The 72,089-nt window shown below is 36.7% G+C and overlaps 1 protein-coding gene across 1 annotated transcript; it reads left to right on the top strand.

Annotated features, from left to right (window-relative positions):
- The first annotated feature begins 39,771 nt into the window (after window positions 1-39,771).
- LOC149840335 (putative protein S-acyltransferase 7) lies at window positions 39,772-45,701 on the top strand. Its single transcript, XM_090004395.1, has 5 exons — window positions 39,772-40,308; window positions 42,122-42,304; window positions 43,858-44,160; window positions 44,570-44,803; window positions 44,889-45,701. The coding sequence occupies exons 1-5, from the start codon at window positions 40,207-40,209 to the stop codon at window positions 45,381-45,383; spliced, it is 1,317 nt and encodes a 438-aa protein (XP_089860521.1). The 5' UTR covers window positions 39,772-40,206; the 3' UTR covers window positions 45,384-45,701.
- The last annotated feature ends 26,388 nt before the right edge of the window (window positions 45,702-72,089 follow it).

The raw sequence follows: 72,089 nt of genomic DNA, 5'->3' as shown, positions 1-72,089 counted from the left end.
TAAATTCTAGAAGCAAAATCAAGTCTTTGGTATCTCTAACATGGCTGGAGCAAATATGGTTATATAGTGTTAGCAAACGGGACAGGTAGCTCGTGACTCGATTCACTTGACTTGCCCAAAGCTTGTTTAGGCTAAAGCTTATGAAAATAACAATGTATTAAATTTATATGCTCTTATTGTCTTTAACTATCATGCAGAGTTGTTGGTCAGGATGTGTGACTCGGAAAGAAGTGGTCAGGTGTATGAATCCGATTGTTATCTTATAGGAAAAACATATGTTCTTCCTTATTGAAAAAACATGAACTTTTAAAATTTTTCTCAAAACTTCAAATTTCAAGAAACTTTAAAAGTTTTTCTTTATTATAAAGTTTTATAGGACTCCCCAAAATAATATGTCAACGAGTTCGAGGGTCACCTTCCAAATATTGGACGACCCGCTTAAATGTAAGCGCAAGTGTATATTAGCCTTCCAGTATTACATAGTATGAAACCATCCGTAGACACAATTCGTTTGAGGTTATTACTTTAAGAAAATCATATATAAAAATGCGAAAAAATAAAATTTATTTAAGGGTTAAGACAATTGAGGAATTACATAAAAATTGAGATTTTACAATTATATCCTAATCATTGCATAAAAGAAAGGACAACATCGGTGAGTCTCTCTCATTCTAAAATATTTAAGTCATTGAAATGGAAATGATCCAAAACAAAAGTTAATGTTTGCAAGTCTTGAAAAATGGTTGCTCTTTTGTAATTGGTATTTTTAAAACATATTTTTCATTCAAAATGCTTTGAAAAATCGACAACAAAATAACAAAAACTGACTTTCCACTTTCGTGGTGAGTACAGGTCGAATCTACAGGGAACGTGAAATATTCTAATTAAATCTAAAATTCACTTGCTCAAATACAATCAATTATACAATAAGAACAAATTTGAATAAGTAACGAAAGCAAAATCTACTAAGTAACTCAAGCCCTAGGTTGTAGGGGCATTTTTGTCATTTCATTGATCTAACATGCTATTAAGTTTGACGAATTGCCCAATTAACCTTCAACTTCTTATCACCTACAAAACAAAAATCAAAGTTAGTAACGAGTTATAACAATAAACGCTGAAAACTACACTCACATCAATGCTTAAAAATACTATTATGCTAAAACGATACTTACACTTAAATGAATACATAATGATAAAAACTAATTATACGAAACTGAGTAAAACAACTACTGTAGTTACGCTAAACTGCTGCTAAAATTACAGAAAATTTACAACACCTAATTATGAAAGAAATTGACTAATTTACCTTTGCACAAACGTTAAAACATAATTTCTGATAGATTGTCGGAAATAGAATGGACGAGGGCTCAAACGAAGTCCAAATAGAGTGATTTTTATGGCAGTGGATTCCTGACATGTCAAGAAATCTGACATATTTTATAAAATATAAAAATTACTCTAGATGCTTGTTATCATCGCAAAAATTTACTTTTGCAAGTCAAACTGACCTTTAAAAAAGATTTTGAAAATAACTCACCTCCGTTTTAAAATGCGGGATAATTCCGAAGAATGAGACTCGCCTGTCGGTACGAGGTTCAACTGTTCCTGGCACCTTTACCAGAGGTAATTGAACCAATGATCAATTGTGTGCTTAGCATTGCTCAACTTGTCTAAATTGTATTCTATTTCCTAAATGCACAAAGAATCAGGCATGTGCTATAAATAATTTTTTTTGAAAAATGCAAATTTGAAAACATGATATTTGCTTCTGAGATTTGAAATACTTGAAAAATTCTTGAAAAAAATGTCACTTAGCAAATCATGAATCATGGTGAGAGAATATTTTTGAAAAAAATGAAAATCGATTTCTGAAGAATTCAAGTGTTTTAGGAAAATCGATTTCTGAGGAATTTCAAGTAACTTTGGAAAATTTGATTTACCTGAATTCAAACTTTGAAATTGAAAATATAACTTAAAAAATCGAATTTTGATTATTGAAAAATACTTGAAATATCATTTAAAAGCTCTGAGTTTTGAGAAAATCAATTTCTGAATAAGACTTAAATTTTTTTGAGAAAATCAATTTCTCTGAATTAGAATTGAAATTTGCAATTGAATGAAATGAATGAATATGGATTTGAAAGATTTGATTTTTAAGGAATTGAGAAAATACTTTTGTATTTTTGAGAAATGCAGTGCATTTTTGAAGTTAGCCTAAGAGTGTAGGCTGAATGTGACTAATACGAAGATCACAAATCTGAGTCTCATTCATATTCTGACTATGGCCATAAATACGAATTCTATCGAGTTTGTCAACTCTATAAGAGCTTGTGCACGTGCCATTCATGTATACCATGGTGAATTTGAAATATGTGCATGAATGATGCATTCATCAGATATTAAAATTTGCAGAATCAAACTATATGCAATGCAATTCCTAATCTAAGCAGAAATTGAAATTCTTATTCCAAACTTTACATTTAATTTACATCACTAATTGAATTTAAATACAGAAAAATAAAGTCTTCAATATCCCTGCAAAACTTGTCAGTGAAGATATGTTGGCTTTTCTAGATTTATCGAGTAATATCTGAAAATTACTAGATTTTGCTAAATATAAGCCTTTTTTCATGATTCCCTGATATAAACATAATGAAATAAGAAATAAAATTGATGAAATATAAAAATGATATTTGAAAATTCGAAATTAAGGTCAAAATGACCAAAATACCTCTGATAGCAAGACTATGGCCTTGAAACCAGGTTTTTTCAGAAAGATATTTTGTAAAAATGGGGTTTTGGAAGTCAAATGAAAATAAATCAAACACAAGATGATATGACATGATTAAAAATAAGAAAATCTAGGTTAGGGATTTCCAAATTGAGGTCAAATGACTAAAATGCCCCTGATAACAAGACTATGGCCTTGAAATCAAGGTTTTTTTGAAATAAAATTTGGTAAAAACTTTGGATTTAGGATTGAAATAAACATAAAATTGACCATGAAGCATCCTAATACAATTCTAAGCATGAACAAACCCTAAAAACATGAACTTATACACGAAAATCAAGAAATATCATGAAAATAACGATTAAAGTAGTGTTTCAGGATCCTACTGGTACCCTATTTCGCAATTTGATTGATTCAAGCACCAAATGATATCCAAAATTTATAAAAATTGGCATGTGTAATCCTTGTAACCCTAGAATTGAATTGGAAACATAAAAATTTAATTTGACAAAAAATTTAATTCGAAATTTGCATAAAATCATAAAATTTGCTATTTTTGCCTATGGATCTGTACCTGTTTTAGTGTTAGACCTGAATCAGAGGTCAAAACACCATGAAAAATCCTGAAATTTTATAGAGGTAAACTAGACAGAAAAATAGAGAATCTCTTTTTTACAGATCAGAAAAATCATCTTCGGTTAGGGAGATATTGCTCTAGAAATCTGAACTTAAATTTAATGAATATAAAATTGATTAAAACATGTGCTTCCGGTTGAAAATATAGAAACAAATAGCAGACTTCATCAAAAAATTTTGAAATTTCAGCAGTGAACAATAGACAAAAAAATAATAAACTTTTTTTTACAGATCATGAATCGGATCTACGGTTAAAGATCTATGATCAGTACAAGTCAGATTAGGGTTTTAATAAATCATAACGAGTTTTAAAAGATAGATCTGACTTTCTGACATAGAAAAAATACCAAACAGAGGAAAAAAATTATGAAAATATTACAGTAAATAGCCTACATCAACACAAAACCACTTCACTTTACGGATCTCAAATCAGATATCAGATTAAAGAAATAACGCATGTGCAAATTATGCTTGAATTTAAACAACGATTTTAATCAACAGAAATCCCGATTTGACTTTGTATTTTATTAGCAGAGTTACCGAATACCAAAATGTTTGATTTTTTTTACAGAACTGCACTGACATATCTGTTTATCACATATAAAAAAAATCAGCAATTTCCAATAAATATTTCAATATGAACTAACATGCTTTCTAATGATCTGAAATTAAAATATACAGAAATCTAAGAAACACTAAAAAAATATGATTTAACCATGAAAAACCATAAAAACTTATCTAGACAGCAAAACATAATTGATTTTGATGATGAAACACATTTAATAAACATTAATATGCTAAAAAATAAATAAAACACAGGGAATCCATGGATGGAATTTATTTTCACCTTTGAAATCATGGATTTAATCCATTTAACGGATAAATCTCATGTTTTCTTGGTTAAGAACATGAAAAATGATGTAATCAATGATTCTAACGGATTAGAATCATAAAAAACAGTATGGAATAGGGTTAGATCATATTTTTGGATTGAGCTTGAGGTTCTTGATAATGAATCCATGGTTTAATCCATGAAAGGGGAGGCGCCAATGGTAAAATCCATGTTAAAGCATGAAAAAAAACATTAAATAAAATAACAAATATTATGAAAATCTTACCTTGAGGTTGCAACTGTAATGGAGGAAGGAGGAAGGTCTTGAGAGGAGAGAGAAGCTCCAAGAAATAAAAAAGGAGAGAGATAGGGAGGTCGACCCCCCTATGGGATTTTATAAAAAAAAATTAGGTTTAAAATCCAAAGTTTTGAAAAAATTGGATTCTAAAGGGGGGGGGGGGCGATTTTTAGGGAAGATTACCTAACTACCCCTAGCCTAATTAACACCTAACCTAAACTCCTAACTAGCCTAAAAGACCCCCAACTGCATTCATTCTAGGGACATACAATGTGATATCACTCTTCATTTCAATGACACGTATGTGCATACACTCCAAGTATGTTTTCAAAAGTTGTCAAGCATGCGATATTTCTAGCTTATTTTACACAAGCTGCCATAAGTATTAAACGTGTAAGTAATGAATCATCATAGCGAGTGGGAGAGATACGGCGCGCGAAGCGCTGCAACCAAGTGCATGCTATATAGAAAGTTGTAGCGGCCAAGGGGTGGCCAGACATGTACATATGCTGCAGCTTACAACCGCAACAACGATGCTACCCAAGAACACACTCGCCGAAGTAAAATGCAGCAAAGACAATGTTGCCTCAGAATGTTCAAAGGATAGGGTATTCACAACGACGAAGGTGCTGCCACAAAATGCCAAATTGCAGGAAAATGCAGTACCTAAAGTGCTGTCATTTAGGCACCAAAGCTGCGAGGGATTGCAAACAAAAACCTGCTGCCAAGACGCGCCATCACTGTAAAATTTTGCAGTTGCAAAAACAACCCCAAGAGTGCCAACCTTTAGGGAGCTCGCAGCCATAAGGGCCCTGCCTCGTGGCACCAACATTGCGGAAATGTTTGCAGCAAAGAGTATGGTGTCGTACTTGCCTAAGCAAGCTGGAAACGAACGCAGCGGGGTAGTGCTGCCAAAAAGCACACCCGCTGAGCAAGAGAACGCAACGAGAGGCATGCTTCCATGTCTCTTATGTCTACGAAAAAATCGCAGCACATAGAGTGCTGATACAGAGCACTAGACTACAAGGAATCACCGCACCTAAGGCGCTGCCTAGAGTGCCTTCGCTGCAGAAAGTTGCAGCGAACGCAATGCTGCCAAAATCTCATAAATTTGTAGACTACATGGCAACACAAATTCTTGCAAAGGGCAACACAATTGCTGCAGAAAAATTGTAGAACTGGGCTGCCAGCATTGCCCCCAATGAAAGAAAAGGGGATAATAAGTGAAAGAAAGGGTTGCTTTCCTGCGCAAAGTATCAAAGAGGCAGCTGCCAAGGTGCTGCCAACAGAGCCATCCCTTGGGGGTTCAACTCGGTCCGGACTGGGGCACGACTACAAGGAGTTCCAACACCTAAGGTGCTGTAAATGAGGTGTCCTAAATGCAGGAGAAAGGCTGGTGAAGGGGCTGACCCATGGTCAGTTTACCTAATGCTAAGGAGCACACTGACTCTTGCCGGCTTTCGCATAGGCAGAGTTCGAAGGCTTGTTGAGCAAGTGCACAAGCTGCTGCCTCTGCTGGGCAGGGTCGATAGGCCGACACGAGGGCGAAGGGTAGGTGGTCACACAGCCTGACTTGCAGGACCGGACCCACCGGCCATAAGCACAGACTGCACCCTACTTGGCTCAGCCAAGTAGGTGCCTCGGCTAGGCAGCAGCCACTCCGGCTGCAGTCCAGCTTGTACTGCTTTGGGCAGGGCTGCTGAAAAGGGGCACAACACTTGAGGTGTTGTAACCATTCTTGTGGCAGCAAGGCCCGATCTGGCCTGGGAACAATTCATTTATAACGAACTGTTGTCCACCAAGAGGGGCAACCGAATCCCTAAGGCGCCAAGGAGTCATAGTCATCCTGGTCAAAGGCTGGACCCAACCGGTCCAAGGGCAACTGGGTTGCTACCATAGCGGGGCAGAACCCATGCACGGATCAGACCACACTCATGGGTCAAAACCTTTGCCAAGACCGCAACACATAGATAAAAAAAGGAAAAATGACTGAGAAAAATTTTGGGTACACACGACTGCAAGTTGGGGGTGCTGGAACCGGCCTCCCTTGCGCCCAAATGCAGCAAGGAAGGTGCCAAACCCCAACCAGCCTATACCCCACGTTGCTAGACCCCCTTCACAAGGCCAAACAACCAAAATAACATTTATGCTGCTTAAACAAAACAAAGCACCAAAGGGCAACATATTCGCAATGCACAAAAATAAAAATAAAGTAGTGGGCGTGTATGAGTTATTGTCGTGAACATAGCATCCAAATAAAAAAATGCAGCCATTAAAGATCTAATCCACCGAATCGATCAAGCATTTCATAAAATGCGTTGGAGGGTACTTGGTTTCATGTTCACCCATTTAAATCCATATTTTCAAACGAATGGAAGTGTAGAGAAAACTCAAAGTGCGATTACATAGATTCGAAGGAGGAATCCCTTTGGCTCAATGTGTAGAGGGGAGTCTTTTTTCGGTACCCAATCCTACACAATAGCACAAAGAGGCTAAAGGGAACCCACGACTGGGAGAGAGGGAGAGAGAGAGAGAGATAAAAAAATCACCACTTATCACTTCCCTCTCTCTTCTTAAATGCTTTTATACATTAGGGTTTTCAAATGGATGGTTTAGATTTAAAGTTCAAGATGAACGGCTGGGGCTAGAGTCACGCCCTTCTAGGCAAGGGCAAACTTGAAATACTTCAAGTTTGCTTCCCACGCCCCCAATGAAGTTATAACATTCAAATCCTTTTGAAAAACTTTCAAAAGTGCCACCGCCCCTCCCTTGGGCGGTTTTTAAGGCTTTAAAACATTTTTTTTGTTGTCTCTTCAAAGTGGCATGGGTTGTACTCTAGAGTGCACTCATGCCCCTTAGGCTGACATTGGTCCTATGCCAATGTCTTAAAAATTTATAAAATCTTCCTTATTTTTCATTAAATTCCATTTTGGCCTTGCTTGCCAAAATCCATATTCTTTTGAGATTATACTTAGGATTTATAATTCATCTTTCTAAATTCTTATAAATCTCAAGCATTTCTAAAACTCATTTAATGTAACAATGACTATAATGAAAAGCGCTATAAAAATTTTGGTATTTCAATTACAAATGAATATATACAATTTTGAATAAAATGTATGAACCCGATGTAAAAATGCATTACCATATATATATACATAGATCCACATAAACACATATATTTTGAAATTTCTTCGTGTATTGAATTTTTCTACGAAAATTCATGGGTCTTACATCCTACCCTCCTTAAAAACGATTTCGTTCGCGAAATCACAAGCATCTACAACAAAAGGGTCCGAATATTTTTTTTCCATACTTGCTTTAGGTTCCCATGCACATTCTTCGATGCCATGGTGTTGCCAACGCACTTTGACAGATAGAATGGTCTTGGTACGCCAAACTTGATCTTGGCGGTCAACGATCTCGACAGTCAACGATCTCGACCGGTTTCTCGTTCATTGTCACGGCTCCTCTTTTGATGGATTCTAATCAGCATAGACTAAGTCTCCAGTAGACTTCTTTGAACAATACTTGGCGATATGCCCTGGCTGCTCACACTTGAAGCACTTGCCATTATAGAGAGGGCAAACTCTGAAGGGATGATCTTTGTTGCATCATCAACACTTTTGTTGGATATTTGGTTGTTGTGATTGGCTTCGTTGCTGGCGGTCCTGATAGCCTTCCTGACGCTTTTGCTTTTTGGTAGGTGGTGTGAACTCCCTTCCACTAGGATTCTTCTCACCAGTACTCACATGAATCTTGGTCTGCGGTCTGGTTTTATTTCACTAGTTCTTCTGCTTCTCAACCTAGTCTTTTTTCAACAGTGTCACTACCTCGATGGCCTCATCGAGTGATTTTGGCCCTCGAGTGAACACCTTGGTCCTCAGAGCTGGCTTCAACCCACGAGCGAACTTCATTGCTTGATCCTTTTCCATGATGTATACATTTGGACAATATCGCTCCAAACAACGAAACTTAGTGATGCAGTCTGTCAGGGTTGTTATCCTCTGTTGTAGGTCTAAAAATTCTTGCATCTTCTTACTTCGTTCATGCTTAGGAAAATATGCACAGTTAAAAACCTCTATAAACTCATCCCACATAATATTCCCATTTTGGAACTTAACCGCAGAAATCGTGTTCCACCACTTCTCAGTGTAGTCTTTCAAACGATAGGTACCAAAGTTCACCTTCTGCTCCTCTAGAACATTCAAAATACGGAAAATATGTTCTATCTTGCGTATCCATGACTCAGCAGCTTCAGGGTCCATCTTACCCTTAAAAGCAGAAGGATCCATTTTCATAAAGCGCTTGTAGGTGACCTCACCTATGTTCTGCCTACCTTGGGCCACATGTTGGAGGTTCGCACCCATTTGTTGCATTGCAACCACCTGTTGTTGCATAACCTCATCAATGTTATTCACAATGTCCATGATATCGCTGTACCTGGCCTCCCATGCCATCTATCAGGACAAAAACATATAACAATAGTTAGTCAGCAGATTCCATAATCATGCTTGCTAAGTAATAACCATAGCAATTTTTTCAAAAGTCTTGAGTGCACGATGCACGATGCATGATTCAAATAGTGCCATAATACAATTTATTTGTGCAATATCTCAATATATTCTTTGAATGACCCCAAGCGACACTACTTAAGGCCACTATCATTAAAAAATCACCATTTTAGACGACCACCATTAGAGAATTGCCACTCTAACACACTATTCAGAGAATCACCACTCTGATATCATAAATAAAGAGTCACCACTCGAATGACATCGTTAGAAGATCACCATCCTAACAATATTGCTAAAGAATCACCACTTCGGCCACTTCATTAGGGAATCACCACCCTAATGACATTGTTAGAGAATCACCACCCTAACGACATTGCTGAAAAATCACCACTTCAACCACCTCATTAGAGAATCATCATCCTAATGACATCGTTAGAGAATCACCACCCTAACGACATTGTCGAAGAATCACCACTTCAACAACTTTATTAGAGAATCACCACCTTAATGGCATCGTCAAAGAATCATCACTCTAACGACATTACTAAAGAATCACCACTCCAACCACTTTATTAGATAATCACCACCTTAATGACATCGTTAGAGAATCACCACCCTAACAACATTGTCGAAGAATCACCGCTTCAACAACTTTACTAGAGAATCACCACCCTAACGACATTGTTGAAAAATCACCACTTTAGCCACCTTATTAGAGAATCACCACCCTAATAACATCGTTAGAGAATCACCACCCTAACGGCATTGTCAAAGAATCACCACTTCAACAACTTTATTAGAAAATCACCACCCTAATGGTATCGTCAGAGAATCACCATTCTAACGGAATTGTTGAAGAATCACCACTCTAGCCACTTCATTCGGGAATCACCACCCTAATGACATCGTTAGAGAATCACCACCCTAATGATATTGCTGAAGAATCATCACTTCAACCACCTCATTAGAGAATCACCACCCTAATGACATCGTTAGAGAATCACCACCCTAACAGCATTATGGGCATCACCGAAAATCACCACCCGAGCCAACCTTTCTTAGCTCACCACGATCCCCTAAGACTGTGGCTGAGAACAAGAACTCCCACAACGCTTTCTCAAAAATAATACCATAAAGTTTCGGTATCATGTTATCCCTGTCCACTACCCTGTTAAGAGTCGACTGCCATCAGGGGCAACTCATAAGCAATTTGCTAAGCACATACATTTTTATGCATGTTCTCATCACCAAGAACATCTGGGGATCTACAATATCCTCCAATGGGAAATTCAAAGGTTCAACAGGCACAGACAAGGATCTAGCGATTTGCCTGAAAGGTCACATCCAAAAAGTACCCTTTAACAAGGATAGAATTACAAACATATCCAATGTAGTTGGAGAACAAAAGGAAACACTATCTTAGAGTCTCATCAAATGACTCTTAGTATGACATCATTTTAAATACGATTGGCATAATAATTTTGATAGTTGTTACGATTCAGTCATCGTCTCCGCTTAGGTAATGTGGAACGAGGAGGTGAAGCTGGTGTGTACTGAGGAGAATTCGGCGAGGTACACAAACACTCTCTGGGTCTAGATCAAGGACTACAACTCTCACAGGAGTTGACACAAGACTAGCTTGGGATGCTACGTCTTCAAGCGTATCCGCATATCCCTCCCAGAATTCTTCACCAAACTTCAATCAACACTCAACTACTAAGTGTCCTCTCAGGCTATAATAGGGGCATACACTCAGTTCACGGGGACAGATTCGCCCCACATGTTCCATATTACATCTCGCACAAGAAGGTGCTCGATTCACAAACACTTGCATACTTCGCATGATAGTCTAAACCGCTTGGTTCTAGCTCTCTATGCCTTGAGCCAAATCACGTAAGGCTTTAAGTATCAAATCATGTCTCACATTCGATGACAACGAATAAAACATACGTATTTGTCTAATCATGCAAGAGAAAGTAAATAATGCAACAAACAACACAAGCTAGTGAGTCAGGTATACATACTGTGCGATGGCCGATGCGTGCAACATCTTGAACTACACTTCCAAAACACTACTCTGATACCAAAATCTGTAACGCCCAAAATTCCAACTTGGAAAATCGTTAGAATTTTAGAGTAATTTTTTTTAAAACCATTGCACAAGCGGAAAAACTCATAAGGGAAAAACAGTTGGAAATTCTGAGCGGGTTACAGGGTGAACAACAAAAAGAAACATTTCATTACTATGGTTTTAAAAAATGAGACAAAAAAGGATGTACATCATTTTATTTACAAAATGTCTCCCAAAAATTAAAGATTTCCCCAAAAAAGAACTGCCAAGATCGCAAGGATCTGAAGTATGGGTTCAAGTCTCTGTCGTACATCGATCACCATTGCACCACTAACAGTCATCATGTGCATCCCTATAAAACGGGGTCAGTACTCTTGCGAGTTGGTGAGATAAGATCCATTACATACCATTTTATGAAAAGCATACACAGTAATAGAAAGATGTGCAAATATCAACATGGATAAATGTAAGTAACTTAGGCATGATGAAACAATTAGAAACATTTGTCGAAATTAACAAGTGCAACTATAAGCCAGAACAGTAAGCAAGAAAATACATTTTTAGCAACTCTGATCAGAGATAAGCAGTAAGAACATTACCAAGTGACTAGCATGCTCATGTGATTATAGTTAACTTTCAAATACAACACTGAACAATTCAATAATTATAACTATGAGCAGAGTTAATATTAAGTAGTGAGTGACATCATCATGTAACAAGCATGCATCTAGATTCATAACTCAGTATACTGAATCAATTAAACAATTAAGCAATTAGATAATTAAGCAATTAAGCAAGTAGCAATTTGAACAATTAACTATGTCAAAAACCATCAACACATATGTCAGCTGTTAACGCGTTAGTTTTAATTGCATTGTCTTGATTACCCCTTCGGATATGTGAGAAAACCTCGCATTCTGCGAGAAATATCACTGACATCTGCTATTTTAATTTATGTGAATGTGCAACCAGGCAGTTTATCATAATTATGCTTGTCTAGCAACATTCCCTCCTTCCAAGGTACTTAAGCCCATCTGGCTCTGTGTTTCCTGTAGGGCAACACGAACAACACAATGAGGTCACACTCGAACATTCACGTGCTCTAGCACAACAAAGCTGAGATGAGCACTTCACCGATGAAGGTGACATCAACATTATCTTTTTAGGGGTAAAATGACATTCTTGAACACATGAGCTTGACTCACGAGGTGGGGCCATAGCCCACACAAAACTTGCCTTGGAGTTTCAACATATCTACAAGTCTTAAAAAGACAATTATACCCCTATAATGTGCCCCATATCCCCTTTTCATTTTCAAAATGATTCAAGTGTCAAGTGTGCATCATGTGTCATGTGTACATGCACACAGATTCGTTTAAGCATTCATCGCATGCTAAGAAACATCGTTAAATATAAGACACTTGATTTATAACCATGATCACTTCAACACATTTTTGTTCAGTGACATGATGTGCCAAAGGTGCATACGAACTATTACGTCATCAAGCATTCAATCATATATTTCCATGATTCAAAATACACGCGCTACACCATTTTAAGCAATACATGATGTTTTGCACATGCTTCATTAGACAATTTGCATCATTATCGATGCAATTGTCATTCATCACATGTTATGGAATATCCATCCTCATGCTCACAATTCATTTTAAGCAGTAAATATCTGACATTTATCTCAATAAAATGAGCCTCATTTGTATTTTTCATTCTAGGGACAAACGGTGCGATAGCACTCTTCATTTCAATGTCACGTATGTGCATACACTGCAGGTATGTTTTAGGAAGTTGTCAAGCATGCAATATTTCTAGTTTGTTTTACATAAGCTGCCATAAGTATTAAACATATAAGGAATGAAGCATCACAACAAGTAGGAGAGATGTGGTGCGCGAAGCACTGCAACCAAGTGTATGCCATGTAGAAAGTTGTAGCGACCAAGGGGTGGCCAGACATGTGCATATGCTGCAGCTAACTGCCGCAACAACGATGCTACCCAAGAGCACACTCACCGAAGTAAAATACAGCAAAGACAATGTTGCCCCAGAATGTTCGAAGGACAGGGTATTTGCAGCAACAAAGGTGCTGTCACAAAATGCCAAACTGCAGGCAAGTGCAGTACCTAAAGTGCTGCTACTTAGGTGCCAAAGCTGCAAGGGATTACAACCAAAAACCTGTTGCCAAGACGTGCCATCACTGCAAAATTTTGCCGTTACAACAGCAGCCCAATAACTGCCTAAGAGTGCCAACCTTTAGGGAGCTCGTAGCCATAAGGGCATTGCCTTATGGCACCAACATTGTGGAAAGGTTTGCAGCAAGGTGTATGGTGTCGTACTTGCCTAAGCAAGCTGGAAACGAATGCAGTGGGGTAGTGCTGCCAAAAAGCACACCCGCTAAGCAAGAGAACGCAGTGAGAGGCATGTTGCCATGCCTCCCATCTCTACGAAAAAATTGCAGCACATAGAGTGCTGATACTGAGCACTAGACTACAACGAATCATTGTACCTAAGGCGCTGCCTAGAGTGCCTTCGCTACAGAAAGTTGCAGCAAACACAATGCTGCCAAAATCACGTAAATTTGCAGACTACATGGCCACATGAATTACTGTCAAGGGCAATGCAGTTGCTGAAAAAAAATTGCAGAACTGGGCTTCCAACATTGCCCCCAACGGAAGAAAATGGGATAATATCCGAAAGAAAGGGCTTCTTTCTCGCGCAAACTATCAAAGAGGCAGTTGCCAAGGTTCTACCAACAAGGCCATCCTCCAGGGGTTCTGCTCGGTCCGGACTGAGGCACGACTGTAGGAAATTCCAACACCTAAGGTGCTGTCAACAAGGTATACTAAATGCGAGAGAAAGGCTGGCAAAGGGGCTGACCCATGGTCGGTTTACCTAATGCTAAGGAGCACACTGGCTCTTGTCGGCTTTCACGTAGGCGAAGTTTGGAGGCTTGTTGTGCAAGTGCACAAGTTGTTGCTCCTACTGGGCAGGGTCGATAGGCCGACACGAGGGCGAAGGGTAGGTGGTCACACAACCTAACTTGCAGGCCCAGACCCACCAGCCATAAGCACAGACCGCACCCTACTCGACCCAGCCGAGTAGGTGCCTCGGCTAGGCAGCAGCCACTCCGGCTACAGTCCAGCTTATACTACCTTGGGCAGGGTTGCCGAAAAGGGGCACAACACTTGAGGTGTTGTAACCATTCTTGTGGCAGCAAGGCCCAGTCTGGCCTGAGAACAGTCCAGCTACAAGGGACTGTTGTCCACCGAGAGGGGCAGCCGAATCCCTAAGGCGTCGAGGAGTCATAGTCATCCCAATCAAAGGCTGGACCCAACCAGTCCAAGGGCAACTGGGTTGATCCATAGCAGGGCAGAACCCATGCACGGACCAGAACACACTGGTGGGTCGAAACCTTTGCCAAGACCGCAACACATAGATAAAAAAAAAGTATGAAGGACCGAGAATTTTTTTTGGCACACACGACTGCAAGTTGGGGATGCTGGAACCGGCCTCCCTTGCGCCCAAATACAACAAGGAAGGTGACAAAACCCAACCAGCCTATACCCCATGCTGCTAGACCCCCTTCACAAGGCCAAACGACCAAAATAACATTTATGTTGCTTAAACAAAACAAAGCACCAAAGGGCAACATATTCGCAACACACAAAAATAAAAACAAAGTAGTGGGTGTGTATGAGTTATTGTCGTGAACATAGCATCCAAATATAAAAAGAAATGCAGCCATTAAAGACCTAATCCACTGAATCCATCAAGCATTTTATAAAATGAGTTGGAGGGTACTCGGTTTCATGTTCACCCATTTAAATCCATATTTTCAAACGAATGGAAGTGTAGAGAAAACTCACCGTCAATTTCGTAGATTCGGATGAGGAATCTCTTTGGATCAATGTGTAGTGGGGAGTCCTTTTTTGGTACCCAACCCTACACAATAGCACAAAGAGGCTACAAGGAACCCACAGTCTAGGAGAGAGGGAGAGATAGATAAAAAAATTTGTCACTTATCACTTCCCGCTCTCTTCTAAAATGCTTTTATACATTAGGGTTTTCAAATGGACGATTTAGATTTAAAGTCCAAGATGGACGGCTGGGGTTGGAGTCACGCCCTTCTAGGCGATGGCAAACTTGAAATACTTCAAGTTTGCCTCCCATGCCCCCAATGAAGTCATACCATTCAAATCCTTTTGAAAAACTTTCAAAAGTTCCACCGCCCCTCCCTTGGGCGGTTTTTAAGGCTTTAAAACATTTTTTTTTGTTGTCTCTTCAAAGTGTTGTGGGCTTCACTCTAGAGTGCACCCATGCTCCTTAGGCTGATGTTGGCTGTAATATCCAAAAATTTCTAAGTTCTTTTCTATAGCATTGTGAAATGTCTTGAATTTCGTGCCAACATAGAACCCTAATTTCTTTAAAAATTAATGTTTGAGTATATTCGTAAGCATTAAGGGGTTTAATTATATTGAATTGTAGTAAATATAAACCCTACATGGTTTGGATATCTGAGAAAATTCTAAGTGATGTCTAATTGAAAACGTCTTACTTAAAAAGAAAATGTTGATTTTTCTTTTAAGTAAAATTATTTAAATAAAGTAAATTAACAAAAGTAGATTTTAAAAATATACATATTAATATGCTTAATAAAATGGAATTAACTTATATTCAATTCCTTTATATTTTCACATGAGTTGTGGTTATATAAAACAAAAATGATTTTTAATTGGAATTTTATGATTATTCAATAATAGTTTAATATAATAGTTTTCTTTTTTATAAATTAAAATCCATTTTTATTAGTTTAGTAGGAGCCCATAGGTGGGCCGTCCCATCCTATGTGGCATCTTACTTCAAATTCAAATTGAAAATAAAGGTATAGTGATTTTCAAGGTTATTTAAAGTTTGAAAAGTCAAAATGGAGATCAAGGGCTCCAAATGAATTTCATTAATGAGATCAAGGGCTGAAATTAATTCCAGCACATAACCTAGTTTAAGAAGGGTTATAAAACCCTCCCATAGCCTTGCCCTCCTCATTTGTGCTGGAAAAAAAGGAGAGCTTCTCTCTCCCCCAAAAACCCTCTTCTCTCTCTCCTCTCTTTCCCTTCCCTATTCTCTTCTTTTAGGGTTTCTTTTGGTTCTTGAGTGCAAGATCCAGGCCTCAAGGGGTGTGGATAGGAGATCTAAGGTCCTCACCTTACTGAAAGAAAGGGCTAATCGGTGGATCGAGCAAAAAGGGTCATTCATCCGTCAAGAAATACATTTTTTTCAACAAAAGGTAGGGTTTCTATGCTTTTCTTGCACGGACAGAGTTCTTGACATGGATTTTGATGCTTTTTCATGAGTTTAGATCATGATCAAACCCTCCTAACCGTGGGTTTGACTCAGATCTATTGATCCATGACAAAAACATGTTTTCCCCTAAAGAAAACCATTTTTGAAATCGGGTTTATCATAAAAATCGGTTTCTTACAAATAGATTCGTAAAATATATTTGTATTTGATTTATTCCATGATTTTTATGCAAATATTAGTTTGGATTGATAGATTATGAAGTGTTTCATCTACTGTGAATATTTTAGAATTTTCAAAATTTTATTTCAGGCATATTCCCTATTTCTTCTAATTTTTCTTGGGATTCGGGTGACTCGGTTTGATTCACCCAAATGCAAATCTCGGAATTCGAGGTTTTCATCTTGACCTCCGTTCAGTAAAATGGTCATTTCTTCCTCGTCCAAAAGAGTTTTGATGAACGAATTATTGCGTTGGAAAGCTAACTCTATTGTGCATCAACTGTAGAAATTTGGGCTCTATTCATGGACCGAGCACGTCTCTGTGACAATCGAAACAAAAACAAAAAAGTCTATAGTAAAACATGCATAACTCTCTTATACGGAAGAGTTTTTACGAACGATTTGCGACTATGGATAGCTGACAACAGTTCCTATATACTGTAAAAATTTCAGCTCTATTCATGGAGCCAAAAATTTTCTGTGAGCTCTGTACCAGTCGGACATAGTTATGAAATTGGAAAAAAATTAGGGCAAATTCATAAATCAAGGCTCAAAGGGTGCATAATATATATATTTTTATTCAATTTCTTTATAGAATTAGTATGCATTATGTGAATGATTATGCAAGTCTGATTTTATGCAATCTTATATGATTATAACATGAATTGTAAATGAAAGGTTACACATTAAAGATTTAGGATCAAAAGGTCCAATGAATACAAGTTTATGTTTTAAATTCTAAAAATGTGTTGACTACATGTATGTCCATGATATCGTGATGATATGATTGTTTAATTGATATGGATGTTCATATATATTCTCCTTGTTGCATTGGCCATGTACATGCATATGCATTATGATGTGTGAAAATAAATAAGATGTTTATGCTACGCATGTGCTCAAATGTCTGTTACAAGTTTAATTATATGACTTTGTCCAATGCTTTATAAGAATGCATCCATGACCATAAAGTGGTTTGAGTTTGATGTTGCATAAAAAGTATGACTGTAATCAAGTAATCATGTGACATTAAACTCAAGATACTTGCTTGGAGAGTAGCAGGTGATACAAAACTTTGTGGGGCAAGTTCTGTTACGAGCACAGAAGGTTGCTCCTCCCCTCCCATGATTTTAGGGAAAAAACCTCTGCATTAGACTGCAGCGTAGATGTTATAGTACTCATAAGGAAAAAACTGATGCATCGGGTTGAAAGGTGTTGGGAATCTCTCTCGTATTAACGTCCCTCACCCCGTCTTAGTGAATGGACCTGGCCAGGCTAAAGCCACCTCTGTATGTAAAACACGTCCTGTGTCATGGTCCTGATCTGAGAATGTCTGCCTGTGTCGTATCAGCAGGGCTAAGAAGTGATAACTTAAATGGTGTGTGCATTAATTTGGCATCACATGCATCATCTAATTAAGAAAATGTAACTAAAGATAAGAAAATATGCATGCATTGAAAGAGCTTATGCATATGGTAAGTCATGCATTTTAATGGTTCATGCATTTTGTATTTTGAATGTATGGATTTATGTTTTTCTGTTATATATGAAAATTCTAAACATACATGAGTTGTTGTATGATTGTTTAAGTTAAATTAAATGTTAAACTATGAAATTTCTATTGAAATCTTTGTCTTGTTATTCTGTCTTACAAGTTTAGCACAATTACTCTACTGAGACATGTTGTCTGACCATATATGGTAAAAATTTTCAGGTAATGAGTAGGTACTTACGTGCGAAGGCGGAAGGTTGCGACGGGGACTGAGCCTACCTTTCCTCTGCTTCATGAATTCTGAACTTTGATTTTACTTTAATTCAATTCAAGGACAAATGTGATTAATTTTGGATATTGTGAAACTTGAATTTTATTTCATGCATAGTTAATTAGTTGTTAAAGTTTAAATTCCATAAGTATATGTTTGCAAGCATTCATCTGAAGTAGCACACCAAGTTTTATGCCCAATGTGTTTTTCCGCTATTAACTGTTAAAAGATTTAAATGTATTTCAAAAAAAAAAATTCCACCAATTTCGGGTTATAAAAATTGGGGTGTTACATTGGCCCTATGCCAATGTCTCAAAAATTTATAAAATCCTCCTTATTTTTCATTAAATTTCATTTTGGCCTTGCTTTCCAAAATCCATATTCTTTTGAGATTATACTTAGGGTTTATAATTCATCTTTCTAAATTCTTATAAATCTCAAGCATTTCTAAAACTCATTTAATGTAATAATGTCTGTAATAAAAAGCCCTTTAAAAATTTTGGTGGTTCGATTACAAATGAATATATGCAATTTTGAATAAAATTTATGAACTCGATGTAATATATATATATATATATATATATATATATATATATATATATTAGGGTTTCACATACATATATATATATGTATACATAGATCCACATAAACACATATTTTGAAATTTCTTTGTGTATTGAATTTTTCACAGAAAATTTGCGGGTCTTACATAGAATATAAGTGTAGCAAAACCCAAAAGACTAAGGGGTTTCATATAATCCACAACGAATTGCCTTTTTTGGCAATTCACCGAACGCTTGGTGTGCGCATGCAACACCAAGGAGAAACAATAATATGCATACAGTTGGGGCGCTCTCTTGCTGACAGAGAGTACTATAGCGCTGCACAAAGTCCAAGGAGGTGTCAGATAGGCTCTCCACACTATAATCGATAACAACCGAAAATCGTGTAAGGCAATTCCTCAAAAATTGACCTAAGCAAGGAAAGGACTAGGTTCGATGATTGTGGCTAAGCGTTCTCCCTTGTTTGCATGCAATTCTAAATGTCTTCAACACTACTGCACACTTTCCAATGCACATGATTATCATGAGAAATCGATTTCCTTAAGGAAATTGATCAAAACTAAGGGAAAATAGAAGAAGCAAGGGACGACAATGATGGAGACGATGATGATGATGAAAATGGTGTCCAGGCTGCAGGGCACAATTATCAAGACTAAGAATGGCATAAAAACCAAGAAATCCCTCTTTAGAGAAATCAACTAGGAGAAATGCTCAAAATCAAAGATAATTCGATGAATAGAAAGGAGATGAAGAAGAAGATGCTCACCTAGGCATCAATGGTGGCCATAGGGTGACATCAATTCCCAAAAATGGCTAGTATGTATCCCAATACTGATCGGCTAGGGTGAGGGAAGAAGAAGAAGGTTTTTTTTCAAAACCATAAGAGGAAGATTGAAAAATGAAGGAGATAAGGGGGGGTCGGATGCCCTAGTGGGCCCCAACTAGCTTATCTTTAAGACCCTTTTGTGCCTATTTAAACCGGGTCCAAATAGGATCCGGTTTGGATATATTTGGACACAAAACTTTAAATCAGGTTATGTGTTAAAATAAATACCAAAAATAATACAAAAAATCCTATATCTTACATATATTATTTTTAGGTTAAAAATAGAATAATTTTATCATGTTTGGCCATTGTGAATTAAAAAATATGACAAATCTAGTCAATTGATTTTTCCTTTATGTTTTGCCCTTTTGTTGCATAAAAAATTAAGCACTTTGGTCAAACTATTTGATTAAGTTGTCACCTAAAAAAATCTGGTGCCATGATTTTGGCCAAAGTGCCTGATTTCATATGATAAAAGAGAAAAACTCTCTACGAAAAAGCAAATTAGTCATGTTTGTCATATTTTCTAGTTTGCGGTCAGTTATAATATTGTGTCAAAAATAGTATAATTTATACCATTGTCCAATTATATAATTTCAAAAAATATAGGTATTCATCTTACACATCCAAAAAAAGTAGGTGATGGCCACTTGTTTGTGGCATTTGGATTTGAACTAGGTGTGTCAACTGGCCTGATTTACTTGGACCCGACCCGAACCAAACCCTATAGGGTCTGGGTATGGTGATAAATAAGAAGACCCGATTAAGTGCTAGGTCCGGACCCTAAGGTCCGATTAATATATGGACCAGGGTATAGTTTGTGAAATTTTATACTAGAACTAGACTCGAGTTTCAATTAAGAGCCATAAATTTTTAATATAAAAATGATAAAAAATATGGTTTTACTGGGTATGGTCTGGGTTTGGTTCATGTAGTACTTATCGGATCCGGGTATGGTTTCTCTTATAATAGACCCACTTAGACCCGAGTATGGACCCAATACCATACCCAAAAATCTTGTCCAAATCTAGTTCCACCTGGGTCCGAACCAAACCCGACCTGTTAACACCCCTAATTTGCATTGCATGGCGGGTGGTGTGGATCGAGAGGAAAATCAGATCTTCAAAAACTTGAGATCCACCTTGGGGTCAATGCTTGAACACATCCTAGCTGATTCTCTTCTTTTGGTTGCTAATTTATTCCTAGGCACTGATTTGCAGTGGTTATCTTTTCTCTATAAACCTTCTCCCCACATTCTATCCTCCTTCTAGCCTGACACCTCGTTAGCTTCTTTCTTATGTTAACTGTTTATGACTATTACATCAATGGGTAAATATTGGCTATTAATGAAGGTACAAAGCTAATGAATAGAAATCACATTTTTCTTCAAAAAATTTCATTTTTATGTGATCTCTATGGTTTCTTAGTAAAAAAAACTTATTTTGAATTATGTCATTATGACAAGTAATTAGGTTTTTAAAAGGGTCCAAAAATCAATGAACCACTATGTCCCAAAATTTCATAACTCAAAAGATCACATTTTTATATCAGGAAACACTATCCAATGCTTGATCCTTAGCAAACAAATCATGCTGAACACATCTATGTGGTTAGATTGAGTCGATACAACTTGCATTTATGATTTCTAGCTCATTAGTAGCCAATATTAACTCTACATTAATACAATCCTTTTTCATTCTCTTTTATTTAAAAAAAAAATATTGATGTGGCTAAACGTAAAGTGCCTATTAGGTTCCTATATGTAAATTACTGTTGATTTGAAATCGGAAGAGACAAAAGTTGTTGCCTTACAAAATGAAAAATTCTATTCAAAATTTTACGTTATATTTTTTTCTAAAATCCAAACATATCCATAATTTCAGTTCACCTGGCAACATGGCATGAATTAGCTTGACCTATATAAATTTTATTGTAAATATTTGTATATTTTATATATCTTTTAAATTAAAATATACCAATATTTTTTTAAAGTTTTTATCAAAAGCCTTTAAATTTATGACAAGATTTTTCATTATGAAAAAAATCTCCATAATGAGATTTACGACTAAGTTATACATATGTACTTTCATAAATTAGGATAAGCATTCATGTGATAAAGACGAAACACCCAACAATGACAACTAATTCATGAATACATGATAGATTGGATTGCCTAAATCACGAGTTAAACATATTGTGTTACGATCACTTCATATTGATAAAAAGTTTAGGAAATAATTTAAAATGAAAAGAAGAAACATTTATTGTTCATAAAAACAAAAAAATTGCATGAATATTGTAATGTCCTAAAATCCCTAACTTGTAATCTTTTAGAAAAAATTTAAATGCTTTGTAATCAATCCTTTTTCAGAGTTTAAATTGAAAGTTCAAACAAAAAATAGTGTTTGAAATAACAAGTCAATGCACATTACAGGCAAACTTTTCTTTACACATCATATTTGTATCTCTATATAAGCATTGAAACTACATAAATTCAAAAAAAGGTTTTTGATAATTAAAGTTTATACAAAAGAAGAATTTCAAAAGAAGTCCTTACGAAAAAATTTAAGACATGCTGAGGAACAAAATGTTAGAAAAAGAGTGAGATCTTGATATCATCATGTCATTGCATCATTGCTTGTCATACCGACCTAATCATCACCCGTACCCTATAAAATGGGTTAGACTTATAAAAATCTGATAGGTGCATAGATATCAAAATTCAGAACAAGGTAACATATGCATTATTTCTTTCATGATGTGTAATTTAGAATAAGTAAAATGAGCATGAAAATTTTGTTTCGATATTAACTGTCTTAAGGATATGCACAGAAAAAACGTAAAAACAATTGAGACTGCTCGAGGGTTTGTTATTCTATGTATTTTAATACTCCGAACAATTAGTTAAGTCTGTTCCTAAGAGGATAGCCAATGACCGAGAGAGAATTCTCCGGAGGCATACATGGTAAGGGATGCATCCAAACTTCTTCAGAAGCCAATAAGATCTACCACTTAGGATAATTTTTGGTAGCCTCGTCCCCTAACTCTTATGACTGAGGACAATGAGTCATTGCTACTTGAGGAGCGTCGTTGTTAATAATTTGTCCATCAGAGTTTTTGTACCATCTCATCCTCTCTCTTGATGGAACAAAAGAGATGAATGAGTAGGTCAGGTTTTATTTTAAATGATGACTCATTCTACATGCTCTGGTCTTTTAAAACAAATCGAACATCTTGTCTGTAAAGGCAATAATCACCATTTATATGATTTTTTTAATCATTGTGTATTTTCACGCTACGAGGTTACCATAAATCTCTTGTCCAATCATTATAGTACTAACATGTCGTGCATGTCTGATAGTACTACTATGATGAGAGGGATATCGGTTTCTCAGGAAAAAAATCCTTAACATTTATTTAAAAGTTTTAATATTTTATACTTTAGACTGGAGAATGTTCGGGTCATTTCGGATACTAAAGAGAAGGACCGGATACACGTACTACCTAGGGCTACGTAGTCAAAATCTTTCTGTTATGCAGGTTTGAGAAAAACAACTCAATTGCGAAAATGCAAACGCCAAATACTTGTTTTGCTTTTTGAGACAACGAATAAGACGAGATTGAAATTTTAGATGTGAAAACGTTTTAAAAATAGTGACTTGGCGAAGATGCGTAAATCAGCATTTTTAATTGCACATGTAATCTGAAGTAGGCAAGAGTATGCATACCTTATAAAGTTATACATATTTATATAGAATACACATATAGTAAAGCACAAGCTTATGCACATTGTTGCGCGGTGGCAAAGTAAATGACATAAAACAAAGCACAATGTGTGAAACCACATATCAAGCTAAATAAATTACGTAAGTGATACATAATGTATGAAATTGTACATTGGCTAAATAAATTGCGTAAGCAATGCATAATATATGAAACCATACATCAACTAAATAAATTACGTAAGCAATGCACGCTGTACAAAATTATACCTCAGCTAAATAAATTATGTAAGCAATGCATGACGTACAAAACCGTACATCGGCTAAATAAATTGCATAAGCAGGAGCCTATGAACATTACAACGATGCGGCAAAGTAATTGACATAATTTTAAATGAACAAGAATATGCAAAATTGTATCCTTGACTTAAAAGCACACACACACACACACACACACACACACACACACACATATATATATATATATATATACAAATAAGTTAGAAGTATTTTGTCATTTGTTCTCGTATGCAACTTTTTCCTACCTCAGAGATGGTCTGACTCATTGATGATTTCGAGTGTAGGTTCTTAAGGGCTCGTGCCTTGATAAATGTGTCGCATTCATTGTATCGGCGTGGAGTGCTAAAAGGATTATGTTGTGCTGCATAAATGATGATATTAAAACCTTATCGTGACGATGATTGCGTCGTAGGGGTCAAACCTAAACCTACTTTGAGCTGACTAGACCGAGCCAGGATCAGTACAAGAGGCATAGGGTAAAACATGATTGAGCCAAGCTTAGTTTACTAACTGAGTCAGCTCTGTCTGAAAGCGGGGATCGAGCTGAGCCTGGTTCCAGCTGATCTCAGCTCAGCAGGCTAAACAATCAAAAGGGAGGGGGTGGGCTCAGTGGTTAGACTGAGCCAGGCCTCATCCCAACCTTGTGACAGGATCGAGCCTTTGTCCCACCATAGCAGTAGCAACAACCTATGGTTGTTGCTAGAATGGAGAAGGAAGAAGGTGAGGGGAACCTTCTTTCCTCGCGAACTAGAGTTCCCACCTGTAGGTGGCTCTGGTCAGCCATCACAAACAAGGAAAAATAGCAAGGGGTTGGGGGTTAAGGCTTCAGCCGCCCCACCTGGTCGGTAGGAGAGGAGAGGGTGCTCGACACTCTCCCTCTTGGGGATATAGAGCCACCATTGCTGGTGGCTCTGGTCTACCGGTGACAGACAGGGAAGAATAAGGAGGAGAGGGTGATCGACACCCTCCCTCCTGGCGAGCTTTGCCAGCGAAAAATAGAGAGACAATAGAAGGAGGGCGACACCCGAGTGGTGTCGTCGCTCAGATCGGGTAATGGCATCGGGGCAATGCCTCTACTGCTGAAAAGGAGAGAGGGAGAGAGTCAAAGATAGTGAGAGGGGGGGGTGGGGGGGATCGTGCTTGCTTCGGTGATGGAGAGAGACGATGTTGGGGTCGGGTGCGCCAGCGAGAGGAAGAAGAAGACGAGGTGTGTGTGGGGGTTGGGGGGGGGGGGGAGTGAGAGTCGGGGAAAGAGAGAGTTGAGGAGAGGGATGAAAGATGGGAGGCTCGGGGTGAGTAGGGGCTCCGACGAGGGGTGTCAGGGGGTTTGGGCATACCTCCAGCGAGGGAGAGTCGGGGGCTCAAGTGAGGGTGTCAGGAGGGCTCGGGGTCCGGTGTGTTTCAGGAAGAACGTCGGGGGGTTTTGGTTTCGTAAAAGAAAAACCCCCTATATATGGGGGTTTAAATAGAACACAAGGGGTGGTTGTGACCCGGATCTGGGTTGGATCCAGTCGAATAAAAAACCTTTTTTTTTTATAAACCCATGGGTCTTACAAATAGCACAAGAAGTTCTTTCAATTAGAATGTAGAGCAAGATATAAGACTTATTGGTTAGGCAAAAAAGATAGGCGACAAGATGCTCTTACCCCACCATGCACCTGGCCCTCTACTTGAGTTAAGAAGGAGACTACGTTGTCAAGCTCTAAGAGACAATTGTCTCTTATAGAGATAAATGCTAATTTTCATTTAAGAGTTCTTACCTGTATAAACTTTTTTTATTTTAAGACTTTGAAAAATGTTTAATTTTTTTTATTAAGAATATATGTATTTGTATTGGGTTAATTTAACATTAAACTAGTTGTATTTAACATTAGATGAATTCAATCTTATTAAAATAATTAAAACACCTTAAATATATATATTTTAAAAATGTATTATTACTTTTTTTAAAAAGTCCTATGAATATAAAGACAATTGAAAAGTCATGCACCATTTTTCAAGAAAATAACAGTAAGAATAAATCAAAATGAGCTTTTTGACATAAAAAAAAAGTAATCATTCATTTTTAAAAAATATTATTTTTTAAAAAGTATTTTACTTATTTTAATAAAATTGAATTCAACTAGCTTAACGTTAGATTAACCCAATATAAAAAGTATATTGGGATAAACTAAGAGGAGTCTGTATTAGGTTTTGATATCCTTACGGTGAACTAATTTTCATCCATTCATTTTACAAATCCTAGATGCAGCTCATCTAAGGCATCAACGGCTCTGAAAAAAAAAATCGTGAGACCCATCTAAAAGACATATATCCCATCCGTGGTATCTGGGGTGCCGTTCATCACACAGATGAACGGCATCAGAGTACACCCTGATCTGATGCGCACTCAACTTAAAATGTGTATCAGGTTAGAGAGACCTCCGACGGATTACCATCAAAGGTTACCTCGGGACTTAGATAATGGCCTACCCATATTTGTACTTTTTTTGTTTTATAAGCCTACTTCTTCTTCTTGAGAATATATATATATATATATATATATATATATATATATATATATATATATATATATATATATATATATATATATATATATATATATATATAGTGAAAATACTCAAAATCAGAGGCTCTGGGGACTCTCTTTTTTGATGTTGATGTAGCAACAAATCTCCTATCGTTTTCAATCACATCATTCATTGCATGGCTGGCGTTCTCATTTAATTCTCGCTAAAACTTGGACCAGAATCTGGTCAAGCATATATATAACTCTACTCATTGAAAGGTGACGGCCTACCGATAACGGGTTTCTTCAAATAACAACAGCCGCCCCATGTGACATGGGGACTCAATCTTGGGCCTTCAGCTTGACACAGGACTCACATGGGATACCACCCCTAGGTGGTGGTACAAAGAGAACAGAACCTTGCCTCTTTGTTTTCAAGGGGAATGATGGGACCTTTAGTGCTGTGACTCACTAGTCTTGGACAAGCTTGTCTAGGCAGCTTTTGTTCAGTGAATAAAACGTGCCCTTACAGTGTGCAATCACATCTCGATTCCTCAGTTAGGCCTGTCAACTCATCAAATCTGGGTTTAGGTTCGAGCATTGAATGCTGCGTCCACTTTGATTTGGGTTCCATGCAATGTTTATAAAATCAGTTTATCGAAAAGTATAGAATCGAATTGAGCCGTTTTAGTATCGGACCATTTACAAGATTATTTTTTAGTTATATATATATATATATATATATATATATATATATATATATATATATATATATATATATATATATATATATATATATATATATATATATATATATATATATATATATATATATATATATATGTTACAGAATCACGTGGATCTAGACCAGGAAAAGATGGACCAGATTTGGCTTGGTGCTATGCAATACATTTTCTGACTTGTATATACCGGGCAAAGGAGGCCCCCCTACCAATGTTTGACCCAGCTCTGGTTTGGATCCTGTCATTCGGTCCAGATAGTACCAATATTCTCAACATGCCCATAGGTTTTAGGCCCTGACCCATCTGACAGCTGTATACTTCCAGGCATCACCTTTTTAACGACATAGGGTGACGTTGGTAGGTCTGTCAAACGGGTCCGGAATGACTCGATTCAATCCAGGTTGGATCCGGTGACAATCAAGTTCAGTAACAATGAATTAGGTTCAATTAGCTACCCGGGTTGGACTCATAAGATCAGAGTACTATGTAGGCTCGGATATGGTTCATTAAATTTCATACAAGACCCGAGCCTGACTTAAGTTCCTATTTAAAATTCATATTTTCTCAAGTCTAATTTACGGTATCTAGGTCTCGATCTGGGTATGGTTTTAAATATTCTAGGTTCGGTTGGATTCAGACCCGAACCCAGACCTCTACAAGATATCACCCATTCAGGGTCAGATGTGGGTCTGGATCCGCCAAGTTCAATCATCTCAGCTATAGCTAGGGGTGGCAATGGGGTCGGGTTGGCAGGTCAGCATACCTCAACACAAACCCGACCTGTTTATTAAACCGGTCGGCTGTGGCAAACATGAACCCAGCCCATTTATTAAATGGGTAACCCAACACGACACAGTTATAAATGGGTCGGGTTAGCAGGCAGGTTGGCGGGTCGGGTAAGAGTAAATGGGTTGGCGGGTGGGTCGGGTAAACGGGTTGGCGGGCGGGTTGGCAGGTCGGGTTCGGGTAAACGGGTTGACCCGCCCACCTAACCCATTTATTAAATGGGTCAGCCGGGTTGGCATACCCCTAACACGAACCCGACCCATTTAATAAACGGGTTAGGCAGGTCGACCCATTTACAACATGAACCCGTTTAAGCCAAACCCGAACCCGGCTAAGAAGCGGGTTGGCGGGTCGTGTCAGATTTTGCCACCCCTTAGCTATAACTCATCTTTCTTGAAGCAAGGAAGGGAACTTGGGGTCCACAGTTGCGCTTGGACAGAAGCACCAGTTGGGAGAGACCATGCACCCTCTGCACAAACTCGGGTAAAGTCATCTTGATTCTTGAAGGTAACGAGAAAATCCCTTGATTTTAAAACGGAGAAGGAAGATTTGCCCTTCAATCTCCAACCTTTTTGAAGTTCTGAAAAGATAAGCTTGTCATTAAAAGTTCTTCCAAACACAACCTACAAGAGAAAATTGCATGGTTTTGATACATGCCACTTTAAATTTGTTAGGGATATGTATCTCAAGTCTACCATCCTTACGAAAAGGAGGCAGATAGAGAGATGGGTCTAAGGAAAGGAAATCTCAATGACAAAATGGAGCAATGGAGGCGGGAGGAACTCACTACTTTAGCAAACAAAGTGGAGCAAGGGACAGAAGCAGTGGCAGATCCAAAATTTTGTTTAAGGGTAAAACATTTTTATAATAAAATAAAATATAAAACTAAAATATAAAGAGAAGATTTTGCTTAAAAGGAGGGGGGGGGATTTTTTTTATAATAAACTAAAATATAAAATAGGGGGCAATATAAATTTTTATATTTTGCTTAAAGGGGGGGCCAAAAATTTTTGTAATAAAATAAAATATAAAGGAGGACAATATAAATTTTTATATTTTGCTTAAAGGGGCCAAAGAATTTTTATAATAAAATATAATATAAAACTAAAATATAAAGGAAGCAAAAAAAGTTATAATAAAATATAATATATAACTAAAATATAAAGGGGGCAAAAAAATGTATAATAAAACTAAAATATAAAAGAAGCAATATAAATTTTTAATGAAAATTTTCAATACTTGAAGAGGGACTCAAGTCCCTCTTCGCTTTGTTGGATCCGCCCTGGTGGGAAGGAAAGGTCAGCTGGGAGAAGAGGGAAAAGTGGGTGAGGTACCTAAGACCCCAAGGGGGCAGGACGAAAGAGATGTGTTAGTGAGTGAGCCATGGTGAGTTGAAGTTAACGGTGGAAAATCTTGAGGAGATAAGGTGGGGAGGGATGAGTGTAGCAGAAGGGAGAAAGATGAGGGAAGGGAGGGCCGTGAGGAAGAAAAAGGTGGGGGAAGCCTTACTGGGGAAGAGGGTGGGGCAATGTGGGGAGAAGTGGGAAGGGAAAGAGAAGAAGCCATGCCAGGAGAAGGGGCCATTTTGCAGGAGGCAGAATATTAGATACCCAAAAATAAGAATAAAAATAAATAAAAATAAAAAACTTTCTCGCGCAAGATGAGATGTACAAGGTTTATTTAGAAAAAAGTGAGTTTTGAATCATGTGATTGTGATATTAAGCAGCCACCGGAGGGTGTTGTGTGTTCTCCCTCGAAGACGTACTGTTTGCTACAGTGCATGTTCGGGGGTCCGAATGAGCACCACGTATATAAGTACATGGGACTTGTATTCTTGTGTGTGTCGGCATCACTTAGCATCAAAGTCCGGTACAGTTGCAAAGACTTAAGTACCCTTTCTTGCTATTCTCGCCATAAAATAACAAAAATGTCCTTCATTCAAAAAAAAAGAAACGACGATTCTAGAAAAATACAAAAATGTCCTCCATCCAGAAAGTCGAGGATGATGTTAACTCTTCAAAGTTCAAACAACGAAACGAACCTGAAGCACTCGCTCTTTTTTTTTTCGTTTGAACTTTCCATCGCCATCTTCTTATTTTTTCTTCTCCGTGAAACACTGTAAACCCCCACCCCTCTCTCTCTAGAGAAGAAATTAAAGAAAGCAAAGAGCCGGCGATCTGATGACGATCGTCGTTCTCTTCCTGCTAGCAGTGGCTAGAATGCTGCCCTCGTCCAGCGAGCAACCGACTAGGCGGTCCCTCTGTTGCCTTCGAGGGACACCTACAACAAAATCTTCCTCCAGTACACCTATAACAAAGTCTTTCAAAGTACAATTTGTCTACCCCTACATCGGCAATACTTTCAATTAAGGCTATGCCTTCTAGGCCATCCTGACGCTGCTCAACACAGGCGTTCACACCCTCAAGTCTGACGGGCATTCGTCGGGTTCTGGCACTGCGAGGTCCTCATCTCGACCTCCGACGACATGCTCTCCGACAGGACCCACCTCCCCGCCAACGTCGAGAATGGCACATTCCTCTTCGGCTTCCTCGTCATGGACCTCAAGACTGTCATCAGGACGGTTGATGACTACATTCTGATCATGATGAAGATCGTGCTCAAGGGGGTGAAGTTTAGCATTGCGATTTACGATTTACACACAGTAGCAATTTACGAAAATCATGTAGCAAAAAAAAATGGCAAATCGCTAAATGAGTAGCGATTTACAAAAATTCTGTAGCAAAAAAAAATAATAAAAAATCGCGAAATCGAGTAGCGATTTATGAAAATTGCGTAGCGAAAAAAAATATAAAATCGCTAAATTGAGTAGCGATTTATGAAAATCGCGGAGCGAAAAAAATAAAATAAAAAATCGCTAAATCGAGTAGCAATTTACGGAAATCATGTAGCAAAAAAGCAACAACAGTAAATCGCTAAATCGAGTAGCGATTTACGAAAATCACGTAAAAAAAAAACAAAAAATTGCTAAATCGAGTAGCGATTTACAAAAATCACATAGAAAAAAAAAACAGAAAATTGCTAAATCAAGTAGCGATTTACGAAAATCGCGTAGCAAAAAGAAAAACCCCGCAAATTGCTACGCGATGTTCGTAAATTTCATTACGAAAAAAAGGCAAATCATGTAGCAAAAAAAAAGAAAGAAAGAAATTTTGTCCTTTTCTAGAATCGTTGTTTCATGGCACACTACAAGAAAAATATTATTTAGCGACAAAAATTTATGAGAGAAATAATTCATCGCAAAGTTGCGATGGATTAGCGAAAGAAAACTATTCATCCTTAAAATTGGAATTAGTTACGGAATTAGCGACGGAAAAATTCTATCACAAACGTCGTCGCAAATTTGCGACGAAAAAAATTTGTCTCACACTCCATCGCAACTTTGCAATGGATGAGCGACACCATTTTTCTGTCGCTAATCCATCGCAAATTGGCGACGAAATTTTACCGTCGCTATTCCGTAACTAAATTTCTCGTAAAACCTTAATATGAGTTCCCTTTCTGTTTCATTCATCGCACACCCACGCCCTTTCTCTCACCACGTTGCTCGCCCTCCCTTCTCCCCCTTCCGGCGACCGCCTCCCTCTCCGGCAACTTCGTCAGCACCACCTCATTGGTCATTTGACCTTTTTCTCACCTCCTCTTGCTCGTCTCCTCTCTCCTTCCCTCTTACTCGTCTGTCGACGCCAGAGACCTCCTCCCCCATGTATGTCTCCTCTCTTTCCTTCTTCTTTCTCCTCATCTCTCTCTCTCTTGTTCTGCCCTCTGTCACCCAGCGAGTCGCTAGAAGGGGTCGAGACCCCCTCTCCCCCTTTTTTTTTCTTCTTGGTCCGGCAGGGGCCATCAGCCTTTGCATCCTCCTTTTCAAGAGCCGCATGGGCCTTTGGTCCCTGCTCACCCCCCCCCCCCCCCCCCCATTTTTTTTGTTTGCTTCTTGGCTCGATAGGGTTTTTGACTACCTTATAACACAAATATGCATGATTGAATCACTATGAAAGTTTTTTGACAACATTAGAACACAAATAAGCATGATTCCATCACTATGAAAGTTTTTTGATTGCCTTATAATACATATATGCATGATTGAATCACTATGAAAGTTTTTTGACAACTTTTGAACACATATATGCATGATTAAATCACTATGAGAGTTTTTTGACAACATTAGAACACATATAAGCATGATTTCATCACTATGAAAGTTTTTGACAACCTTAAAATACAAATATGCATGCTTTGAGAGTTTTTTTTACAACATTAGAACACATATAAGCATGATTTCATCACTATGAAAGTTTTTGTCAACCTTAGAACACATATATGCATGCTTGAATCACTATGAGAGTTTTTTGACAAGCTTAGAACACATATATGCTTGATTGAAGCACTATGAGAGTTTTTTGACAACATTAAAATACATATAAGCATGATTTCACCACTATAAAAGTTTTTGACTGCCTTATAACACATATGTGCATGATTGAATCACTATGAAAGTTTTTTGACAACATTAGAACACATATAAGCATGATTTCATCACTATGAAAGTTTTTTGACTGCCTTATAACACATATATATGCATGATTGAATCACTATGAAAGTTTTTTGACAACCTTTGAACACATATATGCATGATTGAATCACTATGAGAGGTTTTTGACAACATTAGAACACATATAAGCATGATTTCATCACTATGAAAGTTTTTGACAATCTTAAAACACAAATATGCATGCTCGAAGCACTATAAGAGTTTTTTGACAATATTAGAACACATATAAGCATGATTTCATCACTATGAAAGTTTTTGACAACCTTAGAACACAAATAAGCATGTTTGAAGCACTATGAAAGTTTTTTGACAACATTAAAACATATATAAGCATGCTTTCATCACTATGAAAGTTTTTGACTGCCTTATAACACATATGTGCATGATTGGATCACTATAAAAGTTTTTTTACAACATTAGAACACATACAAGCATGATTCCATCACTATGAAAGTTTTTTGACAACCTTTGAACACATATATGCATGATCGAATCACTATGAAAGTTTTTTGACAACCTTAGAACACATATATATGCATGATTAAATCACTATAAAAGTTTTTTGACAACCTTAAAACACATATATAAGCATGATTTCATCACTATGAAATTGTTTGACTGCCTTAGAACACATATATGCATGCTTAAATCACTATGGAAGTTTTTTGACAACCTTAGAACACATGTATGCATAATTGAATCACTATGAGAGTTTTTTGACAACATTAGAACACATATAAGCATGATTGTGACACATAAGACATTTATTTGACAGCTGTATAACACATATATGCATGCTTGAATCACTGTGATATTTTCTTGACAACCTTAGAACACATATTTTTATGATTGAATCACTATGAATTTTTTTCTGTCAGCTTTAGAACCCATATCTGAATTATGTTAATATCCTTCACTTTATTGCTAGCTAGTCTATGTGTAATTCATTCATATTACATTGATTGCCTTAGATTAGGTGCATTGCATATAATTTATTTTATTATATTTTGTTTATCAATACTAACCTTTCTTTTCTCTTGTAGGATGTTGGAGATAATCAGCGTAGAGGAGATGATGGAGGCATGGATGAAGGGGCAGATCGAGACAATGACGAAGATGATGTTCAGAATCTTGGCGATGATTAGATTCATGTGTTGAATTTGTTGCACCTTCTTGTTGTTTCAAAAGAAACTATTTGTAAATGTTCGCTTGTAAATAATTAGAACTTGACGAAGATTATAGTGGATCGATAAATTTTGTGTTAAATTTGTTTCAGCTACCTTGTATATGTATTTTTTATGTGTACTTTATTTTTTATACACAGGATATAAATTGTATAACGAGAAAATTTTTCTCGATATTTATATTTGAAACAATTTTTATTTTATTTTTACGACGAATTAGCAACATATATTATCCATCGCTAATTAGTATCAGCCTCCAATTTATCGATAGATTAGGGACAAATATTTATCCCTCGCAAAACTGAATCAGTTGATGTTTTGTGACGAATTGTATCCATCACAATTTCGTCGCTACAATAACGACAAAATTAGCGACAGATGTGTATCTGTCGCAAAACCAAATCTCTACAGATTAACGATGACCTTGCGATGAATCATGGCATTCGTTAATTCATCACAAATTAGTGATAGAAGTAGCGACATATATTTTTCGTCGCTAATTAGCGACTAAGAAATTATGATGAAAGTTATTCGTCGCTAATCCATTGTTAACTCATCGCTAAACTGTTTAGCGACGGATTACGATCATTGCTAATCCACAGATTTCTTGTAGTGACACCAATGGCAGGAAAGGGTATTACGAAAACCGCGAGCAAGAAACAACCAAAGGAAACAATAAACAAGAAAGATCAAACAAAACACAGATTTACATGGAAAAACCTTCTTTCAAATTCAAGAGGGAGTAAAAAACCATGGCTGCCTAGAGGAAAATCTTTATTGCTCTTTTTCGACAATTACAAGAGGGAAATAAAAGAAAGAATTTATACAAGGCCCCCAAAAATTCTTTTGGGGGGCGCTGCCTCCCAGAAACCCCCGTTCACTGAACACGCAGTAGGACCTGCGTCAGGGAGACCCCCCCGGACTCTCTCCTGTAAAGGCAAAAACTCTGAATCAGGCTCCATAATTCATCAAGTTGAACCATGCTACAGTCAGTGTGCAGGTCAGTCAGTGCTGGATGAAGCAATGTAGGATTGTCTGTTGGATGTGCACAGAGGCAAAAAGAGAAGGGAGAGAGAGATGGTTGATGTTCATGGCCTTTTTCAGGGAGGATTCCTTTCTCGAATAATCCTGCAGTACGGGGACTGGGTCTTAATTAAATAACCATCTCCGGGGTACTTAAGTCTTTGCAACCGCTCCTTTTCTATAATCGTCATTTTATGACACCAATGGCGGAAGGGGTACTTAAGTCTTTGCAACCGCACCGGACTCGGACGCTAACTAATGCTAACAAACATGGGGATACGAGCCACACATGCTTACATACGTGGAGCTCATTGGGACCCCCAAACATGCACCGTAGCAAACAATGTGTCTTGGGGGGGGGAGGGAGACATATAACCTGCTTCGGGTTTTTATGGCCTTCAAAAACCGATAGCCTACAATGATTTCATGAATGAAAAAAAACACAATCCAAGTTTTAATTTTTAAGAAACCAACCATGTTGAACACATGTGACAAATTGAGTCCATAAAGCTTGAATATATGATTTTCAGCTCAATAATTTTGTGGCATCAACAGAACTAAATATTTAGCTTATATATACTGAAAATATATTTGTGGGTGTGAACTAGTTATTTAGGATATTTTTTCCTGAATCCGTCTCTGTAGATGGGTTCTGTACCATCTGTTTGTTAGTGATTGACTATTGGATGACGTAGTGTCAACAAAATAAAGAATTTTGGATGCTCAAATATTTATGAGAATTCAAAGCCATCGACTTTTAAGCTTTAAAGGATCCTGCTTATGCATCATAATTGGCCCGATTAGATAACCAGTTATCACAAAATGTAATAAAATGAAATTTAAGGAAAAATCTCTCTCTCTCTCTCTCTCTCTCTATATATATATATATATATATATATATATATATATATATATATAGAGAGAGAGAGAGAGAGAGAGAGAGAGAGAGAGAGAGAGAGAGAGAGAGATCAGCAGCCGCAGGAGAAGCGCTAGAGTAAAGCCGAACGGGGCGTGTGCAACCAAAGTAGTACAGTTTACAATGGAGAGGCCCCATTCTCGTTCTTGACAAGGGAGATAAAGGATGAAGCGTCAGTGTCACGGAATTTGACTCTTCTTTTGAGCGATAAGAGTGTGTGGACAGCTTCCTTTGTCTCAGCTTTATTCGCCAGCTCTGCTCTTGCCACCCGTTTGGGGCATGAGCCCCCCGCTTTTTGGTCTCCTCCGCCACCTACCACTACCACTAACCACTGTGACTGCACCCTTCTCCACTCACTAGTCCCACTCATTCCCCCTCACACTACCCTACTCTTTACAGTTAATTAATTGATTTATTTTCTTATCTTGTTCCTCTCGTCATAATATTCAATAAAATATTACTTTTGGCTGTAAAATAATCATAGACACGCTCCTTGGTTTCCCATTCTTCTTAAACTAATTTAGAAATTCCCATTATATTTCTATGGATTTATCTCATTTTTCAGTACTGTTTTTTTTTTTTAACAAAAATATCAAATGTTTGGTAAAACCTTGTGGTCCTCTTTGCTCACTAGAGAGTAATCTCAGCTTCAACCTTGCGGCATGGTGACATCGATCCTGTCAACTTGGTGATATTCACAAGTCACCTCTAGCAGATTAACATCACAAGACTGTTGTGGGCTCTCCTCATTTTCAGTAACACTACTTTTTCTTTAAGAAAAAAAAAAGAAAATAGCAGGATCATCCCTATAAGGTTTCCCTTATTTGTACAGTGCAAATTAGCCTCTGTCAACGGTTATGTGCTTGATTAAGTTTTTCAATGCTTTTTGTATTTTTTTTCTACGGTAAGTAGTTTTTCGTGGGATTCGAACTCAAGACTCGTATTTTTATTAGACGAGAATCCCTTATCGTAAAGGATCCCTCCGTTAATTACATCATAAACTTTATGTTTAAGATTGTATGCATATGGATAGCAATATTGAAAGTAAATGCAACACCACGAGTCCAGCTCAATGCGTTGTCAGTATAGGTATCCGCCCTGAATGGTTTGGCCAACGTCCAGGTTAATCGTCCCATATACCGACTCTCAAGTGAATCGTTCTGAATCTGCTAAAAAAATATTGTGTCAATAAAAGCGTGACACATGTTAAAATCATTAAAAAAAAAAATGTAATTGTAAGCATTTATATTTATTAAAAAATAACCGATTCAGGTTAGTATCATATCAATTTTCTGCCGATTCTATACGTATACAGGCGGATACTGACAACATTGGTCCAGCTATCACATTAGACCCACCATCCCAAAGCAAAATTAGACTTTTAAGTGTGAGTGCTGTACATAAGCCACTTTGAAAAGAGCATTTGATACTTAAAGCAAAGCTCCTATCCAAGTAGGTACTGTTAGGTGACTATTTACAATTTACTTTAATTTTGGTGCTGTTTCGAGCATGGTTGGCAAACTCGTCAAGTCGACTCATTGAATCGGTTCAAGGTGGGGCCCAACTGGTTCCCGATTTATGAATAAACCAGTAAAAGCTAAAGCCCAGCTGCAACTTGGTGTAAACCAGTCAACTGGGCCAGTTCTAATAATAAACAGCTGAGTTGGCAAGTTTCATGTTTGGTAACTTTTGTTTTTAGATGTTTATTTCAAGAAGGAAACTGGAAAGAGGGATGTTGGTTGAGTTCCCTTATGCCTATCCTAATCTCCCTGTTGAGTTGTTTCTAAAATCTAAGTATGTAAATTGCCAATGACTTGCCCTCCCTACTTATGTCATGCAGTCTAATATGTAAAGATGCATTCACAAGTTTGATTTCCAAGTACATAAATTCAATAACTTGCACAATATAGTCAAATTTGTAACTGTACCAAACATATATATATATATATATATATATCTTTATTTTTTTATTACTTTTTATTGTATAAATGATTTTATTTATAAAATATATAAAAAATTAAAAATTCCTGAGTTATAGTTGATTTTAAGGTTAAAATTACAAATTTACACTTAACAAGACAACAACATCTCTAATTCTTTGTATCTTCTTACATCACTGTCATTATTTTCTTCTCCCCAGCTCTAGTGATGACAATGGACTGGGGCGGGGGCGGGGGACAAGGTCTCCACCCCCCTCCTCGTCTCAAAATTCTGCTCTCCATCCCTGGACGGGTTTTGATTTCCATCCCCACCTCCATTCTCATTTCATGTCCTCCATCCCTGGTCTAAATTGGGCGAGGCAGGGCGGGGCCCTGTTTTCCCTCTGTCTACTGCCATCCATAAAGAGTATTTTAGCATTTTACTAACGAAGATCGGGGATGGGGCATGGCAGAAGATGGCGTAAGTCCATCCCCTCCTCCATCCTCACACGGGTTTCGATTTTAATCTCCATCTCCTCCTCCATCCTCATTTCGTGTCCTCTATTCTTGGTTCAAACAGGGCGAGGCTGGGCGAGCCCTGTTACCTCCTGTCCACTGCCATCCCTACCCAGCTCACTCAAACACTCTCCAGTGATTTCTGGGAGCTTGAGAGTATTAAAATGCAAATGAAACAAAAAGTAGATCCTCTCTTGGAACATATCAAAAGGGAAACTTATTTCTTTTTTCTTTTCAGAATTAACAAAATAAAAAAATCAAGGTTTATAACAAAGCAAAAAGAAAAAAAAAATGCCAATTAGTCAGGGAAATGATTGTTTTCTTGGACCGGTGCAAGAGAGAAGGAAAATATGGCGTTTTATTATCAACGGGGGGAGGGGGGCTCAGCTTTTCAGTTAGGAGCAGTTAGTGCAAGTCACCTTGTGTTGGGACGTTGCAAGTTCAAATCCATGATCGTATAACTGGTGGGGTCTGCCAAACCCTAGCTTGACTATTAAAAAAAAAAATGCGTGTTGTATTTGGCTTGACTTTAGACGATGATAGATTAACTCAAAATAAGGAAAGATGAACCGGTTGGATTCAATTTTATAAAAGGGTAGTGAAGGGTAATATTGACACTTTATCATGTTTACAAAAGTTGGATCTCAATCATGTTTAATTCAACATAAATGGACTGAAGAAGGTATTTCAATTTTGAGGTAACCCTGTAAACTTTGGGCGGTTAGATGTAATATTTTAAAGGGTGAAGCCGTTATACGAAATGTAGTCAAAGGTTGGCAGCTGCTGGTAAATTTCTTAAAGTTTGTAATTACAAACAATTCCGACCTAATTCTATTTAACGTGAAAATAATGCCAGTATTGATAATTTGATAGTCATGTCTCTAAACACGCGTTTTTGGATACACCCACTTATCCAGATAATTGGGATAAGTTGGGATATTGCATTGCATTGCTACCATCTTACATATGCATCTATGAAAACTGGAAACACAAATGAGATCAATATTTGGTGCTATTGAAGGCAAAGATAACTATTGTGCTAAAAATCATAAGATCAACTTTATCAAATCAATTTGACCATATAGATGCATTCAACATAGTTTGTTTGCTAAAGATCAAATCTTGAATTGTGCTGCTGTTTTGCTAAAAATGATTTTTTGAATCATGAAATTTTAATGCATAGTGGGTGTTGATTTTTTAAGTTCTTAAAAAGCCTACTCACATGTCTCAATCACATATGAACTACAAATTTTATGAACTTTTTTGTTGTTTTCTCTTAAATCTGTGATCTGCATGCTTGATTTTATAATGAACGGTTCTTGAATCATCTGATTATAATGCATAAACAAAAATTTTTAAAGCTTTTAAATCAATGGCATGTAATCTTCATCAAAAAATTATATTTTTCATGGAAAATATATGATCCAACAATTGATTCGTAGCAAATTTACCATTCTAAACACATCTACAAGATTGAATTTGCCAAAAAAGTGTTAGAAATGCCCAGTTCATATTATAGTTCTCATATTCTAGTGGCTCTGTTGATCACATCAACAATATCCGATCTATACAAAAAAACATTGATTTATACTCAATAGTTCCGTGCCTTCGAGAGCACCAAATGTCAACCCAAACAAATAACATTACAAACGAGAAAGGAGCAACGGTAAGACAAGGGTCTTTCGGTCATTTCATCTAAAAAAATAAAAAGAGAGAAAAAAGCAAATAATGATTATCGCCAATAGAATAGGGGCAATTCCGTCATTTAGGTTTTCGTTTTATACGCATCGGAAGCATGCTCTGCTGTTCGCTGCAGCAAAATTTCGCTTTCTTCCACCTTCTCTATTCATGGTTCCCATACGCGCCTTAAATAAGTGCAAGCCACGCGCGGCGGAGCGATAGTCGGATCTCCCGGCTAAGCCCACGCCCTCTCCTCCTCAAGAAGCGGAAGATCACGGCGACTTCTCCGGCGGATCCCAGACGATCTCCGCCCCTCCGGAACCCCGGCGGTCTTGAACCAGGAAGATCCTCCTCCCCCCTCTCTCTCAGGGTTTCTTTCTTTCCTCCGATCTTTTTTTTTCCGTCGATTCTTCGTGTTCATCGTTGCGGCGGTTTCTTTCATCTCCTTCGCCGGCCGTCCGGATTTGATAAGCGGATGCAGAGGTTTTCGTGAGTTCCGGTCGGATTTCCGGTCGGATTTCCGGCCGGGGAATTCTTCGCGGGATCTCATTCTGGTCGGCCGAGATGTACGTCAATCCGTCGGCGCAGCTCTCGGACTCGAATCGGAGAATCATCGATCCGAGCGGCACGTCGAAGCGTGTCTACCAAACATGGAAAGGAAGCAATGTACGTTTTCTTCCTTCTTTCCAGCTCCTTCTTCGTGTTTCCTGTTTTGTATGGTCTAGGTTTCTTTTTCGTTTCTTTCTCCTCTTACTGAGCAAAATTTCAGATTTTGTTTGAGATTTATTTCCTCTTCTGGTGAGAAATACACGAAATTGATGATCCTGAGTTTTGATTTCGATATATTGATAGCGTGATTTGAACCCAAAAATTCGGTACTGTAATCGTCGTTCTGGATTGCAAGAATGCGTCTTGTTCAATGAAAATTTCTCTAGCGTTTTCTGATCAAATGTTCAGAAACGATTGGATGAAATTTAGGTTTTTCTTATTCGTTCTTGCTCCCCGTGAAGTAATCAGACATTTTGCTTCTGCTCTGAAACCGTATCCGATTTTTCGATTCCGTTTGCGGTTTAGGGTTACTTGGTGAGCATTGATCCTTCTGGTTTGGGAGGAATTCATTCAATAACCTAGTTAGATCCGTAATGAGCAGAACACGTACACTTGTTGGTCACGAGAAAGGAGTTTAGAAGGTGCGAAACTTAAATGGGAGCTTCTTGGAAATTGGTTGTACCAGTGGAAGGATCAGCAAATTGTGTATTAGCCTGGAGTTATAAAATGTAGTAATAAGCTAAAGCAATGTAAAGGCATATTATTATTCCCATTTTTTAGCGCCAGTTCCTTTCTGTGAAGATTGGAGGTTGGTCCTTTGAATGCTTCTGGTCATCCTTGAAGTGTTCTCTCAGATCATTCCCGCATTCATTGTAAAATGCAAACCTACTAATTTCTAGAAGCAGGGTCCCTTACATGTGGAGGTGAACATCTTGCAGGGGCGGGATCAGGTTGGAAGATTGAGGGCCTTGTTCAAAGGGAAGAAGGTCCTAGCCGAGCCTATTCTACTGTGTGTTTATATTCGACTGCATGGATGGCCAGGCCTAGTAAATGAAAATTGTACTGCGCATCTACCTGGTTTTTTGAACTAGAGCTTGGCGTAGGCCCGTGTCTGACCTTCAGCCACTACCTGGTATAAACGGGTGGGGTATCTGTTGTTTGTTGGCGGGGGCAGCGTGTTGTTAACTCCTGTTTTCTTGACCGTCAATCCTTGTGTAATCATTCACTCATGCAATTATTTGAATTGATGCAGCTGCAGATAAAATGTTTTGGATATGTTTTTGTTGCTTACATAGGACGCTTCTCATGTGCTGCGTATCTGACCAGCACCATATTTGCTACAACTATTGGTTGTTTCACATGCATGGAACAAGTGATGTTGCATGAGTTTCATCACAAGAATTTGGCATGCAGTTTTAGGGTGAAATTCTACCACATTTTTAATACCTTATGCAAATTAAGATTCTAAAGCACCATCTGGAGTCTTAAATTGTAGATCTGAGTATAACCTGCTTCAGGTTTGTTGCTGCATCATTGCTGTAGCTAGTTGGTCCTCATATCAGTCAATGGGTGTCCGAGGAACTGAATGAGTTAGCAAAATTCTTGGGGCATAATTGATTGTTGCTGCTCCTAATGTGATCTATATGGGAATTAGGGGCAAACTCATGAACTTTTAAAGCATTCAGAAATTTTAGATCTTGAATTATGAACAGTTATAGTCTTGGAATCTATTCTGTATGTATGTGGTTTGTTTGGAAATCAGGTGGTTTTTTGAGTATATATCATTGTACAGTTTTGGATGCTGTGATATTTTTATTGCATATTTTTTTTATTGTTTCCAAGTTAATACTTGTTTTGTGTTCTTTTTGATGTCCAATTTTATGTGAGCAAGTACGTTTAATATTCTCATGTGTCTTGTGATTTTTTGCAGAGGTTCTTCCTTGGGGGCAGGTTGATATTTGGTCCAGATGTGAGGTCATTGGTGTTAACAATATGCCTTATCGTTGTTCCAGTTATCCTGTTTGGTGCGTTCGTTTGTAGAAATCTAATGTCAGAGTTTCACAATCATTTTGGGGATCTTATACTAGCTGTTGGTTCTCTCTATACAGTATATGTAAGTTGCTTCACTTATCTTTATTGGCATGTTGTGTATTACTTTATATTTTAATTTATTTTTCCAGTAATTTTTGAGTTTTTATTGTGTCATTGGGCACAAACTCACGTGCAACACACAATGAAGAATGAAGAGGAACTGCGAGTAAGAATTGTTGTGATATCTCTTATGGAGAAGTTTAGTTTTAATATTGTTCATCCTGTGAGAACCTCCACTTGTACAACACCACACATGTTAACTCTAGATAATTTATTGCTACTCATGTGGTACTTATGTCACCATTTTTAACGTAGAAATAATTCAAAAGACAACAAACAGAGATTCACACACGCACAAAAACACATGAGCATACTCAGAGACAATTTGTAACATGTTTAGTCCAGGATTGGGTACATGCATTTGAGTAAAATTGTCATTGCCTGTCTTTTCTGGGGTTGATTGTTTCCCAGGCATGAGGGTACAGCTAGAGGGCTTTGACCACATGTTTGAGTACACACATGCACATGCATGTGTAGGCATTCCACACATACATTGTGGCGCTTCCACAGTAGAGATTAATCTATCAGGGCTAATCTGGTTGGGACTGATGGTGTTCAAGATAGTCTGCTGTAGCTTGGGGTTTTCGTGAAATGTGCAGGATAGACTGTAAAATTCTTTCTATGATGTCCATGAACCATCTTTGGATTCTGGATCAGATAAGGACTGAGATTATTGATGATCAGAGCATGCTGGTGGTGGTTATGCTTTGGAGCAAAGAAAGATGTCATAGTGTTCAAACTTAATTTTCATTTTATAACTGGTTGATTTGTAATGTTGAGGCATGTACATCTATTTTTTGGATGCATATCGTCTGCCATGGATTGGTTCTTTCTGCATTCATTGCTCCGTGAGGTCTAACCTCTGTAATGTCACTGAAGATGTAATCTTTTGTTTGCTATATCCCAATTACTAATTGTTGCCAGCATTCTTTTGTTGTCTCTATCCATTATTAAATTATTTTTCTATTTCTCTCATGTGAAGGAAAATGGAAGGAATTTGATTTATATGATCATCATGGAATGGCACCTACGATATTGAGATAAGTTTGATTGCTTATTTCCTACATAGCCAATGGTTTCCCATGTTCCTATGTCACAAAGACATGTCGACATCAGGACGTGTGATGTGGGTTTGACTCGCAAGTTTGATTTTTTTTTTGGAAAATAGGACACGAGGACACAAATTTTTTAATCAATAAAAGACTAAATTTTATGGATCCTGCATTCATCCTCATTGAATGCAGGAAAAGTGTTTCAATTTCCTATCGAATTTCAACTATGTTGTTTCATTATTCACATTTAGATATCTTTTGTGGGTGATATTGTTGCTTGATTGATTTTGTCTCCTATAATGTAATTCTATCTTAGCACTTCTTTTTCCCTCCTTTCTCTCTCTCTCTCATTGTAGTGGTTGTTTTCTGATGTAGGTCTCGTATTCTGCTTTCATCAACACATGTATTGGGCTGTTTGTCTATTAATTTTTTAATTTTTAGTGACACTTGGACTTTCATCTAGGTAATTGTTGTACTTTTGCTCACATCTGGAAGAGACCCAGGAATAATTCCTCGTAATGCACATCCTCCAGAACCAGATGATGATTCGTTAAATTTGCCTACAGAATGGGCAGTTGGTCAGGGATCCATGCCAAGCTTGCCTCCCACAAAGGATGTCACGGTCAACGGGTTCGTAGTTAAAGTCAAGTATTGTCACACATGCATGTTATATCGGCCTCCAAGATGTTCTCATTGCTCAATATGCAACAATTGTGTTGAGCGCTTTGATCATCACTGTCCCTGGGTTGGACAATGTATAGGACTGGTATGCTCTCTTTGCACCTGCTTGCTCTTATTTGCTACAATGCTGTGAAGCTGTTGGTTGAGATTGAACAAATCTTCTATGAACTGGAAATGGTCCTATTGGAAATTATCTTGAGTTATTCAAACAAAACAACCCGGCTTTTGTTTCTGACTTGAAAAAACACAGTTTTTTTTTGTGTTTTTTTTCCTTTCTTTTAGGTGACATGTTATGTACTTGCATCATGCCAGTTTGGTCTCGTCCTTTGGGCTTACATGTTTGAACCATCTGAAAGTTCTGCTCTTTGCTTTGGTAAAACATATGCTATGCCTGCCATTGTTGTGCTCAGTTCAAACCTTGTGTTTTTCTTTGATACTTTCCAATTTTTTTGCTAGTGTCTTCATGCTTACATGACAGTGACCTTGTATTACAGAGGAATTATCGATTCTTCTTCATGTTCGTCTCCTCAACTACGCTTCTTTGCATATACGTCTTTGCCTTCTCCTGGGTAAATATCACTCAGATAATGAGGACATCAGATTGCAGTCTTTGGAGAGCATTCCTGAAATCGCCCGTATCTGGCATCCTCATTATATATACATTCATAGCAGTGTGGTTTGTTGGAGGCCTGACGGGATTCCATCTCTATTTGATTTCTACCAACCAGGTTGTTTTCCTTGGCCTTTTTGTGTGAACCTTCATCTCTCTTCTGCAAATTAAATATACGCTTCTAAAACGCTATACTTATGCAGACCACTTACGAGAACTTCCGCTATCGGTACGATGGGAAAATGAATCCTCATAACCGTGGATTGTACCGAAACTTCCGAGAGATCTTTCTAACTAAGATGCCTCCTTCCAAGAACGACTTCCGCGAAAAAGTAAACTTAGAGTCGACAAACTTTACTGCTTCCCTAGGTATGGGCCATGTTTTGAGTCCAGAGATGGGGAAAACTAGTTTGGACATTGAAATGGGTGGGAAACGTCCAACAGTGGATGCTGAGGAGCTTGCAGATATTCAGAGCCAGATGGAGGGTGTCGGCGGGCTAGAGAGATGCGAAGCTAACCTGCCACATCCAAACTGGGCCGAGAAGGCCAACTGGGAGATAACACCAGATCTAAACACAGTGGCCGCAGAGTTGGGTACAGAAGCTGGCAACATTGACAAAGACAAGGGTGATGTGAATGCTGCCGCACGCAACGATGGGCGCTTCACTTACAGGGAAAAAACGGATCCGATACTGTGATACTAACTGATCGATTTTGTGGGCAATGCTTCGGTTGGGAGGTTACCATAAAACTTGTTTCCATATGGGCTTGGTAAGTGATCAAATCTCACCGATCATTACATACTGAAGTTGGTGGTTTCAATGGGGGTTCAAAGGGGGCATATTGTACACCGATTCGTTTCTGAATTCTGTAAGCTGTAAATGTTTGCAAGTTCAATATGTGGTGTTTCTAAGTGTGTTGTTTGTGGTTGCGTGCTGGTGATGAACGATGAATCGAAAGCGTATGAACGGAGAAAACTACCTCACGATCCACTTTCTATGTTTTTTTCTTTTCTATGTTGGTATTCTGTTACTGGTTTATTAAAGCTATAGTTATGTGGAGTACAATGATGCTTTCCAGTACTTGCTATATAGCTGGTATTACAGACAATAACAAATATCAGTCAAGGGTGAGTTTTGCTATATGAGCTTGATTCGAGCACAGTCCTGATTTGTAGGCTTGATTGGTAAGGCGGACTCCAAAGATGGTACGTTTCCGATGCATCTGGCCACTGTTCGTGTTCAGCCTGGATTAAAGTTCATAATACGTGGACGTGGTCAGATATGAGTTGGATCCAGGTTGGAAATTGTAGATAGGGATGCAAATGGATTGGATCTGGATCAGCTAAATACATAGGACAGTTGGATCCTGGTCGGTTCTGAACAGCCAAAATTCATAAAAGTTCCATACTTGATCTGCTCTGTTTGCATCCCTACTTTAACAAGCCAATTCCAGATCCAAATCCACTACATGCAGTGCTCAACACGCCCTAGGAGTCTAGGACCTAATTTCATAAACAAAACAGTCACATTTACCGTTTTAGGGAAAATCTTGTGAGGAATAATCTCACAATCTTTCAAGAAATTTGGGTTTTGATAAAAAATCATGGAAAACATGGACACGCACACACATGTACATATAGAAATAACATAAAAATTTGCTAAAAAAATGGTTTTAATTTGATAATGACACATTAAAAGCATGATATTTTCAGGACGGGTGAATTTTCAAATATATCACATTTTAACAGCAAAATAATGGCTAGAAAACATCATGTAAATTCACTTCTCTTTTTACAATATCAGTGATATTTGTGACTATGTTCAGTAAAGGGATTACGCAAGGGCCAGGAATTATTGTAGGGTAATGACTATTATAACTAGCTGCATTGGGGCTCAGTGACCACAAAGCCACTTAAAACTAGGCTCGTGCCTGGGCTTGATCGCAACATTTTAGCCAGAAAAAGCTCAAATATGCGCAACTTTTAAGCTGTATTATTTCTGACTGTCTGAGTTGGGTCGACTGATCCAGCTTGTCTAGACCCCTAGGTAGGAGTACTAACTACTTGGGCACGGAACAGTTCCTCCGAATACAAATATGAATTTAGAACTTTCTCTTATGGAAGCTGTTGAAATCTATAATAATATGGAAGGATATTTCCAATGAGAGATGACAGTTTTCAAGATTATCACTTATCTCTTAAGATAATTGTAGTTTTCAAAATTATCATTTATTAAGGTGATCATAAACTACAATTTTCAAGATTATCGCCTATCAAGTGTCAGTACAGGGCATCCCACCGATCAGATCAGGTATCCCTGCGCGATGTGTAAGAACAATCAATTTGTAGAACCTCATGACGTTAGACATCACATATACAAGAAGGATTTTATCAGTGGTTATCAGAATTGGAAGCTTCATGGTGAAGAATTTTGAAATAATTTTAATGCACGATAATCCACATGTGGATTTGATATTTGATGTCGCAGGACCAGAACTGGGTTATGCTATGGGTCATAGTGATGTACCAACTGGGGTAGAGGAAGAAACAACAAACGATGCAGCTAGTAAATTTTATGACTTACTTAGAGATGTTGATGAGCCACTGTAGAATGGTTGCGAGAGTCACACTATCTTGTCTGTAGTTCTTTAACTACTGAATTTTAAGTTAGAGTATAATTGGAGTCAATCATGTTTTGACCATCTATGCTCTATTGTGAAGAGTACGTTGCACAAAGATGAGAAATTGCTATAAAATTTTTACCATGCGAAGGTTATGGTCAACGCTTTAGGTATGGAGTATCAAAAGATAGATGCTTATCCAAATCACTGTATGTTGTATTTCAAAGATCAAAAAAATAACAGATCATGTTCGTCATGTGAACATCCTCGGTTCAAGCCAAAGACAAAGGGCAATGCTAGCACGAGGTCAAAAGAAGAGCCATACAAGTCACTCTACTACTTCTCCCTCACCCCTAGATTGTAACAATTGTATATGTCTTCGAGGACAGCTAAACACATGAGATGACATGCAAATAAAGTTTTACATGATGAAGACAAGATCACACATCTTGTTGACACGAAAGCTTGGAAACACCTTGATCGTACTTATTAGACCTTCACAATGGAAGTGAGAAATATTAGACTCGGTTTATGTACAGATGAATTTAATCCATTTGGGGTAGATCAACTTCATACTCGTGTTGGCCGGTATTTGTCACCCCATACAACCTTCCTCCAAGCTTGTGTATGAAGCGTCAAAATCTTTTCTCGTCTTTATTGATCCCTGGTCCGACGTCTCCTAACCAAAATTTTGATGTATATTTGAGGTCATTGATTGATGAACTTAAAATATTGTGGGATGACGGTGTTCTCATGTACGATGCCCACAAAAAAATAAAACTTTAATATGAAGGTTGTTATTCTATGAACAATTAGTGACTTCCCTACATATGATATGTTATATGGTTGGAGCACACATGAGAGGTTGACATGTCCGTACTGCATGGAGGATATACAATCTTTTAGATTGACGCATGAAAGGAAGTCATGTTGGTTTGATTGTTACCGTCAATTTCTACCCAGCGACCATCCGTCTGACGACAAAGGAATGTGTTTCGAGCAGACACAACTGAAATAGAAGGTCTACTTACACGATTGTCTAGCATAGAGATTTTAAGCCGATTGCGATACTTTTCATATGGACTGACAAATGCCCGTAGTGCGACGCCCTTCCTTGGATCTGAGAAGGATCATAATTGAACAAAGAAATCTATATTTTAGAAACTATCATATTGACCGACCCTATTGATACGATATAATTTGGATATGATGCACGTGGAGAAAATGTGTTTGATAATGTATTTAATACGATAATGAATGTCAAAGGGAAAATAAAGGATAATTTGAAGGCCCGTATGAATTTAAAAGTAATATGTAAAAGACCAGAATTGGAACTCCAAGAGTAAAATGACAAAGTACTGAAACCAAAGACAAGGTACGTGCTTGAACCAAATCAAGTAAAACAGGTATGCCAGTTGTTGAGATAGTTGAGATTTTCAGATGGATACATCTCTAACAATTCTCGGGCTGTGAAGATACACGAGAGACAATTATATGGTTTGAAGAGCCATGATTGTTATGTCATCATGCAACGGTTGATTCCCCTAACATTTCATGATATGTTAGACAAACCTATATGGGGGGTATTATCTGAGTTGAGTCAATTTTTTAGAATATTGTGTGCATCGAAAGTTGTAGTAACTGAGGTAAAAAATCTCGAGGATTCTGTCGTCACTACTATTTGTCAGTTAGAGAAGATATTTTCGCCAGTATTTTTTGACGTTATGGAACATGTGATCATACACTTGCCATATGAACTTAAAGTTGGTAGTCCTATGCAATATCGGTAGATGTACCTATTTGAAAGGTATAATTTTATTTATATTTTTCTCTCTAATGCTATTGAGAATTTATTGTATTACGAGATGTATATTATTGACATATGCATGCTTGACCTCAAAAAAAATGTTTAAAATAAAACAAGAGTAGATGATTCAATTTGTGAGGCATACACTTTAGAAGAGATTTCAAATTTCTCATCTATGTACTTTGAACCTCACATTCCAACACGTTACACTTGCTCAACTCGTAATGATGATGGAGAACAAGTTAGTGTGGATGACAAACTATCGATATTTAAACCACTTGGGCATGCCTTTGGCAGTTGTCGATCAAGACTCACATCTATATCCTTTTTAATTGCTCAGAGATCGACCCCTATATCGAGTAAATATACATAATATGTTACACTAAGTTTTCTATGTACGTACATGATTTGATAACATAATTATTTGTTAAGTACAAGCAATTTAATCTGGAGTTGCAAAGAGAACTTCCACATCTCACTGATTTAGAAGTACAGAAAGAACATGAAAATAAGTTTGGGGCATGGTTGAAAGAGTTGGTAAGGATGATGACATGCATTCTTTTTGTGTAAACAACAATATGTTACTTAATTGACCGTGTTTGCAGTCATTGTTTATGCTTGTAGGTCTGCCATGACGATGTTAATGACCAAGGAATATGTGATTTACAAAATGGTCCGACCAAAGTTATGCAATATTACAATGGGTACATCGTAAATGGTTATTGATTCTATACAAAAGACTATAGTGTAAACAAGTCAACAATAAATAGTGGCGTGCGTGTCAAGGATAACAGTTACAGTGAAAATAAACTTGACTACTATGATGTTATTGAAGAAATAATGGAGTGGACTTACTTAGGCATAAATAACACGATAACTTTATTCAAGTGTTATTAGTTTGATCCCACAACAACAAGAGTCGACAAAGCCTCAGGCATTATGGAGGTGAATCATAAATTAAGGTTTCGAACATATGAACCATTCATATTAGCATCGTAAGCTCAACAAGTTTACTATACTTCATATCCGAATACAAAAAAGCCAAATAGAAATAAATGGTGGGCGGTTTGCAAGGAAAAGTCTAAACTATATCCCCAATATGACCAGTTACAGGAAGACACAATTATTGAAGAGGCTGATTACTATCAATCAGATGAGTCACGATGTCACACATGGTATGCATGTCACATCTCCATTGTTCGATGACACACGTATGAAAGAATATGAACCAAATGATATACCAAGTGAATGGCCTTCCAATAAAGAAGAAGATGAAGAGGACAAAGAGGAGGAGGAAAAAGAAGAATATGAAAGTCAAACAGGTGATGAAAAATCATACTCAAGCTAGTGAAATATATCTTGTAATACATACCACATCACTTTCTCCTATGCACCATCTATTTTAATATTATATCTTGCATATCATGTTACATTTCATGCATACTTAGCATGTACACGCACAATTCATGCATAGTTATAAAACTGATTCATGTAGGACTTTTAAATATTTATATTTCATGCATATGTCATGTCCATGCAAAGATCAAGAGTTATGTAACTGATCCAAATAACATTTTTATCTGTTAGAATATGGTTCGTGAAGGTCGGAGTGGCCGAGGACCAAGTGGAGGCCGTGGGACAACATTAGGTAGATGTCTTTGTGTTATATTTAAATATAGACATTCATTATGTTTTTGCTTATATGTTGATATAAAAAATGTTACTTGTTAATCGTCTTTATAGGATCCCAGCTTAGTGATAGCCAGTCTCAGCCTTCGTCTTCACGTAATGCTTCGATAGGTATATCATTTAAATAATTATATACTTGATAAATTTAAATATGCATTATGTGAATTTCTAAATCATTGTTCTATAGATGATGTTTTGCCTGATGTTAGGTCTTCTCAGTCTGACACACACCGACTCATTGAAATAGTGTATATCGATAGTCGATCATAAGTATTTCATTATTAATTACTTATCTTATAAATAGTGTATATCGATAGTTGATTGTTAATGTGTACCAATTCATATACAGCGTGAGATTCGAGTCACAAGAAGTGATTCAAGAAATTAGGAAGTCACTAGTTCAGCATCTTTCAGGACTGGTCGCTCAATGAAAAGAGCACCCGATGGAGGTGTTAGACATATTATGGTCCCCATTCATGATATACAATCGTTTATCATAGCTAATATGTTTCATATTTAATTTTTTATTATAGTCATGTGTACTAACTTTCTGAAATTATTTATAGGTTTTGAATCGCTTCGCGACTGCAAAAAAGGAGCAGGACGCGATGCCAGTCAATTTGCCGACATGCTTCACAATATAAAGACTGCAACAATAAAAGTAGCTGGTGGGATAAATGATTCATTGCAGTGGAAGAGCCATGACACTTCTACTATTAGGTTAGATTATTGGGATGCAATGTGCAACAAGTGGGTGAGCTATAAATTTTGAAACCGCTTAGCAAAGACTGCACAAAACTGAGCGAAGATGCTCGATGCCCATCTAAACACAAGTGGTTCTAGGACTTTTGGGAGCCACCAGAAGAAAATGACAACTCATTAATATATATATATATATATATATATTGTCAAATTTATAAATATTTCTTCATACTTTCTAATTGTTGAAACACATAAACGTAAGAGCACAGAAGAGTTCGTATAAGAGAAGGCGAGTGCAACAAAGATATGTATTTATTGTATTAATAAATATTGTAATATACAAGTTACCATGAATTACATTATCATAAATATTATAATTCTTAAATATTAATTCATAATGTAATAATTACTTTGTAGGAGTCATACAAGCAACAAATGGTAGAACGATATGGTGATGACTCTACTCAACATCTACCTTTTGATCTTGCAGTATGGGTGACTGCAACCAGTGAACCCAAAAAAGGTCGCGTGTTCGGGTTTGGAAGTAATATGAACATCATAACAGTCGTTGCCTCCTTCAACCAGGGCTCTCAAAGTTCTTCCGCTAGCATCAACTCTCAGCTTCCAATGAACCGTGCTATTTCTTGGGATGGTGTCCGCCAGCTTTTTCAGGACACAATGCGTAACTTTTTACATGAAGCCATTCCCAACCTTCTCCATAATGAGTTGTGCAACTTTTTTCGGGACAGAAAAACTTCATCTGCCTTCAACATGAGCTCCGGTGCCCGTCAAGTATGCATAACATTTATTTCAATACATATCTAAAGATTCATGTCATTAGTTTCATGTCGTTAGATTTCAATACGTATATGCCTATCAACTCAGAACCTCAACACATATATGCATTATTGAATCACTATTAAATTTATTTGATAGCCTTAGAACACATCTATGCATGATTGAATCACTATAAATTTTTTTGACACCTTTAGAACACATATATGCATGATTGAATAACTATACAATTTTTATGACAGCCTTAGAACACATATATGCATGATTGAATCACTATAAATTTTTTTTGACAACCTTAGAACACATATATGCATGATTGAATCACTATAATTTTTTTTGACAACCTTAGAACACATATATGCATGATTGAATCACTATAATTTTTTTTTAACAACCTTAGAACACATATATGCATGATTGAATCACTATAATTTTTTCTGACACCTTTAGAACACATATATGCATGATTGAATCACTATAAAATTTTTATGACACCCTTAGAATATATATATGCACGATTGAATCACTATAATTTTTTTTGATAACCTTAGAACATATATATGCATGATTGAATCACTATGAAATTTTTTGACTGCCTTATAACACATATATGCATGATTGAATCACTATAAAAGTTTTTTGACAACCTTAGAACACATATAAGCATGATTTTATCACTATGAACTTTTTTTGACAACCTTAGAACACATATATGCATGATTAAATCACTAAAGTTTTTTTTCACAACATTAAAACATACACACACACACACATATATATATATGCATGATCGAATCACTATAATTTTTTTTTTAATAACCTTAGAACACATATATGCATGATTGAATCACTGTGAAAGTTTTTGACAACCTTAGACTACATATATGTATGATTGAATTACTATAAATTTTATTTGACAAACTTAAAACACATATATGCATGATTGAATCATTATATATTTTTTTGGCACCTTTAGAAGACATATATGCATGAATGAATCAGTATACCATTTTTATGACAGTCTTAGAACACATATATGCATGATTGAATTTCTATGATTTTTTTTAACAACCTTAGAACACATATATGCATGATTGAATCACTATGATTTTTTTTTGACAACCTTAGAACACATATATGTATGATTGAATCACTATAATTTTTTTTGACAACCTTAGAACACATATATGCATGATTGAATCACTATAATTTTTTTTGACACCTTTAGAACATATATATGCATGATTGAATTACTATAAAAATTTTATGACAACCTTGGAACACATACATGCATGATTGAATCACTATGATTTTTTTTTGACAACCTTAGAACACATATATGCATGATTGAATCACTATGTAATTTTTTTGACAACCTTAGAACACATATATGCATGATCAAATCACTATGAACTTTTATTGATAGCCTTGGAACACATATATGCATGATTGAATCACTATGAAATTTATTTGACAGCTTTAAAAAACATATATGCATGCTTAAATCACTATGACATTTTTTTGACAACCTTAGAATACATATATGCATGATTGAATCACTAGGAATTTTTTTGTTAGCCTTAGAATAAATATATAAATGATTGAATCAATATAATTTTTTTTTTTACAGCCTTAGAACATATATATGCATGATTGAATCACTATAAGTTTTTTTTGACAACCTTAGAACACATATATGCATGATTGAATCACTATAATTTTTTTTAACTGCCTTATAACACATATATGCATGATTGAATCACTATGAAAGTTTTTTGACAACCTTAGAACACATATAAGCATAATTTCATTACTATAAAATTTTTTTGACAACCTTTGAATTTTGTTAATGTCCTTCAGTTTATTGCTAGCCTATGTGTCATTTAGCCATGCTACTTTGATTGCCTTATATTAGGTGCATTGCATATACTTTATTTCATTATTTTTTTTATTAATACTAACATTTCGGTTCTCTTGTAGGATGCTAGAGATGATCAATGTAGAGGAGCTGATGGAGGCATGGATGGAGAGGGGAAAATAGAGACAATGAAGAGGATAATGCTCCGAATCTTGGCGATGAGTAGGTTCATGTGTTGAATTTGTTTCACGTACTTATTGTTTCAAACAAAACTCTTTGTATATGTTCACTTGTAACTAATTAGAACTTGACGAGGATTACACTTAATTGTTAAATTTGTTTCACTTATAACTTATGTTAAATTTGTTTCACCCAGTTTGTATATGTATTTTTTATGTGTACTTTATTTTTTATACACAAGTTATATAAATTGTATAACAAGAAATTTTTTCTCGATATTTATATTTCAAACAAAATTGTTTTATTTTTTTTAAATTTTTTCGACAGATATTATCCATCGCTAATATTCAGCGATGGATTTTTCGAAAAAATTCAGTCGAAAAATGGCAATGATATTTGGCGATGAATAATATTCATCATAAATTTAGTGACGGATTAGGGACGAATATTTATCTGTTTCAAAAACTGAATCAATCGCTGTTTTGCGATGGAATGTAATCCAACGCTAATCTGTCGCTAAATTGGTGACAGAATTTAGAGACAGATACATATTCATCATTAAATTTTTGTGACGGATTAACAATGAATATGTATCTGTCGTAAAACTAAATCAATGCTTATTTAGCGACGAACTCGAGACGGATTATGGCATTCACTAATCTGCTGTAAATAACGATAAAAGTAGCGACAAATTAGTTTTGTCGCTAATTAGCGACCAAAGAATTATGAGGAACTCTATCCATCTATAAGCCATCACCAATTCATCGCTAAACAGTTCAGCGATGGATTAGCGTCGGATACCGTCTATCGCTAATCCGCAAATTTTTTGTAGTGAATGGCGGATGTATGCATAACGCTAATTGAGCATGAGCAAAAAATATCAAGTGCCAATTAGACAGCTAATCATATATCAAATACAAGGATGGTGAGCTGCCTAGCACATAAGTCAATTGAAGAACTGAAATCCTTTCTTGGTATACGTTCAGTTCATTCATCTTGCTGACTTAACTCCAGATGTAGGTATGGCAGGTTGAGCCAGCATGACCAGGTTTTTATGTCGGTTGCGGTTTTTTCAGGTTATAAATCCAAAAAAAGAGAGGGTGAGCTGTCATGTTTTAGATGGTGGTTTGAGAAAGCTTTTTAGTGTATAGGATCATTGGTATTGAGAAAAGAAAAATAGAGAAAAAGAGAGAGGAGGTAAATCACATTTTTTTTGTGCGAGGGCTATGGTCTATTGAAGACCATCACACAGGCGATTTCTTAAGCTGTTCGTGTAATTAAGAGATGAGTTCCTGCACTTTGTCGATCGAATGATTTATTACATATTAACAAAATCATCTCATACTCCTTGTAAATGTGGACACATTACCGAACCACACAAATATTTGTGTCTTCTGGTTCTTTTTGTTTTATGATTTGATGTTCCTTTTTTGAGGTATAATTGAATCAAAACTTCTTATCAATTTTGGGTTTGGGCCTTAAAACTGTTTGTATCGGTATAGGCCATAAATCGTTTTGGCCACTGATTCAGTTGTATCGACCCATATTGATACTCAAGTTAATCATTCTGTATCAGCCCAAAACTATTAAAAAATTATTACATGTCAATCATAATGTGTGTTAAAATCATTAAAATAATATTAAAAAAATTTGTTTTTTGATATTTTTTATATTTATTAAAAAATACCCTATTCAGGCGTGCAGCCTATACAAGCCAATACGCACAGATACTGATAACATTGCTTGAAACTACTACGTAATGTCCATCTGTTGGTGGACAAAACCAGCGCTCTTGAAAGGTGGGATCAGTGCGACAAATATGGTGAGATTTACGAAAAATCTCGCAATAATATTGTGAGAAATTGTCTGAAAGTTTAAAACAGCAATTTCTCGCAAGATTTATGAAAAAACATAAATACTGTGATTTAAACACGATATTTACCTTTTAAATGGCTATTTATCACAAAAAATCATGTATTTTTATTTTAAATAATTTTTATTATTATTTTCTTATAGAAATAAATTTTATATTTTTTAATTTATTTTTTTATCACCAAGATTTTGCCAAAAAAAAGAACAAGATTTATGGTTTTTTTTTCAATTTCTCACAAGTTTTTGAAAAATGAGAAATTGCCAATAAAAACGTTTGTCACTATGTGTGGGACTGACGTTGACCAGCAGACTATATCACAGGGACACCATTTTAGTATCGTGTCCCTAGTGACACAAAAAGGCACACTGACACACACTGATATGTATGGATATTATTTTAATGTATAATAATGTTTTTAATAAAATTTCATTTTAAATATGAAAATATTATTGATTAAAAATAAAAAATTCTCAATCATCATGTCCTATTAATTTGAAATTGCAGGTCAAACGTGGTCATTACCATCATTTTTATTGTTTTTCTGCACATATAGGCGTGTGAAACAAGGCAATTTAGGAAGTAGCATGGTAATGATGGGTAGGTGCTAAATGAAATATTCTAAATGATCCGTGCTAAATGGATTTTTCTTTTATTTTTATTATTTTTTCTGGTCTGATCTCATAAATGTGTTGGGCATGGTCGATTTATGAGAAATCCACACCTAGATAGTGTGTTTTAGCTGGAAAAAAAAATGATATTTGGAGCCTTGAAATTTGAAAATTTACAAAGATTTTAGACCATTGATTTTTTGAACCTTATAAAAACCCACCAATGTATCCTAAAACACTTAATGAGCTGATTCCTATAAAACAAAAAAAAAAACCTGAAAAACCAATTTAACACGTATCCTTTATCATATTCAATTTAACACCTACCCATTACTCTGATGATGTAAGCCGTAGCTCTAGATTCAACAAGAAATTGCCAAACAACACTATTAAAGCCGACCCTCATCAGACCCCAGATGCTCTGTCCGTGAGCCTCAACAATTTCTCATCTTCCCAGCCACCACTGTTTTGGTATCTATAGGATCGATGGAGATCAGAGCCATAGAGGTGATAGTGGACTCGTGCAAGGATCTGAAGGGCTTCAATTTCTTCCAGAAGGTGGCCGCCTACGTTGCAGTCTGGATCGGCGATAGTAAGAGGAAGCAGAAAACCTCGCCAGACCTAGAGAACGGCCGGAACCCGGAATGGAAGCACCCGATGAGGTTTGAGATGGACGGATCGGGGGGCACTCAGGCGAAGGAAGGGCTGGCCCTGGAGTTTGAGATCCGCAAGGAAGGCATGCTTGGAGACGCGACCATAGGCAGGGTCCATGTCCCGGTCATGGACCTGCTGGACGGTTATAATTACGGCACTGTTAGGAAGGTCAGCTACCAGGTGAGAGGATCCAATGATGAAGCAACCGGGTTCCTTAATTTTTCGTATAGGATTGAAGGTAAGGGTGGTCTGATTTCTAGTCCATATGCCCACGAGCTGAATCGGATCGAATTGACTCATCTGAATGGGTACCAGGCACCACCAACATCATTTATGGCACCAGGACCACCGCCTTCGGTTTGTACCCATCTGTGGAAGGCTACCAGGCACCAGCAGCACCTGCACTGGTTCCATATCCATCTCACCATGCACCACCAGCACCAACGTTATTTCCATATCCATCCCACCAGACACCACTAGCACCATCATTATTTCTATATCCACTCGATCAGGCAGCACCACCACCACCATCTCTCTGGTCGTATCCACCCATCCAACCTCACCAGGCACAACCAGCACCATCATTATTTCCATATCCACCCAATCAGGCACCACCAGCACCATCAGCACTCTCTTCTGCTCTGTATCCGCCTGAGCCTGCTGAAGCTGATGGCTACCAGGTGCCATCAGCACTGCACATCAGGCCGTATCTGGCTGGGCCAATCTTTGTAGAATTTATCCAGGCCCCGCTTGCACATCCTCTTGGTCCAGAATCACCAACAGCACCGCCATTTCCACCACTACAACCATCATCATCGCCTTTCTTCGCACCACTACCACCAGGTTATGCGATCACGCCCGGCCCGCACCATTTCTGGACCCCTGGTTCAGTGTACTGGCGTTGAGTTTGTAAAGTACTCAAGTTCGATCACTGGATCTACACTGGTTCAACAGGCACATTGAATTGAATTTGGTCGACACCACTCAATTTGTGAACTGTTTGACAGAAGTTGGTTAACTTGTCCTTTCATTAAGTTGTTAGTTGATCATGTAGAAAAATGTGTACATGAGATGCTTGTCAATGAAGATGTTTTGATTTATATACCACATGTTCAATTGCATACATTGTTGGTGTTTCCCATATAACGAAACTCTTTGACACAAAGCCCTTCTACAGTGACCCGTTTCTGGCGGGCCTTCTTGCCAAAGTGATAGTTTAATCATATCATGGCTGGGATAAAATGAGATAGCTATATGATAGGGCTGCACTATCATAAGTCATAATCGAGGGTTCTTGGCATGAATTGAATTACAAGGCTTGCTGCCAAGGCTTGTAATGACGAGTCTGACAATCTTCAAGGGTTCTTGGGATGAATTGTGTCCCATATTTTTTTCGGTGATGTTCTTCTGTAGAGCTAATTTGGATTCAATTATGGTCCTGAAGAACATCCTTCATGATTTCGAATATAGTGCTGGGATATGTTGGTCATCGGTGGTTGTTTTCAATATCCCTGAAGGTAACGCTGAGGATTTGTGCGTAGTATTGGGATGAACAAGGGAGCTTCTCCCAATCAGATATGTAGATCCCCTTTATTTTCTAGGAAGTTGGAGGCAAGTTTATGCACTCAACTGATTCATAGGGTTCGACAGAAGGTAAACTCTTGGACGTCCATGCATTTGTCTTATGCTGGTCGTCTAGCATTGATTCAAACAGTTTTGCGTTCAATACCAATTTACTGGTTCTTTGGTATTTAAGATTCCCAGTTCAGTACTGAATAGCATTGAGGCTGCTACGAGAGAGTTTTTTGTTTTTTTTTTGTGGCAGGGACATAGTGCTTCTAAAACTATGCATGCTATTAAATGGGACAGGGTATGCATGCCTAAATTGGAGGGGGTGCAGGTCTACGGAGACTCAAGTAGGGGTACACAACAAGCTGAGTTAACCTGAGCACAGCTCAGGCTTGGCTTATTTAAGATTGGCTCGAGCTTGTCCGCTAAAACAAATGAGCTGAGATTGAACACAAGACGAGGCTCGGCCAAGATAAACGAGCTGAGCTTGATCAAGTGGTTGAACTTGATTATGCTCGAAAAGTTCAATTAGGCTAGGATATATAATATGTAAATTTTTGTTTTCAACTATTGTCGCTTTAATGGGTTGGAGTGTATCCTTTTTTGTCAGAAGGTGGCAAGTTCGAATCATGTGGACGACCAAAAGTTTTTTTTATTGTTGACAAACCGCAAATGATGTATATATTTTCTGCTTTCTTTGTAAACCAGGGCCTATCTTAGCGCCGAGACCCTATGCCAGTCGTTTGGAAGGTGGTGGGACCGAATTCTGTCTCCTTTGAAAATGCAAACCCTAGACTCAAGCTTACTTAACTAGGAACACTATTCGATTGATAACAGCTAGGGCTGGTAAACGAGATGAATGAGCTGGGCTTGGGTTGTTTGAGCTAGGCTCGTTAAGGATACACTTCAGCTCGAGCTTGCACGTCAGCTCATCATGAGATGAGCTGAGCCCGAACTCATTACAAGCCAAGCTTGGCAAGCTGATATGATTCATGCAATCTGGTTTTGTTGTTGGGAATTGTTTCTTAAATTTGATTGGGGTGCTGAGGTATTTGATATTATGTCGCTTTGGATATGGATGGTGATCCCATCATTGAACCCATGCTGGGTGTTTCATCTGGTATGCTTCTGTTTCAGTTCGGTAGTTGGAAAACCTTGGGTGGTACTAAAGTTGAGTTCACTGTTCAAGATTCTGCTGGAGTGTATTTGGTGGTTCGGGGTTACTATAAGGAATTGGATGTCCTACCCAGAAGTGAAAGCTGTAGAAATCTGTATAGCTCATGCAAATATTAAAGATGCGGGAGTGCTTGTTTGTGCAGACAATAAGATGTGGTAAGTCACCTCAGGGATGTTGTAGAGGGCAGGGTGCTTTATGACAATCGGTGCCATGTTTTAGGCAGATTCAATGAAGCGTTGTTTCATTTTCGAGGGCCTTCCTACACAAAGTCTAGAGTGTTTGGAGTTGATTAATAAGGTTGGGGAGGGTTTGCTGTGGGCTCATTATAAATCAGGGGATTGGTGTCCTGCACCACAGCTTCATCACTCGATCACTCTTTAACATACAGCTCGAACAATAGTCCTCATGTCATCATGATGTCAAACAGACAGAAAAACGTAACCATCAGAATAAAGTGTCACGCAAAACCTTTTGGTAGATGTCAAAAAACCAAAACTTTCATTTGTAATCACCGGTTGATCGTTGCTTCACAAGGAAGAAACTTTCTCTTGTGCAAAAAATAAAACAATCGTTGTGTGAGCAGAATATGGTTATGACCTGAGAGCTATTGCCATAAGAATAACTTTTTCAATATTGAGCCCTATCTCTTAGAGGTTGATGCCGTCAGATGAATTAAATAATTTCGAAGTTTTAATATTGTTTTTAAGTTTTAGGCTTAGCCAGAAGTAAATCCCTCTCATCACAGATCGCACATTGGTAAGCTTCTAGTTGGTAAAAGTAAACCTTTTAGACCAACGGGGGCTCTGCTTGTCTGGTAGGAGCTGTTAGTGCACGTCACCTTGTGTTGAGACGTTGCAAGTTCAAATCCCAATGATATCCTTGTATAACTGGTAGGGGTCTGCCTAACCCCAGCTTGCCTTTGAAAAACCTTTAGGAGCATTTGACTCAGTAGACAAATGCCACCTGCTCCAGGTGGGTTCGTCGGGGAGTCGCACCAGGTTCTGTTGTCCTCGCTTAGTTGCTAAGCAGCGGGAACCAACAGATCCCCGCATATCAAATACAGGACTGCACACGGGCATGGACTGGTTAGTCCCTGCTCGGGTGCATCCCGCTATTCAAACATGCCCTTAAAGGTCCCTTGCCTTATGAGAGTACACCCAACTTGGACCTTGTGGCAAGGGATGCCCCGGTAAGTTTCAAATTGTGGTTGTCCTATGTCAAGTGACAAACCGCCATTTTCCTAGTCTAAAAGGTGAGACTCTATAGTCCTTGATTTGATGTTGGTATGCCTGTTTGTATTTTGTTTTTTCTTTTTCTTTTTAAGGAAAACTCTCACCGAAAACTGGTTCACTTAATGGGCTGGCCTCCCTGCGAGGTAAAACTTTGGGTTGAAGGCACAACCACCTAGCCTTATGTGCCCAACCATATTTTTTAGATCACCTTTTCCTATCCTTCTAGGCTGTGATCGTTGCAAATTTTTTTTCTTTTCTTTCTTTTTAAGGGAAAAAGAAAAAAACTCTCGCAATGTCTCACTTGACCTTTTATAAAGATGTTTTGAAATTACTCGCCTTCATTTTAAAATTTGTGGGAAAATTGAGAGACGGGATTTGCTCATTGGTACGAGGTTCAACCGTTCTTGGCGCCTTTACCAGAGGTAATTGAACCAAGGATCGAATTTATGCCTTTGACTTGCCTAAATTTGTCTAAAAAATTATTCTAAGTCCTAAAATGCACATTGAATCATGCTTGTGTTATAATTATAAGTTTGAGAATATGCATGCCTTTGATAATTTTTCAAAAATCTGAATCTTCCAATTGATTTTGAAATGGATTTGAAAGTTTGAATTTTAAAGATTTTGAAATTGAATTCTAAGTTAAGAAATTTGAAGTCTTAATTGATTGAAAATTGAATTTGGAATTGGATTTTTGAATTGAGAATCGAATTCAGAATCAAACTTGAAATTTTAAAAATTGCTTTTAGAATTGGATTTGATAATCAGAATTAGATTCGAAGTTGAAAATTAGAAGTGAACTTTGAATTTAAAATTGAAGAATTAAAATCAGAAGTTGAAAATGTAATTGAATTTGAAATTTAAACTAAAGAAATTGAAATTTGAAGTTTTGAAAATGAAATTGGAATTCAGAATTAGAAATTCAAAATGAAATTTGAAATAAAAATCAAGAATTGAAATGAAATAAAAAATTTGAAATTTGAACAATAGAAAATTTGAAATTGACATTTGAATTTGAAAATGGAATTTGAATTTTAAAATTTAAATGAAATAGAAAATTGAAATTAAACTTTGGAAGAAAATGGAAAATTGAGATTGAAATAAAATTCAAAATTTAGAATTTAAAATTAAAAAATGAAGAATTGAAATTGATTTTAAAATTGAAATAAATCAATATTTGAAATTTGAATAAGGATTTGAAGTTAATATTTGAAATGAAGTTGAAATTAAAATTTTGAAAATGGGAAAGGGAAATAAAATTAAAATTTGAAAATTAAAAATAGAAATTAAAAATAGAATTTAAAATTGAATAAAATTGGAAATTGAAGTCAAAATTGAAATTATTTTAGATTTTGAAAATGATTTTGGAAATACTTTGAATTTGCAAATGATTTTAAATTTGAAATTGAAATTCAATTTTGAAATAGTTTTAAACTTTACTTTTGAAAAACAAAATGGAAATTAAACTTCAAAAATCACTTGGAAAATACTTTGAAATTGAAAATACTTGGATAATTTGGAAAAATGAAAAATAATGATGCAATTCTATCTTAAATGATGAATGTATTTAAAAAGAATTTATTTGAAATTAGAATTAAAATCAAACTTCATTCTTTAATAGAATTAAAATAAGATTAAAACTTTAATATTCATGACTATGGTCACAAACATATTCTAATTTTAATCTTTATCTAAATTCCAATAAAGAATGAAATGAATTTTTGTGCCTTTATAGAATTAAAACAAGATTAAATTTTTGTATATTTATGACTATGACCACAAATATACTTTAATTTAATCTTTATTTTAGATTCTAATAAAGGAAGAAAATGTATTTGAAATATGATGATCTTTTAAAATGAATTATATTTTAATAAAGAATAATAATTTTAAGTATTATTCATATCCCAACTATGGCCGTGAATACGAACTTTACTTAACATTATTTATCCTTTATTAAATGGCACACATGCCATTCATTTTTCCATAGTATTTTTGAGAAATAAAAAAATGTAATAAATTAAAATAAAGAAAATTAAACTAAGATGCTCATTCATTCTAAACTAAGCATAAAGTAAATTTTTTCATTAATATATTATTACAATACTTGAATGAATTTCATTAATTGAAAAGAAAAGAAAAGAAAAGAAAAGAAAAGAAAAGAAAAGAAAAGAAAAGAAAATCTTGAAAAATGAACAAACATGTTAGAAATAAATGTAGGTATTTATGGATTTTTTTTAATTATTAAAAAATTTAAAAAAAATCTAAGATTTGCCTATTTATGCTCCTAAAAATAAAGGCAAAATCTGTAAACATGTCAAAAAATTCTAAAATTTTATGTGGATAAACTAGAACTAAAATGAAAGAAAATCTTTTTTACAGATTTCAAAAATGAATTTTCATTAAAGAGGAAACATCAAAACAAGTTGAAATGAAGCGTGAGAAATGCTTGAAAGGGCAAAATGATAGTGTTCCGACTTTTGCTCAGAATCAAATACGAAAACTTTTAGAAATTTCTAAAAATTTAAAAAGATAAACTAGACATGTAAAAGAAAAATATCCAATTTACATATCTAGAAAATGATCTTTCATAAGGGAGATCTCATCTGATCAAGTTGATCAAAAATCTGTGAAAGCCTGTGAAAGTAATTTAAACAGGTTTCTGATTTTTGATTCGATGACAGATGGAAACTTAATGAAAAATTATGAAAATTGACATGCATAAACTAGAAATTATAAGAAAAAATTCCTTTTTACATATCTAAAAAATAATCACCCATTAGGGAGATATGAATGCAACAAGTTGGTTTTAAATTGAAATAATGTCTGTAATTGCAAACAGGCAAGGTTTCAACTTAAAATCTAAAATAAATAGAAATATTATATAGAAATAGATAAAAATTTACTTGAAAAAACTATACATGCAGATGGAAAGTATCCTTTTTATAGATTGCGAAAATAATCTCCCATTAGGGAGAAATCATTGAAACAAAATGGGCTAAAAATTAGACTATAAAAGTGACACAGTAAAACATAGTTGCGGTTTTTGGCCAAAAACAAATATCAAAACACTATAGAAATTAATAAAAATTTACATGACAAAATTAAACTCAATGCTAAAAATTTTTCTTTTTATGGATTTGAAAAATCATCTTTGGTTAGAAAGAAATCACTCAAACAAGTTGGTCTAATTTTAGGAAAAATCCGGATGAGGCTATACAACATGGTCCAAGTCCCGATTTTTTTGAGGAATCAAAACACATCAAAATGATCTGTATTTTGGTGTGGATTCCAAAAACATATGTATGATGACGTGGTAGAAAAATCAAATCAAAATAGGACCTAATTATATGCAAAATGATGAAGGAACAAAATGAACCAGAATTGAAAATATCATCTCATCATCATTGAATGAAATAAAATCTCAAAATGGATTGATCCAATGATCAAAACATGAGATATATCATTTTAGATCATTGATAATAATAAAAATGATATAAAATCATAAAGAAAAACATATAAAATAAAATTAAAAGCATTGTGGCATAAATTAAAATTGATTTTGCCCATAGAATGTAGAATTTGATCTATTAAAGATCAAATCCTAATTCTAAATGGCTAAAATGAAAATGCATAAAGTAAAAGCAATTTTAAGAAATCAAGGCATAAAAAATAGAAATTTAAATGAAATTGAACTAGATTTACATTACTATTATATGAAATTGAAAGAAAATGCAAGAAAGAAGGGAAGAAGAAGAGGGGGGTGATTTTTGAGAAATTGAAAGAAATAGAAAGAAATAGAAAGAAAAGCGAAAAAATCAAAAGAGAAAGAGAGAGATGGCCTACCTTGGGATTCTTCGTCCTTGCTCCAGATACCACATTTAAGCTTGAGCCACCAAATGCCAAGGAGGAGAGTTTTCTTCTTTGGAAAACTCTTCACTCAAAGGGAAAAAAAAAGAGAAAGAGAGAGGAGGAGGGAAGAGAAAGAAAGAACTTTTTTTTTTGTTCTCTCAATTTCTCAAACTCCAACTTGATGATTTGAGAGACCCCCAAGGGGTCTATTTATAGTTGAGGAATGAGGTTGGATTTTGCAAAACTTTAGATATGGGACTAAAAATTCTCAAAAAGTAGAAGCCAAGCCCATTTGGGCATTTTTCTTTTTTGTAAAGGGGCAATAAATGCCCTTTTGGAAGAGCTTTTACACATGGAACCTTTGGTTGCACATGGGTGCCTATATGGTAAGGGGGGCTCACATGGAGTTGGCTTCAAACTCATGTGGGTCTTTTCCCATTTTGTAAATGGGCAAAAGTGCCCTTTTGTCAAAAAAATGACACATGGCACCCTCTGGAAAGAGGGTGCACATGTGTGTCTTTTTGAAATTTTCTAAATGGGAAAAAAAAGGTTTTTCTTGAAAATTTGACACATGGCATCACCTTGGGATGATGCTCATGTGGGTTTTTAAAGGTTTGCTAAAAATCGATTTTTATTTTGTTTTTTTTGAAAATACAAATTGTGCCCCTCTTTGAAAACAACATTTTGATTTTTGGTTTTGAAAATTTAGAAGAAGGTAGATATGAATAATGAAAAAGGGTTTTTAGAAATAATTGGATTTTAAAAATCCGATTTTGATTTATGAAATCCAAATTGGGCAAAATTGGATCCAGATTGAAATTTTGAGAATTTTTGCAAAACATTGATTTTGGTTTCTGAAATTTCAAAGATTTATCTTGAAATTGGGGATAAAAATTGGATTTTGATTTTGAAATTGAAAATCTCTAAATTGATTTTTAATAAAAAATGGATTTTGAAAATGGATCTGGATTCATTTTGATATTTCGCAATCTAAATTAAATTTTAAACTGGATCCAGGGTATTTTCAAAGGATTTTTGAAATCCAAAAGATTATTTCTTTTAAAATTGGGGGTAAAGATTGAATTTTGATTTTGAATTTGAAAATCCCCAATTGATTTTAAATAAAAATTAGATTTTAAAACTGGATCTGGATCCATTTTGATATTTCAAAATCCAAACTGAATTTTGAACTGAATCTAGGGTATTTTTCAAAAGATTTTTACAAAATGGTGGTTTTGAATTTGAAAATTCAAAAATTGATTTTGAAATTAGAATAAAAAAATGAGTTTTGTAAAGGATGTGGATCCAAAGTTTTAAAAAAGATTGGATCTGGATCTCAATCTAATGGAAATTTGGTTCGAAATGGGAATCAAACCCTAAATTATGGATTGCAAATGGAGAAAACCCCGAATTCATAATAAAATTAAGATTTTGGATCTGGATCCAGTTCAAAAAATGAAGTTGGATCTAGATTCAAATTGAATCTCAGAAGTGAAATTGAATCTCAGATGTTACATTAATCTGAGTTCAGAATTTGATTGAACTGAACTTCTGAATGGATTGGAAGGTGCATCCAAACCGAACTGGATCCGAAATGGTTTCATTGAATTCTGGATATCTGATGAGATAATCTAGGTTCAAATAATGAATTGGACTCTAGATATGGATTTCTGAATAAATTAGATGAAAAGTCTAGGTCCAGAAAAAAATTAGACACCAGATCTGTAACGCCCCAAATATTTAACTTGAAAATTTTGGAATAATTTTTTTTTTCTAAACAATGGCGGAAAAGCTTTATTAAATCCTTCGCCAAATTATTTGTGCGGGTTACAAGTAATAGCACGGACTCAAGGCATTTAAGTAAAATAAATTCTGGCGTTGAAATACTACAAGTTATCATTTACAATTAATGATTTATTTCAAGTCATATTCCTCAGGACATCCGAAGAAGATATGGTTACATGGCACTGTCGCAGCGATGACCGCAATTGCTTGTCATTCAGTTTCCTAAAAAACATTAATTCAGAAAGGGTTAGACTACCACGTCTGAGTAAGAAGCATAATATCCATATGAATGTGCACAGTGTCATGTGTACAAGTATATGTGCAACATGTTTAGATAGAATTAATAACCATTTAACAATTGGTAAAGGTACAGGTTACTAAAGTCAAGCATTTCATGATATATTCCATCACATCCAAGCACGATCCATCATATGCATAAACCATATTCACATAAGAAATAACAACTTTGAAACTAATGTGGATGTACACCTGACTTAACTAAAGCGTTTCATGTAAATTGTGCATAAAGCACAATTTTCAATGTTCAACACATCATTCATAAGTTATCACAGTTTCCATGTAAAGGAAAACTAATTTGAATCATGCTCTACAGGCGTCACAACTTACTCCAACAACTTCAACATCAAGCAGTATGCAACAACTTAAAGATTTTTCTTAATGCACTAACTTTATGTTTCATCTTGTTAATTACCCTGTGGGTACGCACAGGCATTCAACTTCGTAGCAGACCGAGACCACACGGGGGTTTATTATTTTATAACCCGTATGACTAGCCGTACGGATATCCAAAGGGGATGGTTCACGACCGAGAGAGTACTCCCCAATGGCTAGAACTAGAATTAGGATGCACCCTGTACTTCTGCAGAAGACTTAGATCTACCACCTAGGACGAATTGGTAGTCCTGGCCCCCTAACTCCGAGGACTGGGGACCGGGTGAGACGCCTCGCTCTCACCAAAACAAAAATTGTCCCACGGAGCTTGTACCATCTACCCTCTCCAAGGTAGACCATGGGTCCGGTAACATACACCGTGTTTCAGGTGTGCCCAGAGCCCTGGAAAACCAATAACATATACCATTTTCAGGTATACCCAGTATCCCGAGAGACCGGTAACATATACCATCTTTCAGGTATACCCAGAATCCCACATTTATTTGATGTGTACATATTTTCCATTTAATTTATTCTTATGTGCAAGTCATTGCACCACAGAGGATTTCCAAAATCCCAACCCACACTCGGGGTGATATCCATGTATGCACATTACCCATCGAATGTCTCATAGGCATCCACCACAATTTCTCAGAATTTTGGCTCAACTATGAGTGAATACTTATACTTAAGCATTTTAAAGTTTTATTTCTGAACTCGGGTATACGTTTTGTACCCCCACTGACCATGCCCTTATAAGGCATGTCTCAAGTATGACCTTTCATAAGTGCTCGTATGACACTACATTGGTCTCGCAAGACCACAAGCTCTGTTTTGAGCTTTCACAAGATCATGGCATGAAAAATGTCCTTTATTATGCAAACCTTTGCAGAACAAACATAGATCAACTAGCACTGAAACATGTCATCATATTTACGTGCAATCATGATTCAATTATATGCAATTCCCTAAGCATCATATATGCCCATATGGCACCAAAAATATTTGACATACTCAGTTTCAAGTTGTACTATCGTGCCTTTATAGTTTTTCTCTTATTTGTGCAATTATAACGAACATATGCATTTAGCAACAAGCGATTCAAGCATTGAAACATTGGTCGCAACACACATATGTCAACATCATATAACACCATGTGCCACATGAATACGTCATGGATACCTTATTCATTTTCCACATTCATCGATACATACATTACTTTCATAAGCATATACTAAAATCAACATGCTTTTAAACCTGTGCACTAAAGTGAGCTTTTGCTCTAACCGATGTATGTGTGCATGAGTGCATTTCAGGCCTACTCTAAGCATATGCAAAATAGTGAATCTCAAATGTAACACATATTTAATAAGCTAATCTTATGGCAGCTTCTGGTTCATAGTAAATTTTGCAATATGATCGTCATAAATTAGATAGTCGGTTTGTATTCATTGCATATCTTTATAAACGTCAATTTGACAGTCATGACTTCATGGGCAGATTCATATATGTAATAGATTGGCATATACTGCCATGTGACAACCATATTTTCAATGACAATTGTTTGCTCATAGTGGTTTCGTATATATTGCAATATGACTATCATGAGTTCCATGACAGGTTCTCGTTCATAGTGGAGTCGCACTTGCTACAACTATTTGAAATCTATAATTTACTTATTTATTTTGACTGATTTAATGGTGTGCATGTAGATTGTGTAGACTGATCTGCACAATCGCAAAAAAAATCACCAACTAACACATCATGTAAACAGGTTATGTATAAAATTGAGGTTTTGCGGATTCAAGCATTTGACATTCAAAAATCGTGCCAACCCTAAAAAGGTTTGAACACACACACACACACACACACACACACACACACACACACACACACACACACACACACACACACACACACACACACACACATATATATATATATTGTTGTATACTCTTGAGACTATAGTCGGGACTCGGTGAGTCATTGACATGCTATAATGCGCTTCAGCCACAACTGTGCTTTGGCAGATTTCTGGAAGCCTTGCAACTGCATCTGTGAAGACTACACCAAGCAACGGGTGGAGTCAATGTGACCCTTCCGACGATGCACAATAGAATGCAAAATATTCTGCTGTGCACAGTGGCTTTCAGCCACCATAGTGTGCGGCCAACAAGTGGGTTGCGACATGTCAGTGACGACCTTGCAGCCATTGTAGCCATGAAATTTGACTACCAATGGAATTGTGCACCTTGCTGGTCGCCTTAGTACAGGGCAAGCAGGGCTGTAGGTTGACGCCTACCAGTTAGTACTGCTGATGTTTTAACCTACAACGTGTCCCACCACACGGTGGCATACCTGGCAGCTAATTACAGAAAATTCTACAAGCTTTTCACCATGGTAAGATGATGACAACATAGACTCTTAACAGTTTTGAAATTCATGTTACTAGCATATTGGATATTTGTTGAAAGTTGGATTTAGCTTCATTTGGTTATATCTCCTAAGGTTTGTTGGCATAGATATCTTGTTTCTTGGATATGCAAAGATTAAAACCTTGGTGAGTATCTTTATGCATGCATAGCTACAGGTGAAAAAAAATGAATTTAGGAAGATGAATTAAGGCCTATGTTGCACCATATGGCTCTTGCGTTCTTTTCCTTTTTAGTTGATGTCATCAATACCCCACCTGGCCATACCATTGTTTTTACAAAGGAATCCTGCACATATTCTGACGAGAGTTGACTAATCTTAACATAATATCAAATGGGAAAAATATAACCGATTGAACGTTATGGTAAGATTGTAAGTTAATCCATAACACATGGGATGCATAAGCATAACTTTAACTTGATATCCAATTTTCCATGGACCACTTGACGCTCAGTCAAAAAAAAAATATAAGGTTCCTTAGTCAACATAAATTCAAACAACCGACATTTGTTGTCAAGACCTTATATTGTAGATCTACTAATTTGCATAATTAGTATTGACAATGTATCAACTCCAAGAAAACATATATGCTGGAACAAATTTAAATCATACCATTTTGATTTCTTACGAAATTAACGATTTTATAGGGTTAACAAATCATGTGTGCAGTTTTGAATGCTGCAACTACTGACCATAACCCTTCTCATGATTCTGTCCATATCACGCTTTATCGTACCTACCATGCTATTCTTGCGCAAACTTGGATGGGGCATTTGTATCGACTTCTTACATAAACCATTCCAGATTTTTGGAATATCGTGATCCCCGATCCCCATAGATCTACACATTCATCTTAGTGTATGGATCTACCTATACTTATTTAAAATCTATATATAATGAGTTGATAAATTCAAGTACACCCATATGCACGGTTTAAAACAAGCTCTCATCAGCCATGATTAAGACCCACAACTAAAGATATATGTCATAATATATATATATATATATATATGAAAGGGGGGGGGGGGGGGGGGGTGCTCCAGCATACAGGTACTACATGGCACAAAACACATGCACAAAGATACGATCCCCCTTACCTCTCGATGAATTAGAAACCCAAAACTGGAATTGTCCGGTCTTTCCGCACTAACGCCTCACCGGATTCAATGGTGGTTCGTGCGTTGAATGAGCTCATGCAAGCTTCTTGCCGAATGTAATGGAGGTGGAGAAAAAAATGTGAAGGAGAAGGCTACAACTCGGTTGACAAGGGAACATTGGGAGAGAAAGGAAAAAAACCCTTTCTGAGACTCGTTTTTTTTTTTTTTTTGTAAACCCCTTATGGGTTCCAATTTTTTTTTCTTCCTTAACGTATTTGGTTGGGCTTTCCCTTTGGAAAAATGCCCAGCCCTCTTTCTTTGTGCGTCTTCTTTACTATTTCAATACCTTTTAAGCATGTGTGGTCCTCTGATGCCTCCTCACTCAAGCCCGGAGTTCATTGCCCGGAAAGTCCGAGATACCTCATCTTAGCATCATTAAAATATGAAATTGAAAATTCTTCTTCATCATTTATTTATTAAAAAGACTCAATTTTTTTTGGGTTTTACATCCTTTCCAACTAAAAAGAATTTCGTTCGCGAAATTCGTTATAAGTCAGATACAAATAAATCAGGGTACTTCTCTTTCAATGCTTCTTCGGGCTCCCAGGTACATTCTTAGAGCCCATGGTGTTGCCATCGAACCTTAACTAATGTGATGGTCTTATTTCTCATCACTCTTTCGCGACGATCTACGATTTCCACGGGTCGTTCCTCCACCGTCAAGTCCTCTTGTACTTGCAGATCATCGAATTGTATCACATAAGAGGGATCTGGTACATACTTTCGCAGCATCGATATG

This window comes from Nuphar pumila, chromosome 4 (assembly GCF_984573655.1).
Source record: "Nuphar pumila chromosome 4, dmNupPumi1.hap1.1, whole genome shotgun sequence".
Taxonomy (NCBI): domain Eukaryota; kingdom Viridiplantae; phylum Streptophyta; class Magnoliopsida; order Nymphaeales; family Nymphaeaceae; genus Nuphar; species Nuphar pumila.
Note: the sequence above shows the minus strand (reverse complement) of the source record. Positions and strands in the feature narration are given on the sequence as shown.

Excerpts from the sequence above, each read along its gene's own strand:
- LOC149840335 (XM_090004395.1), top strand. The coding sequence starts at position 40,207 with ATGTACGTCAATCCGTCGGCGCAGCTCTCGGACTCGAATCGGAGAATC. Across the intron at positions 40,309-42,121 it reads AAACATGGAAAGGAAGCAAT|AGGTTCTTCCTTGGGGGCAG; the intron begins GTACGTTTTCTT and ends GATTTTTTGCAG. Across the intron at positions 42,305-43,857 it reads GTTCTCTCTATACAGTATAT|GTAATTGTTGTACTTTTGCT; the intron begins GTAAGTTGCTTC and ends ACTTTCATCTAG.